At 35.6% G+C, this 71,701-nt stretch overlaps 4 protein-coding genes, 1 long non-coding RNA gene and 1 pseudogene across 10 annotated transcripts; 2 read left to right on the top strand and 4 right to left on the bottom strand.

The window, feature by feature from the left end:
• The first annotated feature begins 32,765 nt into the window (after positions 1-32,765).
• Positions 32,766-36,358, top strand: LOC120069843 (thioredoxin-like 2, chloroplastic). The gene is made up of 4 exons (XM_039021661.2): positions 32,766-33,420; positions 34,518-34,697; positions 35,501-35,665; positions 36,051-36,358. The coding sequence occupies exons 1-4, from the start codon at positions 33,211-33,213 to the stop codon at positions 36,168-36,170; spliced, it is 675 nt and encodes a 224-aa protein (XP_038877589.1). The 5' UTR covers positions 32,766-33,210; the 3' UTR covers positions 36,171-36,358.
• Positions 36,359-38,510: 2,152 nt separating this feature from the next.
• LOC150038222 (uncharacterized) lies at positions 38,511-41,103 on the bottom strand. 3 transcript variants are annotated; one of them, XR_016527377.1, is made up of 4 exons: positions 40,648-41,103; positions 39,925-40,575; positions 39,026-39,322; positions 38,511-38,957 (listed from the first exon to the last, which is right to left on the bottom strand). It is a non-coding gene; the product is annotated as an uncharacterized LOC150038222 (long non-coding RNA). The 3 variants fall into 3 exon arrangements; XR_016527390.1 differs by having other exon boundaries at positions 38,511-38,830; XR_016527399.1 differs by having other exon boundaries at positions 40,668-41,075.
• LOC120080676 (non-specific lipid-transfer protein Cw18-like) lies at positions 38,655-42,459 on the top strand. 2 transcript variants are annotated; one of them, XM_090309788.1, is made up of 2 exons: positions 38,655-39,345; positions 42,230-42,459. In XM_090309788.1, exons 1-2 carry the CDS (start codon positions 38,655-38,657, stop codon positions 42,382-42,384), a joined length of 846 nt encoding a protein of 281 aa, XP_090165914.1. In that variant the 3' UTR covers positions 42,385-42,459. The 2 variants fall into 2 exon arrangements, with proteins under 2 accessions (XP_090165914.1, XP_038891281.1); XM_039035353.2 differs by lacking the exon at positions 38,655-39,345 and adding an exon at positions 40,527-41,086.
• Positions 42,460-42,883: 424 nt separating this feature from the next.
• LOC120080660 (cyclic nucleotide-gated ion channel 1-like) lies at positions 42,884-47,167 on the bottom strand. The gene is made up of 8 exons (XM_039035352.2): positions 46,664-47,167; positions 45,908-46,457; positions 45,116-45,328; positions 44,742-45,034; positions 44,434-44,545; positions 44,021-44,257; positions 43,539-43,936; positions 42,884-43,426 (listed from the first exon to the last, which is right to left on the bottom strand). Exons 1-8 carry the CDS (start codon positions 46,702-46,704, stop codon positions 43,117-43,119), a joined length of 2,154 nt encoding a protein of 717 aa, XP_038891280.1. The 5' UTR covers positions 46,705-47,167; the 3' UTR covers positions 42,884-43,116.
• Positions 47,168-50,256: 3,089 nt separating this feature from the next.
• On the bottom strand, positions 50,257-55,141 carry LOC120075798 (cyclic nucleotide-gated ion channel 1-like; annotated as a pseudogene). Its single transcript, XR_016528825.1, has 9 exons — positions 54,936-55,141; positions 53,495-53,602; positions 52,843-53,296; positions 52,371-52,583; positions 51,993-52,269; positions 51,787-51,808; positions 51,060-51,128; positions 50,619-50,867; positions 50,257-50,536 (listed from the first exon to the last, which is right to left on the bottom strand). The product of XR_016528825.1 is annotated as a cyclic nucleotide-gated ion channel 1-like (transcript).
• An 822-nt stretch (positions 55,142-55,963) lies between these two features.
• Positions 55,964-60,100, bottom strand: LOC120075265 (cyclic nucleotide-gated ion channel 1-like). Of its 2 annotated transcripts, none has more exons than XM_039028492.2 (9): positions 59,953-60,100; positions 59,492-59,591; positions 58,769-59,318; positions 58,192-58,404; positions 57,775-58,106; positions 57,470-57,581; positions 57,070-57,306; positions 56,597-56,991; positions 55,964-56,510 (listed from the first exon to the last, which is right to left on the bottom strand). In XM_039028492.2, the coding sequence occupies exons 1-9, from the start codon at positions 60,083-60,085 to the stop codon at positions 56,201-56,203; spliced, it is 2,382 nt and encodes a 793-aa protein (XP_038884420.2). In that variant the 5' UTR covers positions 60,086-60,100; the 3' UTR covers positions 55,964-56,200. The 2 variants fall into 2 exon arrangements, with proteins under 2 accessions (XP_038884420.2, XP_038884413.1); XM_039028485.2 differs by lacking the exon at positions 59,953-60,100 and adding an exon at positions 59,709-59,861.
• Positions 60,101-71,701: the final 11,601 nt, after the last annotated feature.

Here is a 71,701-nt window from a genome sequence, read left to right as displayed (position 1 = left end):
AGTGTTAGGGTCTTACATTTACCACCCCCTTAAAATAATTTCATCCTTGAAGTTAAACGAAACTTAATTTACAATATAACTTTTATTTAATAATTTGCCTCATACAGTTTTATTACACCACGACTTTTTATTCTAGTCTTCTAAAACTTTCTCTTTCCCTTTTCCCACGACCGACATATTGTCTTCCCTATCTTGAGTTAGTTCATATAGTTTCCCCAACGTCATTTTTCTTATTTCCTCTTTTCTCCGTCCTACAGTTCGTCCTCCCTCAACCGTCGTTGATCTTCCTCCTGGGTTGTTTGGTGGTTGTACATTTCCAGTATCCATTAACTGAGGACATTCTCATTTAAAGTGTCCTGGTCTGCCACACTTAAAAGACGTGTATGATCGTTCTTGGGTTTGCTCCCAACACCTTCCCTAGTGATATTTATTACAGATCGGACATCTTAGTCTTTAGTTAACACTCACCATTGACTCCTTTATTTGGCTCTCCCGTTCAAGGTCTGCTTTAGTGTTGGTAATTCCTCTTCTTTTCCATCCACTTCTATTTTCTACCCTGGGGTAAAATTTCTTGGTTCTTCCCTTCGCCACCGACTCATTGATGAGTCTTTTTCCGGTCTTACTTCTTCTGCCGTTAAACTTCTTTCTACTCTCATTGTGGCTTCTATTAGTTTTGAAAATTCTCCGCATTCCGCGATTGCTGTAACAGAAGTTCAAATCTCTTGTCTTAATCTTGTTTCAAACCTCCGACAACGCTTCTTTTCATCCACCACTATATTTAAAGCATACTTAGATAACTCCGTATACTTTAATTCATATTCTGCTACAATCATATTTCCCTGCAAGAGCTGTAGGAATTCATCTTGTTTCATATCCCTGAATGATCGGGGATAGAATCTTTCGAAAAATGCTTTTCGAAATTCCTCCCAACATATTTCTTCTTGATCGCCCCTCCTATTCTTTAATAGCTTCCACCAATCTTCTGCCTGTTTTTGCAGTAAGAATGTGGCAAGACTTACCTTACGGTTTTCAGGACATCTCATCTTCTCGAAACATTTTTCTATTTGATTCATCCATGCTTCTACATCTGCAAGATCCTTTGTTCCTTCAAAGTTTGTGGCTCCCAATGCCTTTAATCATTTTATCCCATATTTCTTCTCACGATCAGGTTGTATATTTTCTAAGCTTGCTTGAAGTCTTTGGGTGAATTTATCCATTTTTCCTTCCTCCCTGGATTTTTCTTTTGGATGGCTTGAGGCACTTTCACTTTTGTTTCCAGAGGGTTTCCCGATTCTACGTTTTCCACTTCTCAACATTTTGTCTACAACCATTCACATATAAATTAGACATACGTTATCAACATACTATCTTTATTATAAACATTGTTGCTATTTACATTAGTAGTTTTCTTCAGTCTACATAGTTACTTGTTTACTCATTCTCTGGTAGTCGTAAGTTTTCAAAGTTAAGGTGCATCCTCTCGTTTCTCCATACATACCTCCCTTGAACATGTCCTATTTCCTTATAGAAAATACATAATTTATAGGATTCCGCATTGGTAGAGTCATAGGTGGGATGTTCCTCGAATTCAATCACGATACGTCGAGGAATATCCTTCTTCACTGTATGTGCCCATTCTTGGTCCACCGTCAGTTCAGGCAATATGTTGTTACTTCCTGAACTCGAACCTCCGGGCAGTTCCTGTTGATATTTTTCCTGGATCTCTCTTGTTTTTCTCTAAAAAGTATAACAATTTTTGCTGATATGGCCAACCTTGCCACACCCATAGAAAATTTGGGTCTCTTTCAAACACAGACAACTATGATTTTTACCACATTGTGGGCATCCATGTTAGTTCGGGATTCCACTAAGTTTGCATTGTTCAAGGTAATAAGCTATTCAGTATTATTGTTCACACTATTCTCAAATCTTTCAGGGTTTTTCCCTGGGTTAGCGTCGTGGTCTCCAGTTCGCGTTCAGTCATTCCACCACCAGTCTTATCTGCTCAGATTCATTTCCTACAGTGGACATTATTTAGATTATTACTTACTATGTTCTTTATTTTCACTTCCCCTTTCTCGTGTTTTCCTATGTCTACTTATTATTCCTTATTTCTTTTTCCTAACCTTTCCTGATTCCACTTTAGGTTTTCCTAGTATATTTCATTATATTTATTTCTTTTTAGGCTTTGACCTAGCCTATCTTCTAATATTATTTGGCTTCTCTACCTTAGGTAAGCCTTTTCCTGATGCCACTTTGGCTTTAACCTATCCCTTTTTCCTTTATTTTTTCCTAAATTCTATTTATACTTATGCTAGACTCAACTTTTTCCCAGGTTTTACGTAAACCTTTGTTCTGATACCAAGCTGTCACACCCCCTCCCTAGCCTTAGCCCCCAAGACCTGGAAGGAAGCATAAGGGTACACCAGTAGTATTCCAAGACAACATTTAAATTTAACATTTCCCCCCTTATCTATTAAAGACTTTAACCTGTTTACAACACTCTATCTAAATTTCATACACATAGTTCAATTTCCTATATTCTTTATTACATGATCCGAGCTGTGCCTTGAGAATTTACCAAATCCTGCTGTGTTGGTGGTTAGTAGACTCCTTCCTGAATGCTCCACTTTTCTACCTTTGGGGGGGGGGGGATATAAGAAAACATTTAGAAGAGTGTGAGCTACTAAGCCCAGTGAGTGATGCTTTTAAAATAATAATCATTTTGCAAAACATATTTTTGGGAAGTCAATCATATAATCACAAATTCAGTATAATTTATGCATGATCATGTGTAATTTCATTCAATCATCACCCTCCAGTACCATGCTATACGTAGCATGTTCATATCATGGACATATTATCAATCATAACAACTTTTTATGGAAACTTTCCTATAACCCACTTTTCCCGCCAATGTGCATATCGACAATTCTTTTCCTGCTAGTCATGCTTAGGTAACTTGACTATATTTCCTGTCGGTCGTCACCGACTATTATTTCCCACCGATCGAGGCCGACTATATTTTCCTGCCAAGCACCTTTTATTAAGAATGCTAACTTATGTAGTCCGGGTATAATCTCATTTTCCATAGAAATTCCACAAACAATATCATAGCAACAACATAACATCATAAGCATGCATTTTGCACTTACATATGCATTTATCCACATATCAACGCGTAAAACTAAGTAAACACTCACCGCAAGCAAGTTTTTCCACTAAAATCACCTTGAGAATACTTTCCTGAGAATTCCTCCATATCAATGGAAATTTCTCAATTAATACTTGTTATATCAATAAATAATGTCAAAATAGCCAAAATATCATTATATAATGAAAATATCAGCTTACCTTACTCCAATTTAGCCAAAATCCCAAAATTAGCCTCTTTAGAGGTTATTTGGACTGTGGTAGGCAGCTGGGCATTGGGCAGTAGGCAAGGTGAGCGTGTTATGCCGCACAGGGGCTAGCGCGTTTGGACGTGTGTTGCGTTGCACGGTAGGGTTACTGCATTGGGCGTGATGTGTCACACGGGAGGGCAGCTACGTTAGGCTAGCGTGCGGGATGCGTCGAGCGAGGCGCTCGGATGGGTGGACGTAGCGCTACAGGGCATGCGTGTAGGGTGTGGGCTGGCTGTGCATCCGGTTGACTCAATGCCTCACCAACGCAACCTTGTTTCTTTTGATCTCCAATCAACTTGGCAGCTTAATAACTTAAACGTAATTCTCTAAATATGCTCTCAACACAAGATTTAGGTGATGGTATGAATAAATTCCTCTTGCCCAACCCCTCTATTTATAGCCATTCCAAACTCACCCTCTTGTGACAACTCCACTCCCATTTGTCTCACTTTGGAGCTGCCAACACTTAGTCTATTCAGCCTAGCCTTGAGTTGTTCTTATCTCAGCTTACCAGCCAAAATCTCCTTTTTTGCATGAAATCTCCTTCACCCACCTCCTGCTTGGGGTGATAAGACTTCAATTGCATGAAATCTCCTTTGTCCACCTCCTATTAGAACTTTGTGTGATCCTCCTTTTGCCACCTAAATCACTTAAATACTTAACATATTTCTCTATTTAAATTGTCTAAGACTTATGCTCATATACCATTGGCATTTTCCCTAGTTTCCACTATTGTGATGATTAATAACTTTTGTAACTTAAAAGTTGATTAACCGATTTCTCTTTGAACTTAAATTGAGCAATTTTATATCTCAAATATACTTTAACGCATAGCAACTCACCTTTCCTTCATCAAAGTCCTACTTAGCCATCGCATGAGTCGGCCATCACCAATGCATAGGTGGCCGCTCACCCTCGATGCATGGCTTGCTAGGTATGCTTGCTCGGCCTACTAAGCATGGACGCACGGTGCTGACCATCGATGCATGGGCGTACCACCTAGGCGCTTGTGCGCTTGCCCGCATAGGTATGCTCGGCTGCATGGGCGTGTCTTGCCGCATGGGCGTGCGCTTGGCATAAGGCATCGACGCATGGCTGCTCGGCAGACTCGACAGTGTTCGACACATAGGATGGCTTGCCCGCTTGCCCGTTCAACACATAGGCAGGGCGCTTGGCATACACCTTTGATGCATGGGCTGCGCACTTGACGCACGGCCTGTGCGCTTGTTCTTGACGCATGGGTTGCGTGCTTGGTGCATAGCCTGAGCGCCTAGCATGCTCACATCGACGCATGCTTCCTGCCCGTGTCCGCATGGCTCATGTATGCCTTTGTGTTGGTTGTATACAACCCTTAGCCATTTTTCAAGTCTTCTTGCTTCCATCCTCCATGCATTCTTGCGTCCAACAGGTTTTAAGCCCTTCATAGACGTTTGGACTTTTGGTCACCTTTTTGGATAATTTTAATGTTTTCCATCCTTTGTTCCAATATCTTTACTTAGGATTTTTCTTCTCTATTTAACCTCCCACTTTAGATTTAGTGTTAGGGTCTTACATCTAGTGTGCGCATGTCAACTTGCTCCTGAGTATCTGATACTCTACGGTCGTTTACCCTATCATTTGCACGACACGACCAACGCTTAGTCGTCTTCATCCTCGATGAATAGTAACTCCTTGCCTTGAAGCTTCATCATGAATGACTCACAGAGACTCAAACACTTTGAATTTACAGACTCGATAGCAAGTTAATATGCCCAAAAACACAGGGGCTCTTACAATTCACTTTGAATGTAAAAGAATTTAAATAACTAGAGGCTTCATCCCAGAAAACTCCATTAATCAACATCTACCAAACCATTTAACACTTAAACAGAATGTAGACATGTTTTAGACATCGAGAAAGTAAATGTTATTCTTTGCATCAATGAATTTGGAATATCAGAACCTGGCTCTGATACCAATTGAAGGAACTCTTATCAAAGAGTACCTCTGAGCGGAAGCAAGATCATTCCAAACTCATTGTGACAGAATTATCGCATTCACAATCGAAAATACAAGTTATGCATTAACAATAAATTACGACATGCTTTGAACTTTAAATAACAAAGAGAACAAGATACATACCAGTTGAAGAACTATTCTTCACAACATTCACAATCTCTTAATTTGAGCTGAATTTGAATAGGAGTGAAGAGGATTTGAAGGGTTTCAGTTTTCGCAAAGTTTCAACATGAGATTTGATTGCATTGGTCATTAATTGTAATTCAAATCTTCAATTTATACAGGAAAACCATGCAGATTTGAGTAAAGGGTTGATGCCACTTCATTTCCATTGAAATTGAAGTGGCAGGAGGTGTTTATTTGAGTGGGGAAATCCAAAATTGGATTTCTCCACTTTCATTTTTAATTTAATTTATTAACTCAATTTGATTAATTAATTTTAAATTAAAACTAATTTTTGAAAGATCATTTTTTAATATAATTTTTATAATTTTGAAGTTTCAAAAAATCCAAAATTCGAATTAATCAAATTATCAATTTTGAAAAAAAAAATCAAAATTGAATAAAATTGAATAATTATTTAAACTAATTTAATTTATTTTGATTTAATATCAAATATTAACTACTATATAACACCTTATCAAACATTTAAATCATTATTTAAATATTTTAACTCTCCAATTTCGTTTAATTTCAACAAAATCAAACGTTTTAATTACATCAAATACAATTAATTAAAACCCTAATTGAATTTGAACACTTCAAATTCAAAACCTTAATTTCGAATCTCAACATTTCAAATTCACTCAATTCACTAATCCAAGATAATTTTACGAGCTAGTAGAGGGACCTTATGGACCTACAGATCATGAGATCTAACGATTTGAAATTGTTTGGTTAACTCTTTAGACCGAATTAATCAATATTCGTTAATTACCGAGACACACCACTATAGCTTGATAGTTGCACTCTCCTCATTGTAGATATATTTCTGTTAATTTTAACCATAATCAGTAAGTCGATCCTTCACAGGTTGTTCATATTTACAATTAGGTCAAAATTATCGTTTTACCCCTATAAATACATCTTGCTCCTTAAGCTCCCACTGATCCTCTATTGAACAATTGGTTTATAGTCCAATTTATAAACCACGACCCTCTCAACTGTGAGAGGGCCGGGCCCCGTTGTTCAAGACTAGGAATTAGAGCTTAAGAGAACAACCTATCTGCTAACCCTAAATCGAGTAGGAGAGAATTTCATCTTACAAAACTATGTCCCCAACTATTTATCCGATCTTATCCCAAAAATGGGAGGCTTATTGAGCAGTGCTATTGGACTACTCTCACCTATGCAGATCAAAGGATAGTCTCGAATAAACAGGAGTTCATAGTTAGCTCAAGATTAAGATCGAGCTACCCTAAGTCATTGAATTCGAAATAGTCAGTTTTAACAATAAACAGTTGTTATAAAGAAAAGTGACTATTTTGAGATCTGGTCTTATACAAACTCATTGCATGGGATGCCTCCACTCACATGTCTTCACATGAACGATTTTGGGATCACATCATTTGTATCGGTATACAAAATGGGACACATCCAATAGTGTCACTAGGATGAGGTACCTAATCTCATCCATATACTTATAGACCATGTTGGTAATATACTAAAACTTGATCTTCTTTTACATTGTCACATAAAGTTAAAGTATTTATATTATAGCCATGGATTTGTTTATTGGATTTTTATAACAGACTACAATATTAATAACAATTTATTGAATAAAATACTCAATCCACAAAAAATTGCATAAATTGAAACATCCACAATCCACAATAACAACTCAATCCACAAAAAATTGCATAAATTGAAGTATCCATAATCCACAATAACAACTCAATCCACAATAACATGCTATAAATTAATCCACAATCCATAATAACGACTCAATCCACAAAAAATTGTATAAATTGAAAAATAATGACTTAAATTAATATATAAAATAAGAGAAAATAAAATGGAACGATTATCGGGAGCCGGTTGAAGGAAGGGAGGCGGTGGCGATGACGGCTGGACTAGACGACGGCTGAAGGAGCGGCGGTGGCTGCTTAAAGAACCAAAATGCAAAGGGAAGGGAGAGGGATTGGCGAGCGAAGGGAGGAGATCGATGGGGAAGAAGGATGGGGGAAATGAGAGAGATCGGAAAAGGGAAAGGGAAGAATCGTGGCGGCGGTGGGTTTGGGCTTCGGTGGCGGCGGGTTAGGGTTCAAAATGGGGAGAATGGGGAAAATGAGGAATAAGGGATATGGTTTTTACCAGATCCCATCTCCCTACTCGCCTGACAGGCATCGAGAGATCCGTTGGGAGTCTCGACGGTTAGGGTATGGCGTCCGAAGTTCCTCGGGAACTCCTGATGCTTATTTTGTTCGTCGGGAGTTCTCGGGGAACTCTCGACAGTTTTTTGCAACGTCGGGAGGGGAACTCCCGACGTCGTTTTACGTCAACTAGAGACACCTTTTCTCCCGATGACCAAACTCCCGACGATCGATTTAGGCATTGGGGGAACTCATTTTTCTTGTAGTGATAATACTTTTATTGATAAATAGAATATGTTAACAATATTTATGAACTGCGAGTTTTAGGACATTCCCAACAAAACTACATATACATTATCTAATAAAATATAAGATTTATGTAAGTAAAGTCTAAGCCTTCCCACTGCCATAGCTGAGAAAACGTGCCCAGTTCCAATACGCATCGTCACTTCCCCAGCTTCTAGTTGCCATCATGAACTAATTCTCTAAAAAAAGAACAAATATGGTTAGTGGAACCTGAATCAATTATCCAAGTTGAATCATCATTTTCCACTAACAAGTCCCCAATACAAGTAAATCATATTTACCTTGCTTGGCCTTATTCTTTTCTGCCAAGTATTTAGGACAATTCTTTTTCCAATGTCCCTCGTGGTTACAATGGAAATAGATTTCCTTTGCAACCTTGGCCTTTTTGCCCTTCTGGCAGTAGTTGGTGGGTTATCTTTCCCCTTTCTACCTTTCTTCTTCTTCCACCTTTTGGTGCCAGAAGAAGAAAGCACAAACTTAATTCCATAAGATGACCCTATGTAGAACTTCTTTGAGGACGAGGCAACATTTGCCTCTCCCTTTTGTTCCTTGCTTTTCAACAAGGACTGAAAATTTTGAAGCTCATTGGGCAAGGTAGTCAGGTTGTAGTCAATCCTGTTCATAACAACATTGCTATAGAGCTATAGGAAACTTTCAAGTAAATATTCCAAGACGAAGTTAACCTGATCGGCTTCATCAATGACAGACTCATTCATCTCTGCCACATTGAAGTGGACCATCGTGTTGAGAAGGTGTTCTCTAACAAATGTCCCTTCTTGCATACGGACATTGAAGATGTGTTTAAAAGCATCGTGCCTGATTTGTGCTGATGGTTGTTCGAAAATCTCTCGAAGGGACTCCATGATCTCACGGGCAGTGATCATGGGCTCATACTTCTTGGCCAAGACTTCTAAAAGGCTTGCCAAGATATATGCTCGGGCCTTCTTGTTTTCTCGTGTCCATCACTCATATGCTTTTTGAACATTTCAAGCAACATTTGGAGCAGAAATAGGAGGAAAATCCTCCATAAGGAAAAAACGGAGATCATCGATGGTTAAAATCGTGTTGATTATGTTTTTCCATGTTGTATAACTTTCGCCCGTAAGTTTTTCAGTGGCGAGCAAATTAAATGTCGCGGAATTCATACTTAATAAATTATTAAAACCATACAAATTATTTATATTAGTAATCTATGCATTAACCCATTTACTAAAATCAATCAAATTTAGTAAAATAATCTAATGTACCCTAAGTGACATCTATTTTGCAATGATGTTTCAATGAGACAGGACAAAAGCCACTGTAAGGTGATCATGTGCCCCTTCATTGAAATGGGACTATCTCAATCAATAGACAGAACAACTCCTTGTTACTGTAACTATCAGTCACCATTGTTCGGTCCTAAAATTGTTAAACTCACTTAACATTTCTTGTAAGCGTAACTGCTCATTTTAAATTCTAGAGCTCCGCCCCAATGAGCCAACCGTAGGGAAAAACCAATTGGGGTAAAAACTAAAGTAATCCTAACTATTTATGGAGTTTGAGGTAAAGAATCATGCAAATGCCATCCATAGGGGGACACAAGTAAAGGCGCCTTGAGGCTGAGCACGAAACTTTACTACAAACTAATGAGAGAGATTGTGGGATATGTTGACACACGTCCCGCTCCCACTTACTATGAACATTTTTTCCATTCACCTTGTTATTGATCTATACAAACACCATCTATAGGGAGACACAAGCAAAGGTGTTTCGAGGTCGAGTATAGATCCCATGGTGTGAACTTTTAGGGAGAAACGTGAAAAGGAAAAATAAAGTATCATATACCCCATTTTCATCCCACTGAGTGTTATACCTAGGGTTATTTAACTTAGGAAAATTCGCTACTGATTTTTAGCTAAGTGTTTGTTTAATTTGATCAAAAGTAACACTTACTTTGGATGGTTAAACAACGCTACGTTGTGCCCAGTGTTGCAACGCTACGGAAAGAATAAATCGTTCTTCCTTATCGCAGCGTTGCAATGCTAGGGCACAACATTGCAACGCTGCAGTACAGATTGTATTGTATAGCTACGATCTTCTTCAAAGCTCCTCTAAATTTGGCCCCGTCATTTCCATAATTCAATTGGAACAGCCATGAACGACTCAACAGAGACCAAATGCAGACTCTAATACAATAAATATGCCCAAAACATGGGCTCCTTACAAATAAAATTTACAAAAATAAAGTGATAAAACAAAGTGACCAATCCTGAAACATCCATTAATCATAAACCATTCAAAAAAAAAAAAACATTCATCACATGAAGAATTCAAACAGAATTCATCCCACTAAAATTCTGTAAAAATAATTCTTAAAAATTGGAAAAATTTGGGTAAAAAATCGCATCTTAATACCAACTGAAGGAATCGGTGAACGTTCATGAGTAGAAGTCGGGATCAGACCCAAATCCCAATTTTACATAATCAAGAATTATTATAGAATTATGCAACATAACTTAAAATTACAACATGCTTATATCAATAGAGAAAGAAAGAAGATGAAGAAGAATTACTTATTGAGGTTAATGCCCTAAATCTCGTAGGGTCCTGTAGTTTGTAAACACTTGTATGAACAAACATTCTGTAATTTATAATATATGATATTTTATTCACTTCTGTCTATGAAATATATGATATGTTAGTTGCATTAACCACAAACCAATAAACTAAGATTCATGGGTACCATTGTAACTTAAACATGTATGTGGAGATATACAAGTGGAACGTGTTTAAGTGATAACCTAAATGGTGTTGGGTTTTATGTCCTAAAACTCGTGGTTTGTAAACATTAAAAGTTATTCTGAGAATTCAATAAAGTTGTTGTTGAATATATTGTTTTTTAGAAATCCAATAAACCTAAGTCCCTTGACAATTATATGAATACTTGAACTTTATGTGGAGACATACAAGTGGATCAGGTTCGAGTAAATAGTCAAAATGATCTATAGTATATGAATAAGGTTGGGTACCTTATTCTGGTAACACTATTGGTTGTGGCCTACTCTGTAATTGTTACAAAGAGTTGTAAAGTGCAACATACGAAGTGATCCTAATTCGTGCATGTTGAGACATGAGGAGTGAGGGTGTCCTGTGCAAATGAGTTTTGTGCAAGATTGGACCAAGAAACTTGTCACTCTTACTTTATAACGTTGTTTACTTTTTAAGACTGACTATTTCAAAGCGATGACCCAGGTAACTTAACCTTAATCTTGAACTAACTATGAACTCCTATTTGTTCGGGATTATCCTTTGATCTGCAAACGGTGAGAGTAGACCGTTTTCCTCTGCTCAATAAGCTTACTATTTTGGAGATAAGACCGGATGAATAGTTGGGAACATAGGATGCAAGAGGGAATTCACTCCTACCCGATTAGGGCTAGTAGAGAGGTTGTTCCCTTCAAGTGTTGATTTTGGGTCTTAAACAAGAGACCTCACCCTCTCATTGGCTTGAGAGGGATTCGATTTGTTGATTGGATCACAAATCAATTATTCAATAGGGGATCAGTGGAACTTAAGGAACAAGAGGTAATTTTGGGGGTAAAACAGAGATTCGACCCAGCCGTTATTACGAGCAACCTATGAAGGGTTAACTTACTGATCATGGTTATATCAAGTGGACATAATATATATACAGTGAGGGGAGTTCAACTATGGGCTTTAGTGGAATCACCCATTAGTTAATGAATGGGAGTTAGATCGGTCTAATGAGTTTAGCCGATTAATCTCATATCGTTGGAGCCCATGATCTGTAGGTCCGCGAGGTCCCCCTACTAGCTCGTAAATGGATAAGCTCTAGAATATCGTGATAAATTAATTTGAAGTGTTCAAATTAGAATTAAATGAATTTGGAGAAATAATATTTAAATATGATTTAAATATTTGAAGATTAAATTGTGTTAAAAATTAATTTAATATTTGATATTAAATTGATTAGAATTATTTAAATTGTTTAAATAATTATTTATTAATTTTATTAAAGAAAATTAATTTATGAAATTAATTTTGTAAAATTAATAATATTTTCATTTTTATTAAATAAAACTAATTTTTGAAATTAATTTTGATAAAATTGAAAAATAAAAGAAAAACACATGAACTAGTTCACTAACAACCCATTTTAACTCTTCATTAACTCCAAGCATGAGATGCATCTCATACAGCAAACTTCTTTGCATGAATGTCTACAATATATAGAAGATTTTGGAGTGTTTTAAAGGGAGGAAAACCAAACAAAATTATGAGAAAAAGTAGAGAGAAGAAGGGTGTACTTCTACATGGTTGCTGCTATGAGCTTCTCCAAATTCCCTTAATTCCAGCTTATTTTGAATCCCACTACTCAATCTTGAGCTCCAAGAGGATAGCAGAGAAGATATTGGGGTGGTCTACAATAAGATCCTGTTGAGATTTGAAGCTAAATCGAAGCTTAGAGGAAGTTCTTTAATGATATGTCATGAAACCCATTTTTTCTGTTGAAGCATGTTTTCTTTTCTGCTAAAATTAATGAATTAGAGTGTTTATGGATCCTGGTTTCTTCCACTGCACATTGGTACCTTCCAACAACTGGTATCAGAGCATCTTTTAAACTTCAATTCGGTCTAATTTTGGCAAGGTGGGTGTTTTTTCATGAGATATATGAAACTGATGCACTGCTATGGTTTTCTCTATTTTGGCATTTTAATTCTCTTTAATTTCTCAATTAAATTTATAATTGGCTCTTGTTTGATGAGAATTTATGTGTTAGCAAGAGTCAGTAATTTATTTGGAGTCATTAGAGTTGAAATTAAGATGTAATTGAAGAAACAAGCGAAGGAGGTCGAGCTGCTGTTCCAAAGTTTTCAGCTTTTGCTTAAATCTGTTACTGAGGTCCAGTTGCTAAACGATTGTTTAGCTCCAGACGTTATACGATGAGAAGAAAAGCTAGACGATCATTTAGTAATATGCGCTGGTCGTTGTAATGTTGAAAACTAAACGATCGTGTACCTACGGGAGCTCAGCGATGCATTCATTTGCTATATGATAGCATTACGTGATCGTTTAGTTTTAGTTGTAGGAACTAGACGCTACGTTGATTTTGCTAAATGATGGCGCCATACGATCGTTTAGCAATGATGCGCGATGAGCGATACGATGAAATGCTACGCGATAACATTGAGCGATCGTTTGGTCGTGGAGCTAAGCGATCGTATAGATAAATGCTATGCGATGTGATGATGTTCTATACGATGGAGCTATTAATTGTCTAAATGCGACGGATACTAAACAATGACTTGAATGCGTTGGGCAATAGTGTTATGCGATCGTTTAGTACTATGTGATGGAGCTAAGCGATTGAACTACGATGGAACTAAGCGATCGTGTGGCCCTATGCGATAGAGCTAAACGATCGCCTAGCTTTCAGCAAACACTATGCGACCGTGTACTTCCTCTCAACCTAAGGTGACGATGCTAGACGATTACCTCCAGGTGTTACACGATTGCCCTTAACAGCATATTGAGGTTGGACCGAGAGCAACTGGTTCGACCGGTTTACTTAAGGTTCAATCTGGTTCAGCCTCAAATGGTTGTGGTTGGTCCGGTTCAGACTCGTCCAACCTGGTTTAAGTTGTTTTAGGTTTGGTTTGGAGTGGTTCAAAGACGGTTATGAAGTTGTTTGTAAAAATTAGCTATCTGTTTACTTGTTTATACTAAAACGAAAACCATAACAGTTAGTATTTAATTGTTTATGCCTAAGATGTATGTGATCATTAAATAAATTCATGTATATGCATACAGTATACCATGTAGATTTAAAATCCCACCGTAGGAAGCATGTTATATGCATTAACAATATGTTATAATGGTTATGATATATAGTATGCATGTTAGGGTTATGTTTAATATAATAGTTATATTAGATACCTTCGTTGTTTAAATTTTGTAAGTTGTTATAAAATTGGTTAGACGTTTAAAATTCATAACTAAGAACAGCTGCATGCTCACTTAGGTTAACCACTTGTTTTAATAGTTAAAATAGGTCGCTAAACTTGTAAAACTAGGGTTACAAACTCAACCGGTATATAATCCTATTGAAGGTTGGGGGTATTTAAGTTGACGGTCTACGGAACACTTCCTACCTGGGGATTATAGCCGAATAATTGAGCATTGGTAACCGGTTTTATGAGCATTCATGAGTGATGTGAGGTAATAAAATGGTTTATCACCTAGACATTGTAGATTAAATCCAATTATAAGAGTTATATTGGATAAACTACTTGGACTTAGGTTGTATGAAATTACCCGTCTTGCCTAAGTAAAATACCCAAACATTTAGAACACTTCAGTGGGAGAATAAAAGTCATTAGCTCTCACGTCCTCAAGAGTTCACACCGCGAGATCCATGATCGGTTTCTTGTCGATTTTGCCTCAACTGCTCCATACGGAGAGTGTTTGCATGGTTCAATAACAAGGTGAATGGGGGAAGTTGTTCATAGTAAGTGGGTGAAGGAAATGTGTCAACATTGTCCTACGGTCTTCTACATTAGTCTAAACCATGATATTCTTATGTTGCGCCTGCTGTCGTTTTTCATGCGGCACTAGCTAGTCGTTAATCGCGGCGATCCCTACGGAGGGTTGTAACATAGGATTCGGAATAACCCAGGCTTCAGTAAAATGAATAGGGTCTTATAGTTCCGTCTTAGGTATTGTCTTCTATTTCGTAGGCATACTCATATTGTTCTGTAAGATCTGAAAATGGCGGGTCTACACTTACAAGACATAAGTGTTAGTAATGATCTTGACCGAAAACGATAATTAAATGACTATCAGAATATGAGTTATTCTGGAGATAGTATTTGGTCAAGAACTGTCTTACTTTTGTGAAGGAATTCTTGACTGCCCCACGGTAGCATTTGTTCTAAATCACTTAAGTATCGTTGCAAAAATAATGATTATGGGTACATTATCACTTTGCTAAAACTTGATTAGATTTAAAAGCAATTCACTTTATAAAATTTGTTTATAATTTTAGAATGACAAGTTCTATTATACAATTGTTGGCTTCAGACAAACTGATTGGGGACAATTATGTAAACCGAAAATTGAATTTGAATACAATACTCACGATAGACGATTTGAGATTTGTCTTAACGGAGGAATGTTCTCCTATTCCAACCGAACTGTTCGGGAAGCGTTTGATAGATGAATGAGAGAAGTCAAGTTGGTTTTATTCAAGAATTTCTTCCGAAGAGTTTTCTGCAAAATTTGAATGCATTTGCTGAGAAGAGAGGAATGTCCTCCAAGCCTGAAGTTGCCTTGTCTTCGCAAACTAAGAGTATTCCAGCGAAGAAAGACAAAGGGAAAGGGAAAAAGCCTACTGGATTGAAAGGTAAGGATAGCGCTGCAAAGGGAAATGTTTCCATTGCAACGATGAAGGGCATTGGAGGAGACACTACCCTCAATATCTTGTCAAGAAGAGAGCAGAGAAAGGTAGCCAGGCTAACTTGTCCCTGCGACCATTTGCTCAGCTCATCTAGTGGGAGAAGTTGCTACTTGTTTTTAACTATTAAATCTTGTAAAGAGCAAATTGTATATATTTTTGGGATAAATGAAATGTTTATTTTCAAAAATTATGTTTGTTCTAGCAACTTCAGTTAAGAAATCAAATTGTTAAATGCCATTTGTAGATATTCAGATATCTAAATGGCTAGATCAAAGTATAGAAATTTAAAGATTTCTAGATCTGACTGTTAACAAGAGTTTTTAAGGCAGGTCAGACCATCCTAATCAGAGAGTTGAGAGTACCTCAATGTAATGGAAGGAAAATGTGCTTCCTAGCCATTATTGAGAAATAGATGAATTCCCCATAAGAAACCTACTTGTATATTAATATGTTTACAATGATTCTCTCGGCTAAAGTGCTTAAGAATCATCTAGTAAGACTAGAAATACCAGAGGTTAAAACCTAGGGCAAGTGGGAGAAATATCAGGTTTGAGATATCAATAGGTAAAACCACGGGTATGGGAGGGCCTAGTTTATTGTATTTCTCTATAAAACTCAGAAACTCAGTCTTATATATCAGATATATAAGTTACCACTGGAGTTTTAGTCCAAGTGGGAGTTCGTTGGGTTTTATGTCCTAAAACTCGTGGTTTGTACACATTAAAACTTATTCTGAGAATTCAATAAAGTTATTGTTGAATATATTGTTTTTTAGAAATCCAATAAACCTAAGTCCCTTGACTATTATATGAATACTTGAGCTTTATGTGAAGACATACAAGTGGATCAGGTTCGAGTAAATAGTCAAAATGATCTATAGTATATGAATAAGGTTGGGTACCTTATTCTGGTAACACTATATTGGTTGCGGCCTACTCTGTAGTTGTTACAAAGGGTTGTAAAGTGCTACATACGAAGTGATACTAATTCGTGCATGTTGAGACATGAGAAGTGAGGGTGTCCTGTGCAAATGAGTTTTATGCAAGATCGAACCACGAAACTTGTCACTCTTACTTTATAACGTTGTTTACTGTTTAAGGCTGACTATCTGACTATTTCAAAGTGATGACCTAGGTAACTTAACCTTAATCCTAAGCTAACTATGAACTCCTGTTTGTTCGAGATTATCCTTTGATTTGCAAATGGTGAGAGTAAACTAATTGCCTCTGCTTAATAACCTTACCATTTTGGGGATAAGACCGGATAAATAGCTGGGAACATAGGGTGCAAGAGGGAGTTCACTCGTACCCGATTAGGGTTAGTTGAGAGGTTGTTCCTTTCAAGTGCTGATTCTGGATCTTGAACAAGAGGCCTCACCCTCTCATTGGCCTGAAAGGGATTCGATTTGTTGATTGGATCACAAATCTGAAGGAGATCGGAAGTGAGATTTCCAAGAGCAGCGGAACAAGACTATTTCAAATTACAATCATGAATCAACAATACATTTACAGTCGACTTCAAACAAATGGTTATGCGATTCATACAAAAATTACAACATGTAAAATACAAAGGAACAGAGGGTAAAACTCTACGCACATAGGCAGAAACGTCTCTACGCTCCGTTGTGCACGAACGCTCGAACAATAGCGACCTCGAACGTTCGATCTACATAACTGCAACATAGCAACAAACACTGCATGAACATTTCGTGCACGTCCTCAACGATCTCCTCGGTCACGAACAATCAGCAACAAGAACGGCCTCTCGCTCATCCTCAGCGACACGAACGGCCTCCACAACACCACGAATGGCCTCTAGAAAACCTCGACGGTGTCGAGTTGATTCTGACACCACCAACAAGGTGACCTTGGTATTCTCGATGTGAGAATCCAAAGGGTGTGCTCTGTTCGGACTTGGTATGAGGCAGACGAAGGAAGGAAACAACAATCATGTACACGACTGGGCAAGTGCGAGATGGCTGAGACCTATCGTATAGGTCGATGCCCAATCGTTTAGATAAAGCTATGCGATGGTCTAGCAAAAGCTATGCAATCATTTAGCTCCGTCTGTCGCCTACAGACACTACACGTTCGTTTACCTTGGGCCAGCGATCGTTTAGCAAAGCTATATGACCGTTTAGTAAACACTACACGATCGTTTAGCTCGCACCTGCATAATCGTTTAGCTCGCCCAGCCGTCGTTTAGTAAATTTGTATTTACTTGATGACTAACATGAGTTTCTTTTGCGCGAGAGAAAACTCAAAAAAAATTTCAAACTTTTGTAAAAACTTCCTTTTCAAAATAGGAAACCACTTTCCTTTTAAACTCACGGTTACCATGATCCAATAACCACCCACTACTTTGGTTATTTAAAATAAAAAGTATTAATTATCCAATAATTAATATTATTATAAATATAAATGGTAACTAACTTATCATACTATATTTATAACCTATAGTTTTAATATTTCATCTCATGAACATATAAACCATAGTTCTTTTTCTATTCCATGGTACTTAATGTAAATCTTATTTATATCAATCCTCCACTAGATGTATCTCATACATCAAATCGATTATATCATATAAAATCAAAATACCTATTGTCAATTTGAACATTTCAAATCAACACCAAGAACTGATCCTCAACAGAATCCAAGATACAAGGGGACCTCATGGATCTATAGCTCCGGAGCTCCAACGGTACGTGAATAACTTACTAAACTCTTTAGTCACGGGATCCACCATCCTTTAACAGTTAGGACGCCACTAAAGACCGACAGCTGAACTCTCCTCACTACAGATATATTATGTGTCCATCTTAACCAATCAACAGTGCGACAACCCTTCACAGATCGCTCATAAGTACAGCTGGGCCAATAACGTTATACCTTTGTAGTTACATCTGTCTCCTTAAGTACCATTGATCCCTCTAATGAACATAAGTCATAGTTCTACTATGACTGAGTCTTCTCTTCCAGTTGTGGCTACTATGTTCAAGCCCAGGAATCTGCCCTTAATGGAGCAATCTCTCTACTTATCCCTGCTTCGAGAAAGGAGTGAATTCCATCTTATGGATTGAGTTCCCAGCTCCCAGATCAGACAAGTCTCCAAAAAGATAGTCATGTTGAGTTGGCAATCTAGCCATTCTCACCCATACTAATCAAAGGATCGCCCTCAAAGGCAGGAGTTCCCAAAACACTCAGGATTGAGGTCGTATCACTTATGGTCGTTTAGGTGAGATGCAAGTCTCTAGTATCAACGGCGTTATATACAGAGTCTAGTCATCTCATGGTCCAGATCTTATACAAACTCTTTGTATAGGACACCCTCGCTCCACGTCTCCACACGAATGATCAGGATCTATCATCTGTAGTAGTTTACAACACTTGCAAACCTCTACAAAGCGGGTCGTATCCGTAGTGTCACTAGGATCAGGTATCCCACCTTAATCCTTATACTACAGACCGATTTAGGTTATCACTTAAGGTATGACCCACTTGTATATCACATATACATGCTTAAGTTTACATAAGATAACCAAGGAGCTTTGTTTATTGGATATGAGTAAATGTCATAATTAAATAACACTTATTTTATTCATTGAACAATGTGTATCTTTACAAAACAATGAGACTCCGGGAGAATTAGGACACCAATCCCAACAAAATCAATTGTTCATTAGGGGACCAGTGGAACTTAAGGAACAAGAGGTAATTTCGGGAGTAAAATAGAGATTCGACCCACCGTTATTACGAGCAATCTGTGAAGGGTTAACTTACTAATCATGGTTATATCAAGTGGACATAATATATCTACAATGAGGGAAGTTCAGCTATGGGCTTTGGTGGAATCACCCATTAGTTAACGAATGAGGGTTAGATCGATCTGATGAGTTTAGTCGATTAATCTTGGATCGTTGGAGCTCATGATCTGTAGGTCCGCGAAGTCCTTCTACTAGCTCGTAAATGGATAAGCTCGAGAATAGCGTGATAAGTTAATTTGAAGTGTTCAAATTAGAATTAAATGAATTTGGAGAAATAATATTTAAATATGATTTAAATATTTAAAGATGGAATTGTGTTAAAAATTAATTTAATATTTGATATTAAATTAATTAGAATTATTTAAATTGTTTAAATAATTATTTATTAATTTTATTAAAGAAAATTAATTTATGAAATTAATTTTGTGAAATTAATAATATTTTCAGTTTTATTAAATAAAATTTATTTTTGAAATCAATTTTGATAAAATTTAAAAAGAAAAGAAAAGCACAAAGTTGGAAAAATTGATTTTCCATTTACTTCTTGAACTAGCTCAACAACAACCCACTTTAACTCTTCATTAACTCCAAGCATGAGGTGCATCTCATGCAGCAAACTTCTTTGCATGAATGTTTGCAATATATAGAAGATTTTGGAGTGTTTTAAAGGGAGGAAAACCGAACAAAATTCTGAGAAAACGTAGAGAGAATAAGGGTGTTCTTCTACATGGTTGCTGCTATGAGCTTCTCCAAATTCCCTTAATTTCCGGTTATTTTGAGTCCCACTACTCAATCTTGAGCTCCAAGAGGATAGTAGGGAAGATCTTGGGGTGGTCTACAATAAGATCCTGTGGAGATTTGCAGCTGAATCGAAGCTTAGAGGAAGTTCTTCAAAGGTATGTCATGAAACCCATTTTTTTCTGCCAAAATTAATGAATTAGAGTGCTTATGGATCCTGGTTTCTTCCGCTGCACATTGGTACCTTCCAACAAATGGTCTGTAGTATATGGATATGGTTGGGTACCTTATCCTGGTAACACTACGAGTATGGCCCGCTTTGTAGGTATTACAAATGTTGTAAAGTGCTACAGATGATCTGATCCTGATCATTCATGTATTAGACATGCGAGCGGGGATATTCTATACAAAGAAGTTTGTATAAGACCGAATCGCAAAATTTTAAGTCTCCTTATATAATTTCGTTCATAACTGAGATTTTCATTTCACTAGGATGACCATAGGTAACATAGCTTTAATCCTGAGTGAGTTGTGAACTTTTGCCTATGAGAGCGGTCCTTTGATTTGCATGAGTGAGAGTGGCCAGATCGGCGACCCAACAAGCCTATCATTTTGGGGATTCGTCTGATTGGAGAGCTGGAAACTCAGCTACACAAGACGAAATTCATTCCTTCTCGGAAGCAGTAGTAAGTAGATAAATTGCTCCCTTAAGGCTAATTTCGGGTCTTGAACAATGTGGCGCCACACCCTCTCTTGGCTCGAAAGGGGTTTAGTCATAGTAAGACTATGATCTATTGTTCATTAGAGGGATCAGTGGTACTTAAGGAGTTAGATGTAACTATAGGGGCAAAACGGTAATTTGGCTCAACCATACTTACAAGCGATTTGTGAAGGGTCATCGTACTGTTGATTGGTTATATCCAATGGACACAGAAATATATCTGTAGTGCGAAGAGTGTAGTTGTCGGTCTTTAGTGGAGTGCCCGACAGTTAACGGATGGTGGATAATACGATTAAAGAGTTTAATCAATTATTCATGTACTGTTGGAGATTCAAGCTACATGTCCATAAGGTCCCTTTGGTAGTGTAATGGATTTAAATTGAGAATCAGTTTTTGGTTTAATTTGAAATGTTCAAATTAATAAAAGGGAATTTTATTATATATGATATAATTAAATTAATTCAATTATATATATAATTTATATAATGTATTTGATACATTATTGTTTAATTGGAGGAACAAATATTTGAATGTAATTCAAATATATTTTCTATGAATTAGATTCATAGTTATTAAATTTAATATAAATATGATTTATATTAAATGCCATAAAATAGAGAAAAAGATCTATGGTTTATATATATTGTATATGATGTAATATTAAAACTATAGGTTATAAATATAATATGATAAATTAGTTATCATATTTATTTATAATTTGTCAATTATTTGATAATCTCTCTAACCACCCTTAGTGGGTAGTTATGTGGTTTTATGGAAAAATGGGATAAATAAAAATTGGTTTTTATTATTCCATATGAGACACGATTTGCAATGAGTTGCTACACGATTACTTGAGAGACTAAACGATTGAATAACATTGCCTATGCGATAGACTTCGCCATCTATACGACTGCGTTGTTTCCTACTCGATCGTCTTCCTCCTTCATACCAAACTTTTCCTCTAACCAAAATTAACCAGAGCCTACCACTCCTGGATTCTCACACTGAGAATACCAAGGTCACTAAGTGGTAGTGTCCTGTTGGTTCGAGGATCGAGTTTTTGTTTACTGCTTGTTCGAAGAGTGTTCGAGTTGTTCGACACGTTTGTGAACGAGTTTAATCGAGGGATTACTTGAAGAAGGGTTCTTCAAATGTATAGTCTCTTGATCCTTTATTTTAATTTCAAAGCATGTTGTAATTTAAGATTTATGCATAATGTGTTATTGTATGACTGTAAATGTATGCGTTCAATCACAATGGTGGACAATCCGTTTCCACTCAAAGGTTCTCTGTAAATAAAGTTCCTTCAATTACTAACCCTTGGAGAACTTTTCTTCTCGTAAGATTTCTCCTTTGCAAAATGATTACGAACTCGAAGCCCTAATTTTGACATCACCAATTGTGGTTTCCTCTGTATTCTCTAGAATGAGAATCACAAGAGTTTGTGGGCTCTATGATTTTTTAGGAGGGAAAGAATTGAGAGAGGAGAAGAAAGATTGGGAAGAGAGATCTCAGAATAGTTCTATATATTCTTCTCTGTAAAAAATGAATGAAGAAGATGAAGATCCAAATCTTCCAACCACCCAATACATGAGTTTAGATAGAAAAATAGGGGAGGGAAGTTATTTCCCTCCCTTAATTTCAAAGATTAAAAATTAAATAAATTTAATTTTAATTAATATATATATAACCAACTTATTATATGTATATAACTATATGTTATATCATATAACATATAACCTATGGTTAATATTGTATCACATACAATATAACCTATAGTTTTAATTCTCTCAACAATGATATTTAATATAAATCTCATTTATATTAAATTTAATTATATGAATCCAATTCACATAATTATATTTGAATCATATTCAAATATTTACTTCCCCTCAAATAAATTTTATATTATAATGTATCAATTCACATAAAAACACTTTGACCAAATCGAGGTGGTGAGTATATGGATTTACAATTCTAGAATTATTTAGTAGAACGTGGAATTCAATCCCAATTCACAACACCTGGTACACCACAGCAGAATGGTGTAGCAGAAAGGAGAAATCGAACCTTGTTAGACATGGTTCGTTCAATGATGAGTTATGCCCAGTTACCTCAGTCCTTTTGGGGGTACGTAATACAAGCCGTTATACATATATTGAACATGGTTCACTCAAAAAGTGTTTCAGAAACACCGTATGAGTTATCGAAAGAACGTAAAAGTAGTTTACGTCACTTCAAAATTTGAGAATGCCCAACACACTTGTTGGTGCAAAATCCTAAGAAGTTGGAATGATATTCAAATATATGCCTATTTATAAGATATCCTAAAGAAACAAAAGGTGGGCTATTTTATGATCCTCAAGAAGATAAGATATTTGTATCGAAAAATGCTATATTCTTAGAAGAAGATCACATAAGAAATCATCAACCTCGCAATAAACTAGTATTAGATGAAATGTCCAAATAATCTATAAATAAATCAACAAAAGTTGTTGATCAAGTTGGTCCTTCAATAAGAGCTGTTACTCCATCACTTTTTTCTCATGAGATGAGAATGCCTCGACATAGTGGGAAGGTTGTTCAACAGCCTAACTGCTATATGGATTTAACATAAACTCATGTCATCATACCTGATAATGGCTTAGAGGATCCATTAACCATTAAACAGACAATGGAAGATGTAGATAGAGATCAATGGATAGAATCCATGAACCTAGAAATGGAGTCTATGTACTTTAATTTTGTCTGGGAACTTGTAGATCAACAAGATGGGGTAAAATCTAATGGTTGCAAGTGGATTTACAAGAGAAAATGAGACCAAACTAGTAAAGGTGTAAACCTATAAAGCCAGACTCGTGGCAAAAGGTTTTACCCAAGGAAATGGGGTAGCTATGAAGAAACCTTCTCTCATGTTTCCATGATTAAATCTATTAAAATACTTTTATCCATTGCTGCTTTCTATGATTATGAAATCTAGAAAATGGATGTCAAGACAGCCTTTTTGTATGATTATCTTGACGAAAGTATTTACATGTTTCAACCAGAAGGGTTTATTGAAAAGAGTCAGGAGAAATTTTTTTGCAAGCTTAATAGATCCATTTATGGATTGAAACAGGCATCTCGATCTTGGAAGATAAGGTTTGACACTGCAATCAAATCGTATGGCTTTGAATTAACGAACCTTGTGTTTACAAGAAGATAGTAAACAAGACTATAGCTTTTTTGGTCCTTTATATTGATGATATCCTGCTCATTGAGAATGAGATAGGATTCCTTGCTGAAGTAAAGAAATGGCTAGCATCCAATTTCAAATGAAAAATTTAGGAGATGCCCAATATGTTCTTGGAATCCAAATTGTTTGAGGTTGCAAGAACAGAATGCTAGCGCTATCTCAAGCATCTTATATTGACAAAATGTTTTCAAGATATAACATGCAAAATTCCCAAAAAGGGTATGCTACCTTTTAGAGACGGAATACATTTGTCTAAGGAACAGTTTCCTAAGACACCTCAAGAGGTTGAGGAAATGAAAAGAATTCCTATGCATCAGCAGTCGAGAGCTTGATGTACGCTATGTTATGTACCTGTCCCAACATATGCTTTGCAGTTGGAATCGTCAGTAGATTTTAGTCCAACTCTAAATATAGGCATTGAATTGTTGTAAAGAACATCCTCAAGTATCTTTAGAGAATGAGGGACTAAATGCTCGTGTATGGTCCTAAGAATTTGATCCTTACGGGATACACTGGTTTTGATTTTCAGACCGATGTAGATTATAAGAAATCTACTTCAGGATCAGTATTCACTCTCAACGGAGAAGCTATATTGTGGAGAAGCATCAAATAGAGTTGTATTGTTGATTCCACGATGGAGGTTGAATATGTAGCTGAAGGGAAACTAGTGATGGTTTTGCAACGGAAGCGGGGATCGATCCCATTTTTTAGATTTCATAAAATTTCAAAGTTACAGAACATATAGACAGATTATGCATTAATAAACCCTAAAATTTTACAGAATACAATTTGAGGGGAAAATAAGAAGAAAAAAAAATAATACCTTTGAAGAACACTTTCTTCAAGAATTCCCTCAAACGAACCTCAATCTCTTCTCTGATCAGGACACCACCACAACTAGAACCTTCTGTATTCTCTTGACTTGAGAATATGGCAGGAGTTATGGGCTTTGCCCAATATTTGGAAGAAGGAAGGGGAGGTTAGAAGGGAAAGGAGAAACCTTTTCTTTTCTGTTAAAAAAAAAAATCTTCAGAGAGAATTACAGAGTGTGTTTTCAGATCCTATAAAAATGGAAGAAGGTGACTAGCATTGATTCCCCACCACCCACCACCCACCACCTTATTATATACATACATATTATATGTTTGTATATCAAATACAACATATAACCTATAGTTTTATATTATATCAAATACAATATAGCCTGTAGTTTTATTTTCTCTCGACGTTACATGATATTTAATATAAATCATATTTATACTAAATTCAATTATACGAATCTCATCTATATAATTAATATTTGAATCATATCCAAATATTTAATTTCTCTCAACTATTTATGGTATTTAATATAAATAATATTTATATTAAATTATATGAATCTCATTCACATAATTAGTATTTGAATCATATTCATATTCCTCTCAAAATACTTTATATTATAATTTATCAAATACATGATATTAATTATATCACATAAAATTAATTTTATTAATTATATCATATATAATTTATTCGCTCAATTAATTTGAACAATTCAAATTAATCCAAACTTGATTCTCAATTAAATCCCTGTTGACCTACAGAGGGGGCCTTATGGACCTGTAGATTGAACCTCTAATGGTGCTTGGATAATTAATCAAACTTTTTGATCAAATTACCCAACTTCCATTAATTGTCAGTCATTCCACTAAAGATCGACAACTGTACTCTTCGCACCACAGATATATTTCTGTGTCCATTGGATATAACCAATCAATAGTGCGATGACCCTTTCACAAATTGCTCATAAGTACAGCTAGGCCAAAATTACCATTTTGCTCCTATAGTTACATCTAACTCCTTAAGTACCACTGATTCCTCTAATGAACAATAAGTCATAGTCCAATTATGACCAAGTCCCTCTCGGGCCAAGAGAGGGTGTGGCCATATTGTTCAAGCCCCGAAATCAGCCCTTAAGTGAGCAATTTATCTACTTATCCCGATATTAGAGAATGAGTGAATTCCATCTTGTGTAGCTGTGTTCCTAGCTCCTCAATCAGACGAATCCCCAAAATAGTAGGCTTATTGAGTTGGCAATCTGGCCACTCTCACCTATAAAAATCAAAGGATCGTCTTCAAGAACAGGAGTTCACAACTTACTCAAGATTCACATCATGTCACCTATGGTCATCCTGGTGAAATATAAGTCTCAATTATTGACGGTGTTATATAATGAGACCAATTATTTCGTGGTTCGATCTTATACAAACTCTTTGTATAAGATACTCTCGCTCACATTTATCTACATGAATTATTAGGATCAGATCATTTGTAGCACTTTGCAACACTTGTAACATCTACAAAGCGAGCCATATCCGTAGTGTCATCAGGATAAGGTACCCAACCTTATCCATCTATTACAAACCATTTAGGTTATTATTTAAACACGATCCATCTATATGTCTCTACATACTTGTTTAAATTACATAAAATAACCTAAGATCTTAGTTTATTGAATTAAGTGTATGCTCATAAAATAACAATTTTTTTATTAATAAAATTTTGTTTATACAATGTTTACAAACTACGTGAATACAAAAGATTTAGGACATCAATCCTAACAGTAGCTGCATGTGAAGCAACTAAAGAAGCAGTATGGCTTAGAAAATTTCTGATGGATTTGGAAGTGGTTCCAAATATGCATCTACCGATCATCCTATATTGTGATAACAGTAGAGCAGTTGCTAACTCGAAGGAATTGAGAAGCCACAAATGCGAAAAACACATCGAGAGAAAGTACCATCTTATTAGGGACATAGTACACAGAGGAGACGTGATAGTCACGAAAATAGCCTCTAAGGATAATCTTGCTGGTCCATTTATGAAAACCCTTACGACTAAAGTTTCGAGGGTCACTTGGTCAGACTGAGACTATGAGCTTCATAAATCTAGGGCAAGTGAGAGAACGTTAAGGGTACAATGATGCCTTAGTTTATTGTATTTTCTCTTTTCTCAACATTGTATATTTGTATATATTTGTAACCCATTGAAGTTCTAGTTCAAATGGGAGATTGTTGGGAATGTCCTAAAACTTGCAGTTCGTAATCATGAAAACATATTCTATTTATCAATAAAAGTAGTATTGAAGAATTTATTCAATAGAAGTGTTATTGAAATTGAAATTGCATTATGTTATAAAATCCAATAAACGAATACATGGCTATAGTATGAATACTGTGATTTTATTTAGAGACATAAAAGAGAATCAAGTTAGTATATAGCCAAAAAGGTTTATAAGTATATGGATGTGATTGGGCACCTCGTCCTAGGCGGAGCTGCCTCTTGGAAGTCCAAGAAACATACTATTTTAGCCCAATCTACGATGGAGTCAGAAATGATAGCAATAGCTAATGAAGAAGCAGACTGATTTAGAAGTCTGCTGTCAGAGATTCCCTTATGGGAAAAGTTGGTTCCAGCTATATTAATCTATTGCGATAGTACTGCAACAATTGCAAAAGTTCATAACCGATTTTATAATGAAAAAAGGTGAAAAATATGTCATAAGTACCATTAGAGAGTTTCTCACTACTGGTGCCGTTAGAGTGGATCATATACGAACTGATGAAAATTTGACAGATATTTTGGCAAAAGATTGGACAGAGAGAAGGTTTTCAAGAACTCAGAAAGGATAAAACTCATGCCTATAGAAAATTGACTCACTGTGAGGAGAACTCAACCTGTAGACTGGAGATCCCAAGAAATAGGTTCAACGGATAATAACTGATCACAAGTGATATTTAGTGAATCATGCTAAAATGAACCCAGAGTTTCATTCCTATCACTTAGAGTCTGAGCATGATATCCTGAAGCGTAAGAGAGGTTGAACTCAGTTCTTAATGAGATCTATACTTGATGTCAAGTGGGGTACCTAGCTATAGGAGTACTTTTGATAGACTCTCCTATATGAATGTGGAAGTAGGGGCCGCTTCTTATGGAGTTTTTTTTAGGCAAAATCTCTAGAGAGTTTACTAAACTAGGATACACGTACTAGGCCTTAAAGCACGAGCATTCGCACTACACCCTAATGACACTGCATGTGAGATGTTGTTAGAAATAGAGTTCAAAACTAAGGGTTAGTATAATCTGAATCATCTACAATATGTAAAGGTTTAAGTCGTAAGACACTTTTGCTTATGCATAGTATTGTATGGACTGAAATTACTCGATGGAAAATGTTTTTCTTATGTTTTTAAATTTTCAAGTGGGGCATTATCGGTGAAAATTGAGTTTTTAAGAAAAATGGCTTTTGAGAGTCCCATATTTGTTAAGTTGAGGAATAAACTCTACTTCTTATACTCTCATATTGGACCTTGGGTTTGGGCTCTAAGGGGTACCCATGTTTTGCAGAGAGTGGGGAGATAGACCAATGTGGGTATGGTGAAAATCCCACGCACGCGTCGTCGTCGCCACCGTCCGATCGGACGGACGTGACTTGGCAAGACGAGCACGTGTGTGTGTATGACTTTTTTTTAATAAAAATTATTTTATTTTATTTTGGTTGTTATAATCATTATTTTTATTATAAAAATTCTTAAATGGAGTTGGTCTTCAGCCGTTGCCACATCGCCCGCGTAGTTCCGCGTCGCCCACGTCGTTCCACTTGAACATTTGGTGGCTTGCTGCACCTCCCTCTCTGGAAGTATGGTTTCGAGCCTTATAAAAGGCACAACCTTCAAGCGTTTTAGACACATCATTTATTCAGTCTCCCAACGCTCTCAATCACTCATTCTCTTCTGTTTTTCCATTTTTTCGAGAATCCTGTCTGAAGGTGTGAGTTTTCGGTTGGTGATGGTGCATTTCCGACCGAGACTTTATTATTTTAGGGTTGTTTTATCTTGAGGACGACATGGTAGTATTGGTGACCTACTTGCACACTTGGACACAGTCGTGAAACGTCTTAAAAAGAGCGAGATTCGCGACTCGACCTGTAACAAGTTTCTGTTTTGTAGGTTTCTTTCCTTGCCCGACTTCTGTTTCCTGACCGTGTGCCTGTTCGCTGCTATCCTGTTCATCGTCTGAGGGTTCCCGTTTCCAACAATAACTTTCGATCTCTTTATCTTATCATCAATTTTTCTCTCCTTTAATCAATTCCATAGCCTATTGTTTGGATCTGATTTTCAACCATTGTTTAGCAGCTAGCTCGCCCAAGCTCGCCTCTGTCGAGTCTTCATCGTCATATGTGAGTGGGTAGGTCCTTGAGTTGGATACCTTTGGATTCACCCGTGGATATTTGATTAATTTTGGGATTTATTGCTTCACATGTTTTTAGGTTCTTCGTTTCAGTGCCTTTAGAGAATTTAAAGGATTTTCCAGCAAGGTTTGGAGTTTGGTAGAGGATTGGGGCTTTGTTGCACTTTAGATAAGTTGTTTGGAGACAATTATAATAATTTATGTTTGGGTTTAGGCATAAAATGTAAATTTTAATTGGATTCATGTTATAGGTTTGATTTAAGATTCCTAAAGGCTTAAAGAAATTAGTTGTTTGGATAAAAATTTAATTAAGATTGATATCGAGGTAAGCAATCTTACTACTGGAATTGCCTTTGTGCCAGACATAAAAAAAGTAAAGGATAATATTCGGGTCTAAGTTTGTATGGAATGTAATGCCTGATTAGAGGGGCATATGAGCATGTGACTATATAGTTCTGAGTATGTTGAGAGTTGGAGCATGATCATATTTTATAAGATAGTTTATGAGCGTGGTCTAGATCTTAATTAACATGTATGAGGATGAGCTTATTGCTATGCTTTATGTGTGGGACTCTATAACATGTACCATGAGTTATGTTGAGAAGTTTTTGATGCTGGTGTCGGCTGCCTTCCTAACACCATGATATTACAGCTTCTAGTCATTTGTTCACAATTATATGACAATTTTGTGAACTGACGAGTTCACAATTATATGATAGCTCTGTGAACTAACGAGTTCACAACTATGTAACAGCTTCGTGAATTGACGGGTTCACATCTATGTTATAGCTTCGTGGACTGGCAGGTTCATAACCATACTACAGCTCCGTGTTATGGCGGGTTAAACCGTTCACTAGACGACCACCGACGGGTGGTTAATCATTACGTATGTCTGATGACGGACAGAAATGCACGTCATTTTAGGCCTTTTATTAGAATTATGAGGGTTGCTAACTAAAATATGCAGCGAATGTTAGAAATTCATGAGAAAATGAGTTTGAGTCGATCAGCATTAAAAATCTCAGCTAACCCACTATTATGCGTTATTATGCATTCAATTGTCTATCTTTGTAGCTAACGCATGAAGCGGACACATAGCAGAAGCCAGGCTATCGCAAAGACGAACGCATGTGGAGAATTCCTCCTTCGCAAAGGCAAATGCATACGTTCAACGCATGGATGTTGCGACCATCAACCGCATGCGTCCATCGCATTGAAGTTGCAGTCGTCAAGCGAATGCAGTCAACGATGAGAAGTTGCGATCAAGCGAATGCGGTCATCGCAAGGAGGTTGCGGCTACATGATGATAACCATAATAGAGGGATGAACGCAAGGTTGGTGGAATGCAACATGAACGCATACCTCGGGAGAATCAAAAGATGATGTTGACATTTCACCTACCACGCCGTTAGTAGTAGAGATTCAGAAAAGGACCATTGTACCGCGAATGTCAGAATCAGAGTAGGTCCATTAATGCTGTCGGTGATCCAACTCTATAAATAGAAGCCGATGAGCAGAATTTCATTTCATCCAAGTTTCTACCTTCGAGTGGATCCTTGTGATCTAGACAAAAGCATGAGAAGAAAGCTTGAGAATTCTTCATCTTCTTCATCCATTCCGAGTGACGACCGGAGCCTTCGCTGGAGTTAGAGCTCGAGAGAGTCAGCTCCACCGCCCATCCATGGCACTGGCGAAGGCTCCAACTCTGGCAAAGGCTCCGGTCCATTAATGCTGACTCTTTCGAGCTCTAACTCTGGTGAAGGCTTCGGTCGTCACTCGGAATGGATGAAGGAGATGAAGATTTCTCAAGCTTTCTTCTCACACTTTCGTCTGGATCACAAGGATCCACCCAAAGGTAGAAACTTGGATGAAATGAAATTCTACTCATCGACTTCTATTTATAGAGCTGGATCGCCGACAACATTAATGGATCTGCTCTGATTCTGACATTCGCGGCGCGATGGTCCTTTTCTGAATCTCTACTGCTAATGTGTGGTAGGTGAAATGTCAACATCATCTTTTGATTCTCTTGAGGTATGCATTCATGTTGCATTCCACCAACCTTGCGTTCATCCCTCTATTATGGCTATCATCATGTAGCCACAACCTCCTTGCGATGACCGCATTCGCTCGATGACCGCAACTTCTCATCGATGACCGCATTCACTTGACGACCGCAACTTCAATGCGATGGACGCATGCAGTTGATGGCCGCAACATCCATGCATCGAACGTATGCGTTCGTCTTTGCGATAGCCTGGCTTCCACGTATGCGTCCACTTCCTGCGTTAGCTACAAAGATAGACAATTGAACACATAATAACGCATAATAGTGGGTTAGCTGAGATTCTTAATGTCGATCGATGCAAACTCATTTTCTCATGAATTCCTAACATATTCGCCGCATACTTTACTTAACAACCCTCATAATTCTAAATAAAAGGCCTAAGATGACGTGCATTTTTGTCCGTCGTCAGTGTCCCACCTATATGTTTGCATTTCTAGGATATAAATGCGTAGTTTAACTTCGGTAGTGGAGTTACTTATTGAGTATTTTTTAATACTCACCCTTTCTACTTTATGTTTTTTAGGTAATGATAGAAACAGACTGGCGAGTGATGAATGAGACTCGTGATAGAGCCATATAAGGACAAAAGAAACTGTTTCCGCTTAGTCCATGTCTTAGTCATTTCAATGTTTTGAAATTTTGAAATTTATTGTCAGACAGATATTTGATGTTTTGAATGATTTTCTTTGTAAATTTTTTTAGGGAACCCGATTAAAAGTTTCACCTATTTGTTTTTTTTTTTTTTTTTTTTTCTAGTTTATTTTGGGAAATTGTCTTTAGGGTTTTAATGAATTTTTACGGTCAAAATATTTGGGTCTAAAATGTGTATCATGAGTAAAGATCATTGTTAGAGTTCTGAAAAGGTCGGGTCGTTACAATTGGTATTCTTGTTTTCGTCATGATTCTCAAGTTCACAATAAAAGTTAAAATTATAACAAATATCCATGAACAAATTTTATTTAAAAAAACCTCATATTTCTTTAAAAAATTATAATATTGCTACTTTTTCATAAATGTTTCTAAACTACCATTGACAAAATGAAATTAAGATAAAAATTCATCACACTGATTTAGTCCTCCTAATCTCTCTCCAAAGTTTTAATAAACTTCACTTGAAGGTAGTATTGAAATATTATGCAAAATAAAAATAGGAAAAATATCAATTTAAACACTAAACTTTGAATTATATCCATTTAAATAAGTATATTAATTTACACCTCACATCTTGATTGGATAAACACCATGCGGAATTTATAATATTATGGATTAAACCTCCAAACTTTCAGATTCTCAATTAATATATTTTTAAAAAATTATCTATTTATTAAATTATAATCGTCTATTAATATACAAATTGAATGTAGGAATGATTTTCAAATGACGATTTAGATTAATTTATTTATACTAATTTAAAATTTTAATTAAAATAATTATTTAAAATTTTAGAGTATAAATTAATATTTTTACTAAAAGTAATATTGCAAGTTGAGATTTTATATTTTCGTGTAATTTAGCCGTCAATTAAATTGGTGTTAGTTTTCTCAATTTCCTGACCGTACATTGGTTAGGTCAAACTCGAAAGCTGAAAAATCCCATTACCGACCAACTTGACGAAGAAGAACAAAATCATAGCACCGTAATAGGGTAAAATGGCGGATTATCAATTGTTGCAGTGATCATTTCAATCCTAAGCGTAAAATCCAATCTTTTCTTCACGCGCACACTCTCCGGAGGTACTAGAATACTGATTTTTTACTCTCTCAACTTGCAGAAGAAAACATAGCCACAATTACGAACAACCCTTCTTCTTCTTCTTCTTCTTCTTCTTCTTCTTCTTCAACTTCTCTCCCTTTTTCTCTCTCGACTTCCCTTTTCCCCCATGCTGTTTAGCTAGTTCATCATTCTATTGGGATTTTGGGGGGAGAATTTTTGTCTTTGCAACTTGAATTTTGCCGATATCGTCTCTAAATGGCCGATGGTTTTAGATTCTCATCGCATTCTTTCTATTTCTCCTCCAGTTCTTTGCCACCTTCCTTTGCCTCGTCCTACAATTCCCTTCACCCTTCTCTTCCACCCATTCAAAACCCAGAAAAGAAACCGAGTCCTCTGCCATGTTATTCCACTACCTATGTAATGCCTCTTTCTTTCAGACCCAGAAAGAGGTTGGTATCTTTCAAGGTACATAACTTGTCTTGTGGTCCGATTTCTATTGTATGATTGTTAATTCTTCAGATTTTTGTTGGATATCGAGTAAATTTTGTGGCAATTGTTCGATAACAATGTTCTCGATGGCAATTAACAGTAGTTTTTATATATGAATTTAGTTATATTAGTACCCCCAACAATTTGCCCTTTCGCGCTTGCCCGATGATGCTAGAAAGTGCTTTTTTGTTGGGGTGGTTTGAATGTGATTTTCAATTATAAGTTTCATGTGCCGAATTGCTATTCGGCAGATTCTATGGAACCCTAATGGTGAGGCCCATAGGCAAAGGTGGATTCTTTTATAAGTTCTCCGAGAAAGGAAGTTTTACGGCTGACAGTATTCCCATGGCATTGGAGCCAGCTGGTTGTATGGACTAATCAAACCGTTCAAGTTTTCGTGGTAGTTGGTGCTTGTACCTTTATCAGTTAAAAGAATTTGGCGACATTGCTTTATCAACAATTCTTTCCCATGTGCATTCAATTCTTCGTTGACAGTTGTAGTCCGTTCTACCAAGCTGTTTTATGTTTCAGGTAGCCTGATGCTGGTTAACTCTAAAAGAAGCCATGTCTTTTAATTTTATGGTTGGTTAAAGCAAAAGGAGCTATGAACTTCCTTTATCTCTCTTTGAAGTTCCTTCAGAATTGGAGATGGCTATGGGGAAGATTTTTGGTCATGAATGAGTTAACGAGGGAGCAAAGACCTTGTTATTTGAAAAATTGTTTATTTTCCTATTGAGTTAGAATGCCTGGGGGCTGGTAAGGTTTGAAAATGAAATATGACTCTGATTACTTAGTGGCTTTGAGTTTTGAAGTATACTTTATGGTTGGGAACCATGGTTAAATTGGATTTTTGTGATTGCTTCCTTTTTTTTCTTGTTTTTTTTTTTTTGGAATGTCAACGAGACAACTTCTTGTAATTTCACCTTGGATCTCTGAGGGCAGGAGGATGTATTATTTGGTCCTCTTATTCTTCTATGCCTGATTATTTGTTTAACAATATTTTTTAGTCGAACAAAATAAATAAGTCAACCGTTTTCTTAGTTGCTCCTATTAATTGTTCTATTATGCAACAGGTACAGGCTGCTGTGGCTGAAAAAGACCAGCCAAAATGGTGGGAAAAGAATGCACCAAACATGATTGATATACATTCAACACAGGAATTTTTAACTGCGTTAAGTGAAGCTGGTGATAGATTAGTCATTGTAGAATTTTATGGAACCTGGTGTGCTTCTTGCAGGGCATTATTTCCTCGGGTAACTTTTCCATCAATGCTTTATATTTAATAGATCGTAAAGTTGACCGTTTGCATTTTTCGTTAGATAATCAGGACATGCTTTCAGGATTTTCTAAACCTCAATGTAGGACCAGCTTATTAGGCATTAAATAAAATTGTCATCAGAGACAATGACTGCTGCATTTGTTGGCTATCAGGATGAAAAGCTTTAAAATACACTTTGCGGTACTCAAGATTTTGTACCTATCTATGTTAATTAGGTTGAAACTTGAAAACACAGACGATTGCTCAATCCTTTGAAAATTTGCTAATCAAGAACTCTTGAATATTTGTCCCTTCGAAGACATATGATTTAATTAGAACTCTTGAGTATTTCATATCCTGAGTACCGGGTCTCAAGATACTCCGGATGGATGATCCTGTGATCCACTTGTTTGAATCTGATGGATGATCCTGTGAATTTCAAATATGTCCAAGATAGAGGGTAGAGGCATTGTATTTTGGAAAATTGAGTAGTTTGATTAAGGAAGATTGCTTTCTTTGTATTCGTTCCCTTATTGGTTTTCTGCTGCGTCAGCAGTTCTGTCATTATCTGTTGCTGAAGTTATATAATGTGAAAGCTCCAGAGCACTTCTTATTGGTAGGGTTGTTTCTTGCAAATGCTGCTCTTATCAAATGATTGATATTTACTGAACTTGATATCTGTTGTCTCTTATAAAGAAAATGCATCTTACCGCAAAAGTTGAGCTTGCCCCTTTCATAATTTTTACTTTCCTGTTTTATGTTCTGATGTTCTTATATATGTTGAAATGGAACTGTCAGCTCTGCAGAACAGCTGATGAACACCCTGAGATTTTATTCCTAAAAGTCAATTTTGATGAAAACAAGCCAATGTGCAAAAGTTTGAATGTCAAAGTCCTTCCTTATTTCCACTTTTATCGTGGTGCCGACGGGCAGTTGGAGTCTTTCTCATGCTCACTCGCAAAGGTTAGCACTCTTACTCTCCTCCCACTCCCCACCTCTAATGTGTCAATTCTTTCTATTTTATTGGTTAGCTTATAATGAGTTGAATGTATTTTGAGATATAAATAGCTTTTTGGTCAATTCGCTCTATTTCGTTGGTTAGCTTATAATGAGCAAAATATATTTAAAAATCTGAAGAATCTTTCAAGTCGTGGACACATGTGATAAGAACGATTGATGAGGATCTCTAATATGACAAAATTTTCCTTATCCCCATATTTGAATAACTATATCAAGTTGTTGATCTTATGGGCAGGCAGTGATTTTTTATTAGTATTTTCATCAAATGATCAATATAGGTAAACATTTTCTAAATTTTAACTCTATCTAACCTTTCTCCATCCCACAGTTTCAGAAAATTAAAGATGCAATTGAGATGCACAACACAGCTCGTTGCAGCATTGGGCCGCCAAAGGGAGTCGGAGATCTTATATTGGAGCCCTCCTTGGCTCCCAAAGACAAACAATAAACAGAAGCTTCATCATAGACTTGCTGCCAAATCCGAATCGGTATTCATTGTGCATTCCCCTGATATTAATATAACCTTCTTGTTTAAAAAAGATTCTGCAGTCAGCTACCCAATCTGTAAATTTCCATTCTTGTTCTGTAAAAGAATTCAGAAGTTGAAGAATACCAATCATAAAATATTTTGCTGCCTTTTTCTGCCTTTTTCTGCCTTGTGCTAGCTTTGATGCCTGTACTTTGAAAACTGGTCATTGTATGAAGTTCTAAATACATGCCATTGATTCATTTGGTTTGATGGGCGGCAGCTTGCATATACTCAAGACTGAATCCTGGAATTGGTCTGATCTTTACTCTACTTTAAGTTAACGTTCTGCCAACATGGTAAAACGTTCCTAATTTCCATTAAAACAAAAAAGAGATCTTATCCCCATGCGATGCGGCATTTTGACATCATGGCAGGGCAACGTAAGTGCTGCGGGCAGAACCGTAAAACCCCCCTGGTTTGCAAGACAATTTGGTTTTGACTGATGAATTCCGGCTCTTGGTCACGACGTCAATCAAGCGTGTCATCTTTAACCTTTCGGAATTGGCGGGGTATGGGGCACATATGATGAGAAAGGGCACCGGGGCTCCTTTCTTAATAATGCCGGATGGCAGAGAGGGTAAGATGGTCTTGGAATATGTCCGATGGTGGCATCAACTGACGTTGACGAGGAGATAACGGGCGAAGGAGGTTCATGAGATTAGGTTCGGTTTATGCGATCTTGCTCCTTGCTCATGGAGCAGCATACAAGAATGATCTTTAGAAATCCCCCTCGCTCGTTGAGCTTTTGAAGCTCTTCCTGCAGCCTTTTTCTCTCCCTAGTACCCTTTCAGAGTATAAAAAATGATTCCTAGGATAATGAGCATACCGAGAGTGAACAGCAAAAAAACGAAAAAAGGCTGAATCAAAAGAAGGGTGTTTGAAACTTCACATATGTGCTTCATTCTCAGGGTAGAAATGGAGAGCTATTATTTAGAACCTAAACTATGAAAGTTTGAATAGCCTGTCGTTTTGAAAAAGAAACTCTTTTACCTTTGCGTGCCAAGGCAGCAGAGTAGCATCGTTTGTTCGGGCTACAGTCAATAGCTACTATTTATAAGGATTGTTTGGGCCTAACTTTAAGTGGATATAGTCCACTCCATTGTTGGTTACTTTAATTTTAAAAGTTGGTGTTTTCAATCATTATAATATACCATAACTCCAATATTACTATTTCAAATCTCTCATTTTAACCGTGTTTACTATTTTCTATTTATCCCCTTTCTTCATCTTTATTACAATGTTTACTATTTTCTATCTAAACTAGATGCAATCTATTATAACCTAGGAGGTGTTCAAGCCTATAATTTGAAGTTGGATAGCCCACTCCATGTTTGGAGTTCCAAATATAATAGTGATATTTACAATTGTGTATAATCTAAAATTAAGTAGTAAATATTATTTCAAAACCTTCTTTGCTACCGTACTTACTATCATTCCCTCATCCTCTTTCTCCTTGCAATGTTTATTATCTCCTACTAAACACTTCAAACTAAGACTATAATCTATAGACTATAATAATCAACTTAATGCTTCAAATGTCTCCTACAGACTGTTATAGCCAATAGAGTATAATAACCAACTTAGCACTCAAATACCCTCTAAATGATTATTTTAAATGTTTTAATTACATTCTTATTCTTCTAAAATAATTTCAATCATTTTCAATGGATTAGACTAACTAGTAAAGATTTGCCAAGACGTGCTTAGTTGAATTGACATACGTATGTGCTAATAACTAAGAGGTTTGTGGTTCTAGGCTCTCATACTAAAAAAAATTAGTAAAGATTTGATATAAGTGATCTAGATAAATAAGAAGGAGAATGGGGAAATTCAATTGGAGAAACAAATGGAATATACTTTAAACCAAGTTCTTTCAAGAATTCATTCAAGTTTTCATAATTCAACTTCCTTGCCACTCTGTCCCCAAAAATGGAAAAAAAAGGACAAAGAAATTGAAGAACATTATTCACAAATGAGATTGCTTAGTGCAAGTTGAAACATTTCTAATTTTGACCCAAACAGCTATCGTTATATTTGGAAACTTTGGAAGTTAGTATATGTTTTTCCTTGAATTAAATAGGCACAAAATACAGAACTGAGAAAATTTGGAAGTTTATATCAAATTGAAATTCTTAATTAATTGAACATCTTAATAATGTTATGGTCATCTTCAATCCTGTAGCTTTCCCTCATCAGTTAATAAATTATCAGCTCCTGTTACTTGTGGCGTCCACAACTAAAGAAGGTCAATCTACAACATACAAGCACCAAAACTTCTGACTTTTGAATAATTTGATCAAGTCATAATAACATTATAATTTATTCAAACCCAATGATGAATAAAAGGTTCAAGTTTTAAAGCTTACAAGAAAAAAAAAAAAAAAAAATCATTCAGCCAAGCTAATGGATTTCTCACACATCTTTCTCTTCTTCTTCTTCCTCTTCCTCTTCCCCACTTCATCCACAGCTCAAAGTTGCTCTATTTCCAACTGTATCAACAACAATTTCGACATCAGATTCCCCTTCCGAATTCCATACCAGCAACCTGCAAGATGTGGCTATCCTGGTTTCAACTTAGCCTGCAACAAAGCGGGTGTGGCGACTGTAAATCTATCTGCTTCTGAACATTTTTTGGTAAGAAGTATCGATTATGTCACTCAACAGATACAGCTCTATGATCCAGATGATTGCCTTCCTAGAAGACTTCTGCAAGGCTTCAACAAACTCAATCTCTCAAACTCCCCATTTATACCACTTTTTAGTCAGAATATTACCTTTTTAAGCTGCCCATCTCAGTTTGCAATGTCGCGTTTTCCTGTCATTGGTTGTCTTAGCAATTCAACCGACTCAGTTGTGGCTACTTCCTCGATGAGTTTTGCCAAGTCAATGTCAACCTCTTGCAAGATCATGAATACTTTACCTGTCCCAGTTTCAAACCCAGATGAGACCAATCAACTTTTAACTAACCTCAATGGTGATCTCGTGCTAACTTGGTATAGCCCTGCTTGCGGTATCTGCGAGACAGAAGGCAGGCTTTGTGGGTACAAAAGCAATAGTGGTCAGGGGATTGCCTGTTACAACAAGTACACATCAGGTAAAAATTCTGCTCTTTGTAACTATTAGCTAAGTTTATGTTTATCTTTAAACTATATCTCACATAAAAGCTCATAAATTCATCTTTTACAATTGGTGGAATGCATTTCTTCAACATCTCTTGTACTAGTTGGTTGAAGAAAGCTCAAAGCAAATACGCGAATTAAGTATCAAACAAACAAAATCCACTACTTTCTTAAAATCATAATAAACAAACCAATGTCCAAAAAATACTGCTGGTATCATCCATTACCCTAAACTGCAGGCTGCTGTATGAATGTTAGACTGGCTGTTGGTTGACCAAAACATAAATAATGTTTATGTTACTGGGAAGTTGGGATTAAAGTAAACCCGAAGCATTATTAAAAAACAAAGTTGACTCTGTAGATGGTGAAGGAAAGACAAAGACATTTGACATTTGTTCACTGCTGCACTTCTCATAATAATATTCAAACTGGATCAAACATGTTTTGACATTGCTTGGAAATCCCCCCACATACACACACACAGGAAAAATGTCATTCATGATATATTTTGCAAAAATATCAAAGTTCATGAAACCCAATTAAATGATAGTCACCTTAAATTTCAGAGGAAAACAATGGTCTCAGAGTATTGCGGATTATCTGTGTGGTGATTGTTCTACCGACTTTGATGTGTGTCTTTGGACTTGGCTGTTTTCTCTGCTTCGCAAAGTGGGGCTATGGCCTTATGGACAGCAGAGGAAACCAAGTTCAGCATCAGCAGCAGGTCAATCCAGCAGGATCTGATTTAGAGGCACCGACCCGTTTGAGTGGTCTAGACGAATCCACCATCGAATCATATCAAAAGGTAATCCTTGGAGAAAGCCGGCGGCTGCCTGGCCCCAATGGCACCACCTGTCCCATATGCCTTGGAGAGTACTTAACCAAAGACACTGTCAGATGCATTCCTGAGTGCAAGCATTGCTTCCATGTTGATTGTATTGACCAATGGCTTCGAGTCAACAGCAGCTGCCCTCTTTGTCGAAACTCTCCCAATCCCTCCCCTTCCCATTTAACTTCAATCTCATGATCTTCCCAATTCTTCTCATACACGTAAGTAGAAAATAATACAACAATGCAAAGCCAGTGTACAAAGATTCAAGTAATTTGAAAACTAACAAGGTCAATTCACTTACTTCACTCCACCATTACAAATAGAGAAAACCCAACTTCTTTGTGTGGCAATAACCATAAAGAAATCACAAAACCTGCATGGCAGCCGATTTTCAGGAATGGGACACGAAATTGTATATAAAAGGCACTCAAATCGTAAACCCCACCTCAAAACATAAACACCCACCAAGGGTTTGTATAATTTCCCAAGTGAAACATGTCAGGAATCTTCAATCTCCGGTCGACAATGGGGGCCCTAGCCTTCGTCGCCGTGTTGACATGCTCCCTGATGGTCGCTCTGTCTCAGAATGAGGACGTGGAAAGTTGTGTACCGGTGGCGCAGGAGCTATCACCATGTTTGGGATTCATCAAAGGCAGCGACAGCGCATTTGGTGGTGAACATCCATCGCCGTCGTGCTGCAGTGGCGTTAAAAAGTTGGTGGGCGATGCTAAAACGAAGAAAGATAAGGTTGATCTGTGCGAATGCATCAAGAAGAGTTTGTCGATGATCGGACCTTATGATCCGAGTCGCATCCCTTTGATTCCAAAAGAATGTGGAATTCCCGTCCAAATTCCTCCCATCGACAATTCTACTGACTGCTCAAAGTAATCTTTTCCTTTTTAGGAACTTTTCTTTTTCTTTAGTAATTTATAAATTTAATCTCAAACTGTTTTTTTTTATTTTATTTTTATTTTTTATGGTTAAGACGATAATCATTTAAGCTTATTTTCTTTATATTTTTTTTACATTGATTTACATATTTTTTAAATAAATTTTTGGTTAAATTTTAATAACAAAAACAATAGTTGAAAAGCTTCATTTTGAGTATTAAACATTTGACTTGTTTTTTTAAATTATTAGTAAAAAAATAGATAACAAAGTAAGAAATTTGAAGGTATAAGTAGTGTTTATAGACTTCATTTTCGAAAAAAAAAATGGTTATCAAATGGAACCTAAATTTTGAGATTTGCATCTATTTGGTCATTAAATCATAAAATATGTTTTATTGAACTTTCAATTTTGGATCTAATAATTTTTATTTAAAATTTATTCATTTATTAGATACAAATTTGAATTTTATTATAATAGAACTATAAACTTTCAATATTGTGTTTGTTGCCCCTTTTGCTTTGAATTTAGATTTGGTTCCCGAACTTTCATGTTTGTGTCAAATCAATTCTTGAACTTAAAAATATCTAATAGTTTTTTAACATTCAATTTACGTCTAATAAGTTTCTAAACTTTGAAAATATCAAATAGATTCATGTACTTCAATTTCGTGTCAAATAGGTCAACATATAACATTTATTTTCAAGTTAACATATATAATGTACACAAAATTGAATTTTGAGCCTAATAGTTCTTAACCTTCAATTTTGCACGAGTCCAAAAAAAATTATTGATTAGATTAATGATCTATTAGACACATAAGCAAGAATTCAATAACTTATTAGTTTCAAAATCAAAAGTTTAAGGACTTGTAAGATACTAAATTGAAAGTTCAAGGATTAAATTGTAATTTAACTTAAAAGTTTATAGCATTTTTTGTTTTTTTGTTTTTTTTTTTAAACTTAGCTCATTAACAATTTTAGTTTGAAAATTTCTAAACAAGAATTGAAAAAAGAAGAAAAAAATGAATATCCTATTTTAGTTTCTGAAAGTTCTATTTTTGGATTGAATTTTCTTGAACAAAAGTCTGGCTGTTTGTGTGATAAAGATCTTTGCTGTTTGTGACTGTTGTCATGCAGGGTTGAGGGGTTGCAATTTGGAAGTGCTTTTTTATATAAGCTTGGGGATATCCATCACCATTGAGCCCAATCAACATAAACTAAGCAAATCCCATATGATGTTTTTGAGTTTCTTCATGTTTCAAAAAATAAGCTTGGCAATGTCATCTCAATAATCCTAACATTACATGCTCATAATACTCTTATATCTATCATCAATAATACTTCTAGCTACATTATATTCACCCATTCACCCTTTTCTTCTTTAAATTTGCTTTTCATTCTCTATGACTTTGAATGTTGTTGGAATGCCCTGAATCTGTTATTAGCCCTAGAGTTTAAAGGGGTACGTTATATTAACCTACTAGCACCTTTGACTCTATAATCTTAAATTTTCTCTCTAATAAAAACTGTTCTCTTCTTCTGCTTGTAAACGTAACTAACACACTATTAGTCAACTACATAAATCTGTGTATGGATTCTCTATTATTTTACATTTTTTATTCATCTTTGATTGTCGATTTCCTAACAAAGGCTTGGTCCCTTTCTTCCAATTTCACTTATTTTACTCTTAGAGAAGACAGCACCCACCTTAAAATGTATATAATATCTAGTTATGTTAAATCAATCAAATGAATCATATAAAAGTATGAAACAGAAAATTGAACACTTAACTTGAAATGGAATTTGATGATGATGCTTCATTAAGGCCTTGGCATGCCAACATTAAAGCAAGGAAATTACCCAGAAGAAACTTAGTAGTAGTAGGCTAGAGAAAATGAAAGATGAAACCAAGCAAGAGGAAAAGCATTCTGTTGATTATCATACATTATTCACATATCACACAGAGAAAACCAAGCACCTAAAACTCAGGACATAGAAGGTTAAAGAGCTTCAAACAATACATTTTAAAGATCCAAGATGGTGAAGTTTGGCTTATCTTGCTCATCGTCTGGCTTTGGAGGAGCCGGCAGTGTCATCACTCGTGTGAAATGGGGAGTTTGCTGGTATTGATCTCGCTGCACGGTTTGCAATAGATGGGATATAAATATGGATGCATACAGAGTGGCGCTAAAGCTCACCGAGGGGCCAACTGTTTTAGCTAATGCATCTTGAAACCTGCCATTTCCAACTCCCGTCAGCTTTCTTTCGCGGAAATCGTGCCAAGCTTCTTGTATTTTGTAGGCTGCCCAAACTTTCCATTGATGAGAGTAGAATCTAGAGAACAAGGATTACAGATCAATTACTTTAGAAGTAGTTGAATGAAAAAGACTTTTTGTGGGATTAATGTTGGAACAATATATGTGTAAGTTGAGTAAGAAGAACATGCCTCACTGAGAGTTGGAATTGCTTGCTATGAAGGCGCTGGAAGTGGAACTGATTAGTTACAGATTTCAGCTCATTAGCCTTTAGAGAAAAGGCTTCAACCTCAGTTAGAGTTTTAACTATTCTTTTTGAAATGGGAAGAGAAGTGGTGGAGGTGGGATCCATTGCCCAATGAACTAGCTCTTCACCACAGAAGTCGCCAGCATTAAGAGTGGCCGAGTACAGGTCGTTTTTCCAATCACAACCAATAATGGTAGCCAGCTTTCCTTTCATGATAAATAGCATCATATCAATTGGGTCACCCTCTTGCAGAATGAAGCTCTTCTCTGTGAATAACACAGGCTTGAGATATTCGCACATTGCGTCTAACAGTTGTTTATCCATGCTACTAAAAAGTGGCACCTAAAGTATTTCGATATCCGAGTTAACGAATGTTGAAAATTTCATAAGAAGAATGTGACAAAGTAGAAGGAAAAAAAAACTTACTTTCTTAAGATGGGCCAAGCAAAGGTGGCGTTTGATGTCTCTCCTGAGGTCTTTAGGAAGGTTACTGATGAGTTCCTCTTCCTTAACTCCCCTATTTAGCTGCCATTTGTACTGATCATATCGTCGAATACGATGCCTCAACTCGTCTGGGAGCATACGGTGTGCCATCCAATGCTCAGCATCTCTTCGGCTAATTCTCATCTGCTCCACTTTAACAGTTGCAGACTGTAGATATTTCTGTCAAGTGGAACAATTCATAGTTGAAAATTGGATCAGTTAAATAGAGAATGAAAGATACAATATGGTATAGCAATGAAACCAAATAAACAGATCATGTTTGGAGCATAAATAAGTTTCCTCTTGAAATTGAAGCAATTGCATGCAAAGAGAATGAATTGAGCATCATGCCTTACCTGAATGTTGCTAATGAGAAACGCGAATAAAACCAAACCAAGGATGGCAATGAAGACAGCAAAAAAAACCTCTCCCATGTAATGGCTTACTTCAAGGTTTTGTCCACTAGAGCTGTAGAAACACAAGCAAGTTCTTTTAGAGTGTATGGTTTACTCCAAAGGATTAACATAAAAATGTGTAGAAGATCTACTTCATGGATGATAGAGATTAACATTTGGAAAACTTGGAACTTATAACAGCAGATTCACATATATCATATCACATTCCTTAGTAAAGTCATGAAGAAACATGGAGAACTTTTACTGACCCGACATTTCGCAGAGCCCACCAGAAGGAATAGCAGAATTTGCGGCGAAAACTCATCGTATCAGTTAAGTTAAACTTAAGGGCTTCAACATACATCCCAAACTCGAAGCCGTTTTTTCCATCCTTAGATTCTTTAGGAGAGCAAGTCTTATTTATAGATGGGTACATATGACTTTTTGGATTTCCACAGTACAAAAAGTTCCCAGTACAGTTAGTGTCATCTTCCTTGCATGCATGGATCCAGCATTTGGCTTGTCGTTCTATTGATAACAAATACCAAATGGCACCAACTACCTAATTCATTTCATTCACTGCTCATAAGAGAATTCTTTTTAAACCAAAATGTAAAAACTTCTGATTCAAATGAACACATACATGACTAGCTTGCATATAAATGAGGAGATTGAAAGCAGCTCCACTCCAGGCTGTTTCTGTCAGTATGCCAGATGTTCTGGTTACTTCTCTGTATAGTGGATATATTCGGAGAAGTCTTGGAATATATTGCAAAATAACTGCCATTTTCGTGGCATCCTTCATTTTCAAGGGAATCGGGCCTTTTGCTGCAGGTATGATTGCTAATACCAAAAGCTGAATGACACAAAAAAAGACTAAGTTATCCTAAATAGTAAGTTCACTTCAGTGAGGCAACTAATACTGCTCACTGAAAACAAAGGATTCACAAGAATCTGTCCAATGACTAAAAAATAATCCATTCTTACAGCAGGATACAGAGCAAAACAAACACATAATCTTTATTACATCATCGACAAAGAGAAGATTGTGGATTGAGCTTTAAAGAACGCATCATCCAAAATATGCAAGATTCCAAATAAGAAGAACAACCAAATGTTTTGCTCCTGATGCAAGGACTAGATGCTGCAATTATCTGGGAATGGTTAAAGAAAAAAATAACAAATTTACCGTAACCTATAAGCTTAAAATTTTGAATTGTGTGTTGATTTAACATGGTATCAGAGTAGAACATCTTATATTCAAAGTTTGAACCTCTATACCATTTTTACCTTTCCATTTAATACTGATAACCAGTTGTTGTATCTTTTAGATATTTTTAAGCCCGCAAGGAAAGGAAGTGTTAAAATATTGATAAAAGGTCACTTAAACATGAGTTGAGAGCTAATGTAACCGAAACTGTACAAAATTTTTTACCTGAGGCAATGGGAGAATGGATAAGAAATCGATCAAGAAGTTTGAGAAGAGATATTTCTTTGCTATTTTTGCTGGATCTTTGATTAATTCACCACTTCCAAAAACCGGTAAAGAAGGGGGAAGAAAACCGGTTCGAAATTCAAAGATCATGTGGAGTAGATAAAATAAGTCAATGAATGAACGGAGAACACAAGCAACGATCATAAGTTGACGATCCATGGTTAGGCATTGATGCTTTCCATCGAACACTGGGACGTAAAAGAAGAGAGGATCCACAGCTACTGCTATGACAGAAGAGAGCACAAATATCTTGTTCCATTGCTGAAGAAATGGCTTATGTGGATCAAGAATTTTCTTCCAAAATTTTGGTTTCTTTACTGACTGGTCACCTGAATGCTTGAAGCCTAAGCGTGTAAGTATTCTTCTAAAGCTATCAGAAACACTTGAAAATCTTCTCTCTATGCTTTCCAATATTGACCCTGGAGACAGTCTGCTTCTGACTTGGTAACATCCATAATTGTCATGAAAATCAGCAGTTGGATGTCCAAACCTATTATATAATTATTGACCAAGTTTAGAATTAAGTATATGTCAGTTTTGATAGGATCAGGTTCAAGCAAGTTGTTTATGGAAATAATCAATCAGTGGAAATTGGGACAACAAGAACAAGCTATGTGGAATGGAAATAGAAAGAGCATAAGTTGGTTTTCAGAAAATTTGACAGCAAGAGAGAGAAAGAGTTAAGAATGTTCAAACCTTACAAATTTTGGTATCTGAGAACCCATAAACTTGGGCATCACTATCCAAAATGTGAGGCTAAACTGAACCTCTGATAGCAATACATGTACTGCTTAGGTTCACAAGCAAAATATTTATCATTGAAATATAGGATTCATAACACAACCAACAGTTCCATGAAGCTCTATTAGGAAAACTTGACCTTCCTTTTCAGGTAAAATATGGCACTTACATGAAAGACATGAAGAAGTGGAAATTAAGTTTATGAAGGGAAAACAAAACCTTTCTTTGGGTAGGTTGTTAAATGGGAACTAGAAGGGAAGACAGGGGGGTCTTGGGAGAGAGGAATGATTCAAAATTCCTTCAATCAGCTGGCGAAGAAAAAAAGCCAATTTAAGCTACAAGAAAATGTTTTGTCTTGATTAGAGCTTTATGACAAAGTGCTTTTTCTGTCCTACTTTTCCTTTTCTTGCTACAGGCATTGTGGACCTTTCAACTAATGTTTTACATGCATGTCAATTTGTTAGCAAAAAGAAACTTTCAACTACTTAATCTTAGTCTGGTTTCTCTGATGCTGTCTGTGAAATAACAATGTCTCACAAGGAACAAAAACTGTAAATATTGTTAAAGTCAAGCCCCAAATAACCCAATTTTGGCTACCTACAAAAGAATATTTTATCAATAATGTCATTTTCTAAGTGAGGAAAACTTTGCAAAGTTTGATGTGCTTATACATTGCTCCTTGAATTTCCCCTTTTTTCTGTGAAGTGGAAAGTTCTTACTTTAAAGCAGTTGCCATGGTTTTTCTTTTTCTTCTCCCTACTTTATTTTAAAGGAGTGGAATTCTAATCAAAGGTGAAAACAATGGGGCCAGAGATTACAATATGATTTGGTAAAGTCATATATAGATTGTTACAATCCTTTTGATTTTGGGATGAAAAGCAAAAGGTTTTCTTTAATCATGGCAGAGTCTTTTTTCAATATTTTTTTGCCAGAAAAAAAGCTTCTAAATTGTCACTAATAAACCAATTAAACCAACCAAAGATTTTGTCTTCATTGGGGGTTGTGTTGTGTTTGGTATGAATGTGTCTAGAAATTCTTAGTTCAATATCAACTAACTTAATCTCTATAGTTTATAAGTATATTTGATCTTTAATCAATTTATCTATCTATGTATATTAGAAATCTTATTACGTTTTGATGACATTTTACGCCATAGAAAATTAATTGTAACAAATTTTAAAGTAAAAAAACTAAATTCTTATGTTTTGAAATTAAATGGTTACAAAATTAGAAGTTTAGAAATTAAATATTATAAATTGAAGTCCATGGAACTATTGTTTTTTAAACCTTTTAAAAACTATTCTGAAATCCGTTTGGATTTTTATTTTTAAATTGTGATTGGAATGTCACTTTACAAGTTACCATCACTATTCACAAGTTCATGAGAGAAGAGATGAAAAGAAAATAAGGGGAAAAATTGTTATTAAGAGGAGTTAAATTACTCTTGAATTTTAAAGTTAATTTTGTGTTATTAAACTTTCGATTTTTTATAAGGTTTGATATGTAAAGGACTAAATTTATAATTTTGATAGTTAAAAAAGATCAAATAAACACTAACCTCAAAGTTGTAAGACTAAATTTTTAATTTAAATTAAAAAAAAAAAAAAAGATAAAATGTGCCACATATATTATAACTCACCAAAAAGAAAGGTAGAGAATGATAAGGGTTCTCTCGTTATTACATACACAATACAATAAAGAAAAATTGATAATGATAATGGGTTGTTACAGGCTTTATTTGATAAGGTGAATATTAATTCAAAATGACAGCATAGGCATTAAAAGACATAAAAAGCTTCCAACTTGGGTGCTGGGAAAACCCATTTCAAAAGATGGCTACTTTTTGGTGTTTAAATAAATACATAAACTCCACCCTATCAGAACATTTTTTAGTGCACTAGCAAAGGAAATGGCCCACTCTTCTCAATTATTTGTTCCTGTCTTGACTCACACCTTCTCCTACAAACTATAACATTTGTGGGCAGTGTCCTAATGATTCTATTATCTTCTTTTTCTCCTATGAATTTACATTTGTAATCAACAAAAATTCATTTGCTATGTGGTGAACTATTCAATTTTACGGAGCCTAGTGGGTATTTAGTTTAAAGTATGGTGGTAGTTGCAATTGTATTTTCAAACTCTCAATTGTAAGAAAATGAGCCCTTAAACTTATATTAGTGTTAAAATTGCACACTCGAACTTACATAATTGTAAAAATTGTAATGATTGTATAAGTTTGAGGGTTCAACTTTTATCATTTGGGGTCCAATTTCTACAACTATTATAAGTTTCAAGGTCCATTTTTAACATTTGTATAAGTTTGAGGGCTCGAATTTTACAATTGAAAGTTTAAGAGTGTAATTTCAACTACTACCGTATTTTAGCCGTGGTTTTTGCAATTTTCCATTAATTTAAAAACTATTTGTTAAAACAATACACTGATTCTATTTATAATGATCATAAGTGAATAGTAATCTTGGCCTTCTCAAGTCAACTAATTTCCAAAACAAACTCTACAATAGCCTCTAAAACAACATTATAGGATTGCTTAAGCCTTAATGATGTTTTATTGAATTGATGTATTTGGTTTGGTCGATACATCAAAGCAAAAACTAAGCAAATCTCATGAGATGTTTCTGAGTTTCTTCATGCTCTTCCCTTTTCCCCCCATTTTGTTTATTTGGTTTGTCAATTTGGACAAATAAAGCCATCCTCAAAATGTATATATTATTGGGAACTTTAGTCAAATCAAACGAAACTTATAAAAATATCTAACGAAAATGTGGAACTCTCTTCATAAAGAAGATGGAATGTACTAAACTTCATTGAGAATAGAGTTTATTATCACAATATGAAACTGGGAAGTCAGATTTATGTTACTATTTTGTGACATGCTGCCAAGATTAAATTAAGACAACTACCAAGAAGAAACTATGGAGTAGCCATAGAGAAAAATGAAAGTTGAAACCAAGCAAGAAGAACCTTCTGAACATTATAATCACATACCAAAGAGAGAACCTTACAATAGAGATTCAACATAACAGATCTTGAAGCATCTCATTTTAAAGATTCAAGATGGTGTGGTCTCGCTCGTCTGGCTTTGGAGGCAGCGATAACATCATCACCTGTGAGCGTTGGGTTGTTTCGTGGCGTCGATCTTGCTGCATGGCTTGCAGTGGATGGGATATGAATACAGACGCATATCAATTGGCACCAGACCTTGCTGAAGTGCCAACTGTTTTAGCCTATCCATCTCAAAACCAACCACCTATCTTCTGCTTTCTTTGACAGTATTGATGCCAAGCTTCTTGTATTTTATAGGCTGCCCAGACTCTCCATTCTCGAGAATAGAACCTAGAGAACAAGGATTAAAAATTGATTAGAAGAACTCTATGGGGGGACACAACTGCAGCGAAATTTATACATTTGTGCAGTAAAAAAGCATGCGTCATTGATTGGCTATTAGGGAGGCACTGGATGTAGAACTGACTAACTACAGATTGCAGCTGATTAGCCCCTAGAGCAAAGGCTTCAACCTTAGTTTGAGATTAAATTGCTCTGGTTGAAATTGGAAGAGAAATGAGGTGGTCTTCCATCACCCATCGAATTTTCTCTTCACCATAAAAAGTCGCCAGTCTTGAGAATGATCTTGTAAGGTGTGGTATACCTAGAACTAGTAGCATCCGGCTTTCCTTTCATGATAAATACCATCATAGCAACTGGTTCGCCCTCTTGCAAAATGATGCTATCCTCTGTGAATAACACTGGCTTGAGACATCCGTGCATTACGTCTAATAGTCGGTTATCAATGCCAATAAAAAGTGGCACCTAAAGCATCCAGGGTTAACGAATACAAAAAGGTTTAGAGTTTAGTGGAGAAATATGCCAAAGTAGAAGGAAAAGAACTTACTTTCTTAAGATTAGTGAAGCAAGCATCAAAGTGAAGAAGCCGTTTGATGTCTCTTCTGAGGTCTCTTGGAAGGTCATTGATCACTTCCTCTTCCTTAACTCCCCTATTTAGCTGCCATTTGTACTGATCATATCATCTAATATGCCGTCTCAACTTCTTTGGGAGCTTAAGTTGTGCCATCCAATTCTCGGTATCTCTTCGGTTAATTCTCATCTGCTCTACTCTAGCATTACTTGACTGCAGATATTTCTGTCAAGAGGAACAATTCACAATTGAAAGTTTGAGTAGTTAAATAGGGAATGAAATACTATTTGGTACTTGACAGAGTGATGAAATCAAAGAGAATCATTATTAACTAAACAAACATGTCTGGAGCATAGCATAATAAAGTTTTCTGTTAGACTTAACGTATTTCAAATTGAATGAATCGAACATCATGACCTGAATGTTGCTAACGAGTAATGCAAATAAAGCCATACCAAGGATGGTGATAAAGATAGCAAAAAGAACCTGTAACAGAAAGAACCGAAGACAAAAGATGTAGTAGGCAGTTTATTGATGTCTTCTTCATTCTGTTTCGTTTGTTGTAACCACTAGAGCTTCTTCCGTTGAAAATGAGAGCCTTTATAAAAGGCGAAAGAATGAGAGAATGAGAGAGAGAGCATTCATTCTGTAAAGAAGTTGAAAAGAAGAAGTAATAAAGATACCCTCCCTTTTTGCACAGTGGACGTAGGCCTTTGACCGAACCACTAAAATTCTTGTGTTCTTTCTTTCTCAACGATCATCTAGCTTTTTCCTAAGTATCGCCTACACGATTGTTTAGTTCCTCTTGCATCGTCCAGTTCCACTTTGCATCGTCTATACGATCGTCTAGTTCCTAAACTATCGTCTATATGATCGTCTAGTTCCACTTAACTATCGTCTACACGATCGTCTAGAGCTTCTTAGTATCATCTACACAATTGAACTATCGTCTAGTTCCTCAGAGCATCGTCTACACGATTGTGCTCGCATACAGGTAAACGATTGAAGATTTTGAAGTCTAAAGGATATCATCTTTCCTGAGTCTTGAAGTGAATTAGACCATTTATGCTGAGTAGTTTGGGCCTGCAAACAAGAGAATTATAGTTAATCTGGGGCCACAGAACCTCCCCATGTAATTGCTTACTGCAAGGTTTTGTCCACTAGAGCTGTAGAAAGATAAGCAAGTTCTACTTCAAAGTGTATGTTGCTCCATAACTTCAATTTATTAAGTGTAATGCATTTACTTCTTGGATGATAGAATTTGTAAATGGAGAAGGTGGAGCTTATAACAGTAGTTTCACATCACTTTCCTTAGTAGAGTAGTGGAAAGAATGGAAAATTCTTACAAACCTGACATTTTGCAGAGCCCACCAGAAAGAATGAATGAACTTGCGGAACTCATCGTCTCGGTTAAATGGAACTTAAAGGCTTCAACATACATCCCAAAGTCGAAGGCATTGTCACCTTCAGACGCTTTATGAGAGCAATACGCATCTATAAACAGGTAAGCTTGTCTGTTGGGATCTCCATAATACAGAAAATTGCTGGTACAGTTATTTTTCTTACATGCCTCGTGCCGGTATTTTGCTTGTTCTACGAAAAATAAATACCAAAGGGCACCAACTACCTGATTCATCATATTCAGTGCTCATAAAGAGAAGTCCTTTCCAAACCAAAATATAAAAGGTGATGATTTTTTTATTGCTATAAAATCAAATGAATACATACATGACTAGCTTGCATATAAATAAGGAGATTGAAGGCAGCTCTACTCCAGGCTCGTTCTGTTAGTATGCCAGAAGTTCTGACTCCTTCTTTATATAGTGGATAAATTCGAAGAAGCCTTGGAATGTATTGCAAAAGAACTGCAATCTTTACAAACTTCTTTGTCTTCATTGGAATCGAGCCTTTCAATGCAGGTACGAGAACTAGTACCAACAGCTGAATGACAAACGATTCACAAGAATCAATCAAATAGCTTAACAATCAATCAAATAGCTTAACAATATTCCACTCTCAAACAGCATACAGAACAAAACAAGCACAAAATGTTAGTTCAATAAAAAGAAAAAGAAGATTATAAATTGAGCTTTAAAAAACTGGTTGTCTGAAATTTAGCATTCAAAAGGACAAGATAAGCCAAATGTTATGCTCATGATGCAAAGACCAGATGCTGCCAGAGACTACACTGAACTTATACCTGAGACAGTGGGAGAATGGATAAGAGATCAATAGTGAAGTTTGAAGAGAGGTATCTCTTTGCTATAACTGCTAGATCTCGAATTAATTCAGCACTTCCTGACTCTGGTAAAGAAGAGGGCAGAAAACCTGTTCGAAATTCAAAGATGATGTGAAGTAGATAAAATATGTCAATGAAGGAACGGACAACGCAAGCAGTGATCATAAGGGGACGGCCAGTGGTTAGGCATTGATGTTGTCTATCAAACACTGGGATGTAAAAGAAGAGAGGGTCAGCAGCTACTGCTATGACAGACACGACAAATATTTTGTTCCATTGCTGAAGGAATGGCTCCTTTGGGTCAAGAGTTTTCTTCCGAACAATAGAAAATCTTCTCTCCATTCTCCCCAATATTGGCCATTTCTTTTGTTGGGTAGCTCCAAAATTGACAAAGAAACCACGTAGATATTGAATCCTATATATCATCATTGACCAAGTGTAGAAGTACATGTCAGTGTTGATAGGATCAAATTCAAGCAAGTCATTCATGGAAATATTCAATCGATCGAAAGCATCACCAGACTACTAAACTCAAAAGCTTAAGACGATAAACTACGATAAATTTAATTATATCAATACTTCAACAGAGAGAAAGAATTAAGAATGTTCAGACCTTACAGGTTTTGGTTTCCAGGAACCCTTGAATTTGGACATCAGTACACAAAATGAGGGGCTAAACTGTTGCTCTGATAGTGCCTCGCCTCCCTTATGTGCTCTGTAACTTCAGAATCAAAGTGCTTCAGTAAAAAACAAGATCCACAACCTATAGTTACATGAAAAACTTAACCTTTCTTTCATATAAAATATGGTCACTAGCATGAAAGACAAAGCTTATGAAGAAAAAAACCGCTTGTTGGGTTATTGAATTGAAATCACAGAAGTGATGAAGAGGGAGTATGTGTAAGATAAGAAAATGATTGCTCATTATAAAAGAGCTTTTCACACAAAATTCCCTTGCTCTTCCACTTCTGTGTCGCTCCGGGCATTGTATTTGTGGGCCTTCATTGCATGTCCATCTTTTGGTCTAACCATTTAAGTAAAAATATTTGTGTTAAACTACAAATTTAGTCCTACGAATCTACTAGACACAAATTTCAAAATATATAGACTAAACTTGACGATAACTTATAATCAGGACATACAAACAGAAATAATTTAACCAATGTTTCTATATCTTACGTAAAGTGCTTGAAATAATAATTTTAATTAGTTGCAATACATAATTTTAAATACCACTTATTATATATTTGAAAGATTTTTTATCAACTACCTTAATTCACTTTTTGGTCAATCATCCCTGGAGTATTCTTCACAAGGGGTTTTTGAATTGATCCAATTTTTTTAACATGCTTTTTTCAAAAAAAGATAGCATTTTAATCATTCAAAATTCCTAAAACAAACCTGCACTAAACCGAATATCAATATCAAATCGAAATTTTACATATATATCAATGCATATATAGATAAAACATTGATATCGATGGATATTTCTAGAAATCATAAAGATTATAAAAGTTATTAAATTAATAATTAAGTTGTTTTTAATTTTAAACTAAGTTATAGATCATATTACTAGTATTTATGATCATTTTGATAGTGATACTAATAATGTTCCTTCGAAATGATAACATTGCAGCAAATGTAAGCAGAGACAGTTAAAGACTCAAAGCAAGCTAGCAGTTCAAAAGAAAGGTACTTTGGAAAAAGGGTAATTTCAGAGTTCAAATTCAGACTCCACTCCATCCTATCATAACAATTTTAAGAGAAGAAAAGAAAATGGCCCACACTCCTCAATTATTTGTTCCTGTCCTGACTCATCTTATCCAGAAACCTTAACATTTGTGAGCAAGAGGCCGAATGAGCTTATACCCTTTTTCTCCTATTAATATTAAGGAGCTGATAACATCAAGTTCAAGCAAGTCATTCATGGAAATATTCAATCAATGGAAGCATCACCAGACTACTAAACTCAAAAGCATAAACCGATGAACTACAGTAAATTTAATTATATCAGTACTTCAGCAGAGAAAGAATTAAAAATGCTCAGACCTTACAGGTTCCTTACAGGTTTCGGTTTCCGGGAACACTTCAACTTGGACATCAGTACACAAAACGTGGGGCTAAACTGTTTTGCTCTGATAGTGCCTTCCTTTTGTGCTGCTTAGCTTCAGAATCAAAATGTTTCAGTGGAAAACAAGATTCACAACCTACAGTAACATGAAAAGTTAACCCTTCTTTCATAAAAAATATGGTCACTAGCAATGAAAGACAAGAAAGTAGTGGCACTTGAGCTTATGAAGAATAATTTTTATTTTTTTATTTTTTTCAAAAGCTATGCGAATCACACTAGAAATTGTGTAGAACTCTACTCTGGTTTTGCTGGTGCTGTCCGTGAAATAACAGTGTCACAAGGAAGAGAAACTGTAAATAATGCTTTTTTTCTTCTTACAATTGAACCTCTGACTTTGAGATCAATAGTACAAGTTCAATTTTCCTTTTCCTCTAATGAGGAAAGTTCACACTTCAAGCCATCACATCTTTCACTTTTGGATTTGAATTTTCTTTACCAAAACACTGGTTGTTTGGGTGATAAGATTTTTGCTGTTTGTGTCCGTTGTCATGCAGGGTTGAGGGTTTTCAATTTGGAAGTGCTTTTTTTTAAACTTATATATATATATATATGAGCTTGGGGATAACCATCATCATTCAGCCCAATCAACATAAACTAAGCAAACCCCATACGATGTTTCTAAGTTTCATCATGTTTCAAAACAAGATTGGCCATGTCATGTATAGTCTCAATAATCCCAACATTACATTCTCTTATATCTATCATCAATAATATTTCTAGCTACATTATATTCACCAATCCACCCTTCTGTTTTTTTAATATGCTTTTCATTTTCTATGGTTTTGAATCCCTTGGTCCCTTTTTCTCATTTTGCTTATTTTGCTCTTAGGGATAAAGAGCACGATCAGTGTTGAAAAGTTCGAACAAAATCATCCTCAAAATATAAATAATATCGAAAAGTTTGGTTGAATTAATCAAATGCATCATATAAGAGAATCAAACAGGAAAAACTTTACATGAAATGGAATTTGATGATGATGATGCTTCATTAAGTTCCTATTTAATGGCATGCCAACATTACAGCAAGGTAGAAACTAGGTAGTAGTAGGCTAGAGAAAATGAAAAATGAAACCAAGCAAGAGGAAAAACATTCTCTTGATTATCATACATTATTCACATATCACACAGAGAAAACCAAGAACCTAAAACTCAGGACATAGAAGGTTAAAGAGCTTCAAACAATAAATTTTAAAGATCCAAGATGGTGAAGTTTGGCTTGTCTTGCTCATCGTCTGGCTTCAGAGGAGCCGGTAGCTTCATCACTCGTGTGACTTGGGGAGTTTGCTGGTATTGATCTCGCTGCACAGTTTGCAGTAGATGGGATATGAATATGGAAGCATACAGAGTGGCGCTAAAGCTCACCGAGGGGCCAACTGTTTTAGCTAATGCATCTTGAAACCTACCATCTCCACCCCCCCTCCGTTTTCTTTCGGTGTGATCGTGCCAAGCTTCTTGTATTTTGTAGGCTGCCCAAACTTTCCATTGATGAGAGTAGAACCTAGAGAACAAGGATTAAAAATCAATTACTTCAGAAGTAGTTGAATGAAAAAACTTTTATGTGTAAGTTGAGTAAGAAGAACATGCCTCACTGAGAGTTGGAACTGCTTGCTATTGAGGCGCTGGAAGTGGAATTGACTAGTTACAAATTTCAACTCATTAGCCGTTAGAGCAAAGGCTTCAACCTCAGTTAGAGTTTTAATTGTTCTGTTTGAAATGGGAAGAGAAGTGGAGGTGGGATCCATTGCCCATTGAACTAGCTCTTCACCACAAAATTCGCCAGCGTTGAGAGTGGCCGAGAGTGGGTCATTTTTCCAACCACAAGTAATAATAGTAGCCAGCTGTCCTTTCATGATAAATAGCATCATATCAATTGGGTCACCCTCTTGCAGAATGAAGCTCTTCTTTGTGAATAACACAGGCTTGAGATATTCGCACATCGAGTCCAACAGTTGTTTATCCATGCTGCTAAAAAATGGCACCTAAAGCATTCCTGAGTTAACAAATGTTGAAAAAATTTCACAGGTGGAATATGGCAAAGTTGAAGGAAAAGAACTCACTTTCTTAAGATGGGCCAAGCAAAGGTGGTGTTTGATGTCCCTCCTGAGGTCTTTAGGAAGGTTACTGATGAGTTCCTCTTCCTTAACTCCCCTATTTAGCTGCCATTTGTATTGATCATATCGTCGAATACGTTGCCTCAACTCCTCTGGGAGCATACGATGTGCCATCCAATGCTCAGCGTCTCTTCGGTTGATTCTCATCTGCTCTATTTTAACTGTTGCAGATTGCAGATATTTCTGTCAAGGGGAACAATTCATAGTTGAAAGTTGGAGCAGTCAAGTAGAGAATGAAGTATACAAATATGGTAGAGCAATGGAACCATAATGTTTGGAGCACAAGTAATTATCCTCCTGAACTTGAAGCAACCGCAAAAAGAGTGAATTGAACATCATGCATTACCTGAATATTGCTAATGAGAAGCGCAAATAAAACCAAACCAAGGGTGGCAATGAAGACAGCAAAAAAAACCTCCCCCATGTACTTGCTTACTTTAAGGTTTTGTCCACTAGAGCTGTAGAAACATAAGCAAGTTCTTTCAGAGTGTATGGTGTACTCCGAAGCATTAACATAAAATGTGTGTAAAAGAATATGCTTCATGGATGATACAGATAAACATTTGGAAAACTTGGAACTTATAACAATAGATTCACATATATCATATCGTATTCCTTAGCCATGAAGGAACATGGGAAATTTATACCGACCTGACATTTTGCAGAGCCCACCAGAAGGAATAGAATAATTTCCGGAAAAAGTTCATTGTTGTTGTTAATTGAAACTCAAGGGCTTTACCAAACATCCCAAATTCGAAATTCTTGCCATCTTCGAACTTCTTAGGACAGCAGAACTGATTTATAGACGAGTATACTTGTCCTCTTTGATCTCCACAGTACAGAAAATTGTGGATACAGTTATTTTCCTTGCATTTGTTGAAGCAATCTTCCTTGCAATTGTTGAAGCAATCTTCCATGCATTTCTCGAACCAACATTTTGCTTGTCGTTCGATTGATAACAAATACCAAATGGCACCAACTACCTAATTCAGTACATTCGCTGCTCATAAGAGAATTCCTATTAAACCAAAAAATATAACTTCTGACTTAAGTTAAATGAACACATACATTACTAGCTTGTATATAAATGAGGAGATTGAAGGCAGCTCCACTCCAAGCTGTTTCTGTCAGTATGCCAGAAGTTCTGGTTACTTCTCTATATAGTGGATAAATTCGGAGAAGTCTTGGAATATATTGCAAAATAACTGCAATCTTCACGACATCCTTTGTCTTCAATGGAATCGGGCCTTTCGTTGCAGTTACGATTGCAAATACCAAAAGCTGAATGACATGACCAAGTTATCTTAAGCAGTAGGTTCAATTCCGTGAGGCAATCAATATTGCTCAAACACAAAGGATTCACAAGAATCGATCCAAAGACTCGAAAATAATTCATTCTTAAACCAGATATCGAAAAAAACAAGCACACAATCTTTTGTACAATGTCAAGAAAGATAAGATTGTGGACTGAGCTATAGAGAACTTGTCATCCAAAATATGTAACATTCCAAATAAGAAAAAAAAAAACAAATGTTATGTGCTCTTGATGCAAAGACTAGATGATTAAAGATCAAATTTATCATAAATCATTGACTTAAACTTTTGAGTTGAGTGCTAATGTACCGAAACGGTACAAAATTTATACCTGAGGCAGTGGGAGAATGGATAAGATATCGATCAAGAAGTTTGAGAAGATATATTTCTTTGCTATATCTACTGGATCTTTGATCAATTCACCACTTCCAAAAACCGGTAAAGAAGGGGGAAGAAAGCCGGTTCGAAATTCAAAGATCATGTGAAGTAGATAAAATAAGTCGATGAATGAACGAAGAACACAAGCAATGATCATAAGTTGTCGGTCCACGGTTAGGCAATAACGTTTTTCATCGATCACTGGGATGAAAAAGAAAAGAGTATCCACGGCTACTGCTATGACAGAGGAGAGCACAAATATCTTGTTCCATTGCTGAAGAAATGGCTTATTTGGATCAAGAATTTTCTTCCAAAATTTTGGTTTCTTTACCGACTGATCACCTGAATGCTTGAAGCCTAAGCCTGTAATTATTCTTCTAAAGCTATCAGAAACACTTGAAAATCTTCTCTCTATGCTTTCCAATATTGACCCCGGAGACAGTCTGCTTCTATATTGGTAACCTCCATATCTGCCATGAAAATTAGAAGTTGGATGTCCAAACCTATGTATGATAAATTAAGTACATGTCAGTTTTGATAGGATCAGGTTCAAGCAAGTTATTTTATGGAAATAATTAATGGAAGCATTTCAGTATCTCGAGACAACAAGAACAGACTGTATATATTCAGTAAATTTAAAAGCAGGAGAAAGAGAGAGAGTTAAGAATGTTCAAACCTTACAGATTTTGGTATCTGGGAACCCATAAACTTGGACATCAATATCCAAAATGTGGGGCTAAACTCTGCCTCTGATGGTAGTGTATGTGCTGGCTTAGCTTCAGAAGCAAAATCTTTGTCAGTGAAATACAAGTTTCAAAACAGGAAAACTTACAGTTCCATGAAGCTACTAGGAAAACTTAACCTTTCTTCTCATATAAAATATGATCACTTACATGAAAGACAAGAAGAAGTGGCAATTAAGCTTATGAAAAAAAAAAAAAAACTTTCTTCAATCAACTGGTAATGAAAAAGCCAATGTTACAAGAAAATGTTATGTCTTTATTAGAGCTTTATAACAAAGTGATTTTTCTATCCTACTTTTCCTTGTCTTGCTACAAGCATTTTGGACCTTTCAAGTAATGTTTTACATGCATGTCAATTTGTTAGCAAAAAGAAACTGTGTTAGAATAATCTCACTCTGGTTTCTCTGGTGCTGTCTGTGAAATAACAAAGTCTCACAAAGAACAAAAACTGTAAATATTATTAAAGTCAAGCCCCAAATAACCCAATTTTGGCTACCTACAAAAGAATCTTTGATCAATAATGTCATTTTCTATGAAAGACACTTTGCAAAGTTTGATGTGCTTATTCATGCATAGCTCCTTGAATTTCCCCTTTTTCTATGAAAGGGGAAGTTCTTACTTTAAAGCAGTTGCCATGGTTTTTCTTCTTTTTTTCTCACTACTTTATTTTAAAGGGGTGGAATTCTAATCAAAGTGACAACAATGAAGACAGAGATTTATAACATTATTTGATAAAGTTACAATCCTCTTGATTTTGGGATGATAAGAAAGGGCTCTTCTTTAATCATGCTAGAGGCCCCTCAATTTTTTTTTTTTTTTAAAAGAATTTTGTCAAGAAAAAAATAGTTTCTAAGAGCCCGTTTGATAATGTTCCCATTTTCTGTTTCTTGTTTTTCGTTCCTTGTTTCTTGTTTCTTGTTTCTTGTTTCTTGTTTCATCATTTTTTAGAACAAGAAAGATGAATATGTTTGATAATTAATCATGTTTCTTGTTTCTTGAAAAAAAAAAGAAGAACAAAAAATTGTTTGATAACTATTTCTTGTTTCTCGTTTTTTGTATTTTTTTCCTTACATTTTTTTTCATATTTTATAGTATAAATATAATCTAATTATATAAAATAAAAAGATATGTAGCATGCATTAAAATATAAAAAATAATTATCAAATATTTAAATTATCGAATACACATAAGTCTTGATCTAAAATTAATATCGATAATACAATTGTTTCTATCATACATATGTTGCTAAAATTTGATTTACAATATTATTTCTCACTCAAGTAATTTATTTTAAATTTTAAATGATGTAGACTCAAATCTAACTCAATTATATTATTATGCAAATTTTGTGGTTGTAAAAATATTAAAATGAACCTAAATTAATATCTTAGTAAATAAAATTTATATTAGTTTTGTATGTAAAAAAAATAAGAAAATATATATATAAATGCATATTGCAAGATTTAAAATTTAAAATTCAAAATTAAAAAAATATTTATATATACATATTGAAAAGAAAAATTATTTTAAATGACAACTATTGAAAATATTTACAAATTATGGCAAAATATCACAATCTATTTGTGATAGATCGTGATAGATAGTAAAATTTTGTTATATTTGTTAATATTTTGGTTCATTAGTCTATATTTGAAAATAACCCTATTGAAAATTTGAAATTTTATAATCAAAATAATATATAAATCTAAATATATGGAACTTCAAAATTCAAAGCTGAATTTGCTATATTTGTAAATATTTTAGTTCATTTTCCTATATTTGAAAACAACCTTATTGAAAACTTGAAATTTGAAAATCAAAATAATATATAAATCTAAATATTTGAAAATCAAAATTCAAAATTAAATTTGCAATATTTATATATATTTTGGTTCATTTTCCTATATTTGAAAATATCCCTATTAAAAATTTGAAATTTGAAAATTAAAATAATATATGAATCTAAATATTTGAAAATTTAAAATTCAAAATTAAATTAACATATAGATATAAAAAAATAAAGAAAATAAATATAAATAAAAGAAAGAAATAATTATAATAGAAATATAAAAAAAAATATAGAGAAACAAAATATAAAAGAAAGAAAGAAGAAATATAAAAAAAAAAATATAGAGAAAAAGGAAATACAAAAGAAAAAAAAAGAAGAAAATAAATATAAATAAACGAAATATAAAAAAAAAATATAGGGAAAAAAGAAATATAAAAGAAAGAAAGAAAAATAAAATAAAAAAATATTTAGTGTGATTTAGGAATGTCTTTTCACCAATTACCCAAGTCTTCACTTTAAAATATTAAAGGAACAACTTTAAATGAAATATAAACAGAATAGGAGAAACTACTTTTTGTAGTACCTCGATTTTAGCCCCATTTTTAGAAACGTTTATCAAACTTTAAGAACAAAAAACATGAATGGTTATCAAATAGGTCAGTTTCTTAGAAAATGAAAAATAAAAACAAGAAACAAGAACGTTATCAAACAAGGCATAAATTGTCACTAATAAACCAATTTTGTTTGACTGTATAAATCCTTATTTAAAACAACCAAAGATTTTGTCTTTAATGTGTGTGGAAATTCTTAGCTCAATATGAAAATCAAAGGTAAGATTTGTATTGCAAGTGAAACACAACAGTTACCTTGTTGAAGGTGTAAAGGCATTTTTCTAGACAAAATTCCTTCGCTCTTTTTTTTCCATTTCTTATGTTCCTCCATGCATTGTATTTGTGGGCATGTCTTGTGTCACAATCGCCTTTTTTTAAGCTTCACTTAGTGGTTGTACAACACTTGTTCCCGCTCAAGAACAAGTCAGCCAATTCGAATTCGAATTGTCGATGGCACACCGAGTGCCTCTTACAACCTCCACCCCCATTTCAAAGAAAACAGTTTTAATAAACGAGTTTAGAGAAAAAGGTTTTCGCACATGTTTGAAAGCATGATTTGAGCAAATAAAGATTGTACTAGGCTAGAAAGCAAGAAGCAACAACAATGGCTTTATAGCATACTACTCAGGGTATGAGGAAATGATGATTAGTCTTATCCCCATATAGTACATTCTAAACAAAAAGCCAATTGGCACTCTTGTATATGCAAAAGGGCGAATGGTCACTTACAATAAAAAGTATAAGGAAAGGAAACTAACATAACTAATGAAATACATAACACGAATGAAGGAACCCTTGTGAGGGGAACCTTGATCGGAAGAAATTATGCATTCACAAATACAAATGTAGCATGATAATTTAGGAATAAAATAAATGGGGTTTAGAAAACCCTTACCTTTGAATACTTTCTTCATGAATCCTTCTCCTCTGTGTACGAAATCCAATAATGGGCCAATTGAACACTATCACTTGGGAACCTCAGTATTCTCTGGTGAGAATCCAAGAGGTGTGGGCTCTAGTGATTTTGGATTGAGAGGGAGATTTTTCTTATTGAGAGAAAGGAGGAAGGAGCAGGGGATTCTCTTCTTCAGGATCAAGAAACTGTTTTGCGTTTAATTTTCAAGAAAAAGAAGGCAGTTGAAGCCAAAAGCCACTCCTACACGTTGTGAGAGAAAAAGGTAACTTTCTACCTAAAACAATCATTATAATTAAATTTAAATTAAAATAATAATTTTAATAACAAACTTTAATATATATATATATATAATAACAACTTTATCATATTATATATATTAAACTATATGTTACATCAAATATAACACATAACCTATAGTTTAATATTGTATCCAATACAATATAACCTATAGTTTAATTTCTCTCATTAATGACTTTTAATATAAATCATATTTATATTAAATTCAATTATATGAATCCAATTCATATAATTAATATTTGAATCATATTCAAATATTTATTTCCTCTGATAGTTAATATTATAATGTATCAAATAAGATTATAGTAATTATATCATATATAATTAAAATTAAATTAATTATATCACATATAATTAATTCCATCAATTAATTTGAACAATTCAAATTAATCCAAAAACTGATTCTCATTAAATCCCGTTGAGCTACTGAGGGGACCTCAGGGACCTGTAGCTTGAAGTCCAACAGTACGTGAATAATTAATTAAATTCTTTACCATCCGTTAACTATTGGACACTCCACTAAAGATCGACAGATGCACTTTTCGCACTACAGATATATTTTTATTTCCATTGGATAGAACCAATCAACAGTACATGTCCCTTCACAAATTGCTCGTAAGTATAGCTGGCCTAAATTACCATTTTGCCCTTGTAGTTACATCTAACTTCTTAAGTACCACTAATCCATCTAATGAACAATAAATCATAGTCCAACTATGACCAAACCCCTCTCCGGCTAGGAAAGAGTGTGATGCCACATTGTTCAAGCCCCGGAATCAGCCCTTAAAGGAGGAATTTATCTACTTACCCCAACCTCGAGGAATGAGTGAATTCCTTATTGTGTAGTTATGTTACCAGCTCCCTAATCAAACGAAACCCCAAAATAGTAGGCTTATTGAGTCGGCGATCTGGCCACTTTCACTCATACAAATCAAAGGATGGCCCTCACAGGCAAGAGTTTACAACTCACTCAGGATTCAGGTTATCTTACCCATGGTCATCCTGGTGAAATGTAAGTCTCTATTATGAATGGCGTTATATAATGAGACTAAACATTTTGTGGTTCGGTCTTATACAAACTCCTTTGTATAGAATATCTCCGCTCACATGTCTCCACACGAATGATCAGAATCATATCATTTGTAGCACTTCACAACAATTGTAACACCTACAAAGCGGGCCATACTCGTAGTGTCACAAGGATAAGGTATCCAGTCTTATCCATCTATTACAGATCATTTAGGCTATCACTTAAACATGATCCACCCGTATGTCTCTACATACATGTTTAAGCTACAAAATAATTTTGGATGTTAGTTTATTGGTTTGTGGTTAATGTAACTAATTTTGAAATAAAACATCAAATATTTTATTATGAAAATAAAATTTTTGTACATTATCGTGAGGGCTTTTGTAAACGGATCAGCAACATTGTGCTTTGAAGCTATCTGCGTGACGATCATGTCCCCTCAATGTACAATCTCTCGGATGAGATGATACTTTCGCTCAATGTGTTTATCGCGCTTGTGATTCATAGGCTCTCAGGAATTAGCCACAACACCACTATTATCACAATAAAGTGTGATGGACTTTGACATGTCTGGAACGACCTCTAGATCCGTCAAGAATTTCTTGAGCCAAACAGCTTCTTTATCAGCTTCACAAGCTGCTATATACTCAACCTTCATAGTGGAGTCAGTAATGCACCCTTGCTTGGTGCTCTTCCAGACTACTCCTCCTCCGTTAAGAGTGAACATTAATCCTAATATGGATTTCCTAGAATCCTTATCAGTCTGAAAATCAGAATTCTTATATCCAGTAAGGATCAGATCCTTAGAACCATACACAAGTATGTAGTCCCTCGTTCTCCGTAGATACTTGAGAATGTTTTTAACGGAGGTCTAGTGATCAAATCTTGGATTAGACTGATATCTATTGACTATCCCCACCACATAGCAGATGTCAGGTCTCGTACATAACATCGCATACATCAGGTTGCCAATATCAGATGCATAGGGAATCCATTTTATCTCTTCAGCCTCTTGAGGTGTCTTAGGACACTGTTCCTTAGAAAATATAACTCCATGCCTCAAAAATAGCAAACCTTTCTTGGAGTTCTGCATCAAATACTTGACAAGTATTTTGTCAATGTATGATGTTTGAGACAAAGCTAGCATTTTATTCTTTCTATCTCGAAAGATCTGAATTCCCAGAATAAACTGAGCCTCTCCCAAATATTTCATTTTGGAATTGGGTTGCTAGCCAGTTCTTAACTTCAGTCAGTAGACTTACATCATTCCCATTGAGTAGAGTATCGTCTACGTATAATATTAGAAAAGCTACTGAACTGTTGATGATCCTCTTGTATACACAAAGCTCATCAACATTTTGATCAAAGCCATAAGATTTGATCTCAATATCAAATTTTATGTTCCAAGATTGAGAAGTCTGCTTTAGTCCATAAATGGACCAATTAAGCCTACAAACCTTTTTCTCTTGAACTTAGTTATGAATCCCTCGGGCTGCTCCATATAGATGGTCTTCTCAAGATTGCCATTCAGAAAGGCAGTCTTGACGTCCATCTACCAAATCTCATAGTCATAATATGTGGCAATGGAAAGGAGAATCTGAACATACTTTAACATGGTAAAAGGTGAGAAAGTCTCCTCATAGTCGACTCCTTTAACCTAGGTATAACCCTTTGTCACTAATCTAGTTTTGAAGGTTTGCACCTTCCCATCAGCACCCCGTTTTCTCTTATAGATCCATCTGCAACCTATAGGTTTTACCCCATCAGGTTAATCTACAAGATCCCATATTGAATTAAAGTACATTGACTCCATTTTGAGATCCATAGCATTAATCTACTCATCTTTATCAACATCCCTCATTGCTTTCTTATAAGACAATGGTTCCTCAATATCTTCGTTAGCTACCATAGCAAGGATTTTAATTAAACCTATATAATGGACAGGTGGGTTTGCAACCCTCCCACTGTGTTGAGGTTCCCTCAACACTTGAGGTGGATTTGACCTACTAGATGATCCAACTTTAACAACTCTTGTTAAGGTGTTGGGTTCTTCAACAACTCTTGTTGAAGGTTTAGTAGTTTTTTTGGAAAGTTCATTTAACACAATTTTATTGTGGGGCTTGTGCTCCCTTATATGGTATTCTTTAAGAAAAATAGTATTTATCGATACAAACACTTTGTTTTCTTTTGAGTCGAAGAAGTAACCACCTCTTGTTCCTTTGGGGTAGCCTAATAGACACAATTTTGAACGAGATTCCAGTTTCTTAGGATTAGCCTCAAGCACATGTGCTGGACAACTCCATATTCTGAAATGATGTAAACTAGCTTTACAACCATTCCATAACTCCAAAGGTATTCTAGTAACACTCTTGGATGGAACGCAATTCAAAATATACGCTGCAATCTCCACTGCATAACCCCAAAACGAGTCAGCTAAGGAAGCATAACTCATCATAGACCGAAACATGTCTAACAAGGTTCAATTTCTCATTTCTGATACACCATTCTGCTAAGGTGTACCAGGTGCTGAGAGTTGGGATACAATTCCATGTTCTATCAAAGAGTTTTGGAATGTCAGATCCATAAACTCTCCACCACGATCAGATCAAAATGTCTTTATTGTTCTATTTAATGCATTTTTTGTTTGGGATGATGCCCTAAAGTCTCGTGTCCTGTAGTTTATAAGTAGTTTGTATGAACGCTTGTGATGTATAATATATGATATTTACTTCACTTCTTGACTTTGCACATTGGATATTTTATTTGTTTTACCATAAACCAATAAACTAAAATCCATGATTATCATTATGTAACTTAAGCATGTATGTGGTGACATAAAAGTGGATCATGTCTTAAGTGATAACCAAAATGGTCTGTAGTATATGGATATAGGAAGGAAACCTTATCCTGATAACGCTACGGATGCGGCCCGCTTTGTGGAATAGTTACAAGTGTTGTGACTTGCCACAGATGGTTTGATCCTGATCATTCGTGTGAGGACATACGAGCGAAGACGTCCTATATAAAGAGTTTGTATAAGGCCTGACCATGAAGTGCTAACGTCTCGTTATATAATGCCATTCATGACAGAGACTTCACTTCACTAGGATGACCATAGGTAACATGACCTCAATCCTGAGTGAGTTGGGAACTCTTACCATTGAGGGCAGTCCTTTGATTTGCATGGGTGCGAGTGGCCAGGTCGCCGACTCAAACCTACCACTTTGGGGATTCGTCTGATTTGGGAGCTAGAACTCAACTACACAAGATGGAATTCACTCCTTCCCAGAAACAGGGGTAAGTAGATAGATAGCTCCCTTAAGAGCTGATCCTGGGGCTTGAACTATGTGATGCTACACATCTTATCACGGCCTGAGAGGTGTCCACACATAGTAGAACTATGTTGTATTGTTCATTATAGGGATCAGTGGTACTTAAGGAGTCAGATGTAACTATAGGTGCAAAACGGTAAATTGGCCCAGCTGTACTTACGAGCATCTATAAAGGGTTATTGTACTCATGATTAGTTATATACGATGGATGCATAAATATATTTGTGGTAAGAAGAGTTCAGTTGTCGGTCTTTAGTGGAATGCTGGGCAGTTAACGGATGGTGGATCTCGTGGCTGAAGGGTTTAGTCAACTATTCACGTATCATTGGAGCTTTGAGCCATAGGTCCATAAGGTCCCCTTGGTAGCTTGGATACAAGTTGAGAATCAATTTTTGGATCAGTTTGAAATGTTCAAATTGACAAGAGGGAGTTCGATTATATATGATATAATTGAACCGGTTAATTATATATGTTGTGATTGACTAAATGTATGAGATATATTAATTTAGAGGCAATTGGATATAAATATGATTTATATCAAGTAGAGGAGAAAACACTATGGTTGATATATGATATCAAACTATAGATTATGAATATAATATGATTATATTTATTTTTTTTATTAATTGGAAAATTATGGGATAATTGCCTTGTTTGCTCAGCAACCATACGATAGTGGGAAGTTCAATTCGGTTTTCGTAACTGAAGAATAAAATGGAAATTGTTTTCATTTTGCAAAGCAGACACACATAATTGCTCATAGAGTGTTTGGTATTTGATTGCTTAGTGATTGAGAGCCTATACGATAGTGCACCTTTTGCTAAACAACCACGCACCCGCGTGCACGCGCTTTACTAAACGATCGCTTAGCACTCGAGCGTTACTAAACAATCATATAGACAATCGCCTAGCTTTTTCTACACGATCGTGTATCTCACCTAAACGATCAAGCATCCTAACTATACGATAGTCGTTCCCTTCTCCCACTTGCTTGATCATTGTACACGATCTCTTTTCCTCCTCACCTCTACCAAATTCAAATAGAGCCCACATTTTGGATTCTAACTCCAAGAATACTAAAGGCTCCGCGTGATGATGTCGTCCCCATTTCCTACTGTTCGTATGAAGCCGTTCGTGGTAGATGACCGGGGTGTTAGTGAACGATTGTCTGACGTTCTAGCAAGAGCGCAAGAAGTCCGTTCATGTGAGAGCAAGATTTTTTCTGAAGAAAGTCTTCAACTGGTAAGTCCTCGTTCTCTTGTTTATTTATCTGAAAGCATGCCAGTAATTGAGTTGTTTAATGCATATCTGTATGTGTGAATGTAAATGTGGAAATTCTGTCACAATGAATTAGAAAGATCCACTTCTGCTCATAGGTACTCTTGTATAAGAGTTCCTTCAATTGGTATCAAATCTAGGTTTCTGATATTCCAAATTCATTGATGCAAAGAATCACATTTACATTCTCGGTAGATAAAACATGTCTATTCTCTATTTTAAGCGTTAATTCGTCTATGGATGTGTGGATTAATGGAGTTTTCTAGGATGAAACCTCGGTTTATTAAATTCTTTTACATTTCCAGTTAATTGTAAAGCCCCTGCGTTTTTTGGCATAATTAATTGCTATCGAGTTTATACTCAAAGTTAGTTTGAGTTTTGAGTCGTTCGTGATGAAGCTTCGTAGTAAGGGTTACTGTTCTTCGAGGAAGAAGACGATCAAGCGTTGGTCGGGTCGTGTAGACGATGGGGTAGACAATCATTGAGTATCAGATACTCGGGTGTCGTTTAACGCACGCGCACTAGATGATCATATAGCTCAGCATGCCTCATCGCTTAGTTTCTGACTATATGATCGCGGAGGAAATCGTGTGGTAAATCCTTTACCTATCGCGTGTTAAGCGATCGTCTAGATGATTAGGCTTCACAGCCTCGTTGTTATCTAAGCGATCATTTAGCATTTGTGTTATCATCTAGTGTGCACTACACAATCGTTTACCTGTAGGCGTTCACTACACGATGGGAGCTTCGCTCGATGGTTCAAGATCCGATTCGCCTATGAACCAGTTTGCTCGGTGGAAAAATGTAATAGATAGAATTTTTCATCACAATTTTTGAGGTGATTCATCTCGGTCCATCAATCTATGGTTTTATACATGAGATGTATGGTTTATTTTATATGTCATATGGTATGTACATATAGAAAAATCCCACCTTAGGTTATGCATTTGTTATGCATCATTTCTTTATTATAAATGTTATGATTTAGAGAAGCATAATTTAAATTACGTAAGAGCATGCTCATGCATCATATAATATAAGAGTTATATTTATGCATGCATAAAAGGCATTGACATGCATCATCTTTATATTATAAATGTTATAGTATAAGGGTGTATGAAAAGTATGTGTGCTTGGTTATTACTTGAATATAAAAGTTATGTATAGTAATGACCGAACATTACATGAAGCATGACACATAGGTTCATTTATAAGCGTTATAAATACCTTGTTGTGTGGCAATGTATGTTTTAGTTGTTTCTTTTTAAAGGTTAAAGAGAAATTAGAACTATAATCAATAAGAAAGACATGCATACTCACTTAGGTTTAATTCATGGTTTTAAAATGTTTAAAACTTGGTTTGTTGGATTTTATGTCCTAAAACTCGTAGTTTGTAATATCATATTCTTGTTCAATAAAGCTGTTACTGAAAATCTTTAGTAAATTTAAATTCTATATTCATGAATCCAATAAACTAAGGTTCCGAGGCTATTAAGTTTAACTTTGAACTTTATGTAGTGACATAAATGTGGATCAAGTTCAAATATATATAGCCAAAATGGTCTATAGTATATGAATAAGGTTGAGCGCCTTATTCTGGGGACACTATGGATGCAGTCCATTTTATAGTTAGTACAAACGATGTAATCCTAAACCGTTCATGTGGAGACATGAAAATGGGGGCATCCTATGTAAAGAGTTTACATAAGACTGAACCATGAAATAGTCACTTTTTACGTTCTAAATGTCGTTTAATGTATAAAACTGACTATTTCATTAATTGATGACCTAGGTAACTTAATATTAATCCTGAGCTAACTATGAACTTCTATTCACTCGGAATTATCCTTAGAACTGCATAGGTGAGGGTAGCTCATTATCGCTGTCCCAATAAGCCTCCCATTTCAGGGGTAAGATCAGGTGGATAGCTGGGATCATAAGGTACAAGACAGAATTCACTCCTACTCGTTATAAGGATAATAGATAGGTTGTTCCCTTTAGTAATGAATCCAGGTCTTGAACAACGGGCCCCACCCTCTCATTGGCCCGAGAGGGATTCAGTTTATAGGTTGAACCTTAAACCAATTGTTCATTAAAGGATTATTGGAACTTAAGGAATAAGATGTAGTCTCGAGGATAAAATGGTTTTTATGACCAACCGAGATTACAAACAACTTATGAAGGATTAGCTTATTAATCATGGTTATATCATATAGACAAAAACATATCTATAGTGAAGGGAGTGCAACTACGGGACTATAGTGGAATGACCCGTGAGTTAACGAATGTTGATTAGCTCCATCTAAAGAGTTTAGCCAGCTAATCTCAGATCGTTGGAGCCCATGATCTATAGGTTCATTAGGTCCATTAGGTTCCCCTACTAGCTCATATGGAATAAATTTAGAACAGTATGATAGAATAATTCGAATTGTTCGAATTAAGTAAAGAGAGAGAAACCGACAAGTATATGTGATATAGTGGTCGATTTTTTAGTTTAGAGATACAACTTTAATATTTAAATGTGATTTAAATATCAAGAATATGAATACGTTCATATTCAGAAGCTTGAAAATAATGGAAATGGTCAAAGATGTAAAAAGTCAAAGAGTTGACTTTTGACTTTGAAAAGTCAAACTTTGACCGACCTTATATTCAAATGTGATTTGAATTTCGAGAAAATGAATGCGGATTCAGGCTCGTGAGGTCAAAATTAGTCAACACGGAAAAAATCATAAAAAGTCAAAATGTTGACTTTTTGGTCAAAGTTTGACTTTGACAAAATCACTATTTTTCCCTTTGACTAAAGTTAGTGGGAAAATCCAAACTTTTGTTAGTGAGAAAATCCAAACTTTTGTTGGATAATTCCACTAACAAAATAGTGGGCTAGGTG

Source organism: Benincasa hispida, chromosome 1 (genome assembly GCF_027475165.1).
Source record: "Benincasa hispida cultivar pf3 chromosome 1, pf3_genome.v1.1, whole genome shotgun sequence".
NCBI classification, from domain to species: Eukaryota; Viridiplantae; Streptophyta; class Magnoliopsida; order Cucurbitales; family Cucurbitaceae; genus Benincasa; species Benincasa hispida.
Note: the sequence above shows the minus strand (reverse complement) of the source record. Positions and strands in the feature narration are given on the sequence as shown.

What these genes read in the sequence shown, in the direction of transcription:
- LOC120069843 (XM_039021661.2), top strand. Translation starts at nt 33,211, where the DNA reads ATGGCCGATGGTTTTAGATTCTCATCGCATTCTTTCTATTTCTCCTCC. An exon ending in GCAGGGCATTATTTCCTCGG is followed by an intron (nt 34,698 to 35,500) that starts GTAACTTTTCCA and finishes TGGAACTGTCAG; the next exon opens with CTCTGCAGAACAGCTGATGA. An exon ending in TCTCATGCTCACTCGCAAAG is followed by an intron (nt 35,666 to 36,050) that starts GTTAGCACTCTT and finishes TCCATCCCACAG; the next exon opens with TTTCAGAAAATTAAAGATGC.
- LOC120080676 (XM_090309788.1), top strand. Translation starts at nt 38,655, where the DNA reads ATGGATTTCTCACACATCTTTCTCTTCTTCTTCTTCCTCTTCCTCTTC. An exon ending in TTACAACAAGTACACATCAG is followed by an intron (nt 39,346 to 42,229) that starts GTAAAAATTCTG and finishes GTTGTCATGCAG; the next exon opens with GGTTGAGGGGTTGCAATTTG.
- LOC120080660 (XM_039035352.2), bottom strand. Translation starts at nt 46,704, where the DNA reads ATGCCCAAGTTTATGGGTTCTCAGATACCAAAATTTGTAAG. An exon ending in TTTATATGCAAGCTAGTCAT is followed by an intron (nt 45,035 to 45,115) that starts GTATGTGTTCAT and finishes GAAATGAATTAG; the next exon opens with GTAGTTGGTGCCATTTGGTA. An exon ending in TGGGCTCTGCGAAATGTCGG is followed by an intron (nt 44,546 to 44,741) that starts GTCAGTAAAAGT and finishes GTGTTTCTACAG; the next exon opens with CTCTAGTGGACAAAACCTTG.
- LOC120075265 (XM_039028492.2), bottom strand. Translation starts at nt 60,085, where the DNA reads ATGACATTATTGATCAAAGATTCTTTTGTAGGTAGCCAAAATTGGGTT. An exon ending in CAGATACCAAAATCTGTAAG is followed by an intron (nt 59,319 to 59,491) that starts GTTTGAACATTC and finishes TATCATACATAG; the next exon opens with GTTTGGACATCCAACTTCTA. An exon ending in TTTATATACAAGCTAGTAAT is followed by an intron (nt 58,107 to 58,191) that starts GTATGTGTTCAT and finishes GTACTGAATTAG; the next exon opens with GTAGTTGGTGCCATTTGGTA.